Below are 70,000 nucleotides of genomic sequence, written 5' to 3'. Positions count from 1 at the left end.
GGTTAAGTTAGGTTCCTTCCTTTGTGACTCGACTGTGAAGGGTTGTATTTGATTTAGTAACCTTGAAGGACGTTGTTTACAAGCAAACAAACAGTAAAAAATACACTATTTATTGGCAAAGAACGCTGAAAGATAATGAAGGAAGCAATTTTAGCCTTCCAGACTCTTTCCTTCATTTGTGATTGGCTGTGAAGGGTATTGTTATCGCCGCCGGCTTCAACTACAGTGTTGGCATTGCCCTACCCAAACAAACATTAAATCTCTCAGCCTGTGACCACGTGCGGACTAATTAGGGGGAAGGGGTGTCCGGGATAATTGTTTTCCACCTTAGAGCAAATTTGTCAAAAAGACCCCTATTTAAAAAAAAAGAAGGAAAAAAAAGTACAACACCAATGTATCCAATTTTTATAAAAGATATACATGTTTTTTAATTAAAATTAATAAAAAGAAAGTACAGTGGTCCCTCAGTTAACCGAAAATTTTGTTAACCGAAGCCATTGTTTCAATGGGATTTTGGGTAATTGGTTCCAGCTCACCGAAAAGTACATACAAAGTAAAAAAAAAAAAATGCAGTAAAGTACACTTACTTCGAGGTGCTTGATACCGTCATTTCACCAATAAAATTTTAATTTCACAGGTGTAATTCAAGATTATTTTCTTTAAATCAACACTGCACTGCATTATATATTGTCAATATGTTAAATAAATTTCAGAATGACCAATAATTGTACTGTAAAAACGTAAAAATACTGTGTTCAAGAGACCCACAAGCAAGATGTTTCCTCCACTGAACAGACACAAACTGACTCCTTGGTGGGTGAGTGAAGTGGCTGATGGGCGCACCAAAAACTAGTTCCCTGTACTACAATTATGTTAAATAAGTGTTAAAATTACTAAAAAAAATTAATATAAAACTTGGAAAATTATTGAATAGTACAACCTTCTTGATATTTACTCCAATTTTAACGAATATAAGCCCTAGAACCGATTTCCGTATTGGCGGACTAATCTTCCAGCTGGTGAGCAAGCCAAAACATGTTGAAACATTTTCGTAAGAATTTCGTTAACCGAATTTTTTTTCGTTAACCGAAATGAAGATTCTTATGGAAGGTAATTCGTTAACTGAAATTTCGTTAACCGAGGCGTTCGTTAACTGAGGGACCACTGTACTGTAATGTTCACAAAGCTGGACATGCCTCTGACACAAGAGGCTTGTTGTCACTCTGAGTCTGACTCAGAAATGAGGATATGAAGAGGATCCTCCTCTGATGGTGAGGGCAAGGAGGCACTGCTGGAGGGTCTTGGTTCAAAAAAAGTGTCAATCTTTGTTTGAGTGACCTTGCTTCTTTGGTCCTGTATGACAAGTTCCTTCAAGTGCCTTAAGTGATTGTAATAGGCCCCATTTTTTTTTTTTCATTTTTAATCTGATAAGTAAATTTTATGAGGGTGTCCAGGCAGTCCCTAGCTTCTGCCAGCATTATTTTTGGTGGTACATCTTCCTCCTCCTCCTCCTCCTCATCATCATCATCATCATCAAAATCGTCTGCAGCCCTCATGTACATGGTCCACAATCTCCTCCTCTATCAAGTGTGGTATCCAGGATCAGCCTCCAGCCAAGCCTCCACATCCTCAACTGTAGCATCCGTCTCTCCTGCTCGGAGAAGGGTTCCTTGGCAGTCTTCTGATATGAAGCCCTCAAAATCAATGTCATAAAGGAGCTTCTTCCAAGCATTGATGAAGGTTGTTGCCTTGACTTCTTTGGCAGAAGCAGCAATATTAGAGAGCTTGGACACAAAGTTGTATAGCTAAGTTTCTGAGGGTTGTCTGCCTTCTTGTGTCCTCTCCCTGATCCTCGCTTGTCTCTTCCACCACCATCACCTCATCCAAAACTTTGCATTTGTACAGCCTTTTTGCAGCATAAATAACACCTTGATCCATTGGCTGTATGACAGAGGTGGTGTTGGGTGGCAGTGCCTGGCACCTGATCCTTCCATCCCTGCTACACAGTATTTCAAAGTTGAGATGTGTGGGAGCATTAATTAAGAGGATGACAGCCTTCGTTTCATCAGCAGGGATTTTCAGATCTTCCACCTGCTTATGCCAGATCTTCACCACAGCATGTTTGAAAAACCAGTCTGAGGTTAGGGCTCCTGTAAACCATGCATTCTTGGAATTATAGTAGTGGACAAGAAGCCTGTGCATAATGTCCTTGATTGCATGAGGATTCTTGCTCTTTCCTACAACCAAAGATGTAAGCATATGGCTCCCATCAGCATTTGCACACAGCAATGCAGACACTCATTCTTTGGAAGTTTCCTACCAGGAACACTTTTTTTGCTTCTGGAGGCTTACATATTTTCTGGTAAAGCTCTCCAGAAGAGTTGTTTCATCTGCTTTGTACAGTTGGCATAATCTAAGGTTTTTGGCTTCCATTTAGTCCTTCAACTTTTTCCTAAATGGCTCCACAGCATCAACATTAGCATGGAGCCTCTCGCCACATATTTTCTTATCCATAATATTGTGGCACTTTCAACATCTAAATAGCCAACCAGCACTAGCAGAAAATCCTTTACATTCATATGTTTTGCTAACCTTTCAGCAGCTGCCTGGATTTCCACACCTCTGGCTGCTATTCCATTTGCACATTGCTGTACGTACCATTTATGTGTTGCTCTTCCAAGTCGTCAATCTCTTAATGCCCGATTTTTCCTGATCCACATTAAATTTCAAGGCTTATTTGTTCAACTTGTCTTTCGATTTTCGTATATCAAACACCGACTGCTTTGAAAGTCCGTATTCAGCGCATATTTGCGAGGGAGTAGCATCTACAATAATCTACCCAAATCTACTCCAAATACTGTATGCTGTGTTTAGGTAAATTAACGAGTGTAGGAACATATCTCCATTTATATAATGGTTTAATGACCCCTTTTAGCGGTTAAAGGGGCATTGTGCTATCCGCGACGATTTCTGGTCCCTATCCTTTGTGAATAACGAGGACCTGGTGTGCTTGCAGGTGTAATGCATATTGATCAGTGTATCCAAAGTGTACATGATGCATCCTTGTGATGTAGGGAAGATCAAATGAAGTGCAAAGATTCTCATTCTGTATGACATTCATTGCTTTAACATTGGGATATGCCTTTGATTTTCAGATACTCTCCGTGTGCAAAGAATGTTGTACTAAGGGGTCGCCTATTGTGGGCGTTGCTCTCTGTGACTTAGTTGAAGCTCTTGGACACTGTCACTTCACTCAGTCCCTTGAGCACAGCAGTATCCTCAGCCTTATCTCAGGTAAGAATTATAACCTTGTCTTGTATTTTCATTACTTTACATCCATATTGTTATCCATTTTTATATGAAAAAAATATATATACTGTATTTTAGTTTCTCTTGTTAAGTGACAAAAGAACCAGCTATGAAAAATGTATCCTCATCTTTTAAGTTATGAATGCAAGTTGTTGGTAATATTGAATGATTTTGAGTGTACACATGCAAGAATATCATATGAAGACAACAGGCAGGGATTGTTTTATTTGATCAACTGGAGGATTCTAATTTCCCATCTTTTTTTCTTTCTATTTTTATCAAGTTGACACATTTTTCTTATTTTTATCAGGTATCGCTTAATATGGCTAAGATTTGCTCAAACACAGATTGAGTCAGGCTAACACAGGAAAATTTGGCAAAACGTAGTCAGTTAGAAAAGGTTTTGCGTGGTGGGACCAGAGAATATGAAAAGAACAACACTTGCTCACTAAATACTGTACATTGGTTTAATCAGATTTGCTGTAGGCCTAAAAAGGCCTACTGAATATCTAAACAGGCTGAGGGGGTGGACAAGGCATTGCCACATTTGCCGTGTTTATTTATGGATTAAGTATTATACTGTATTCGTGTATGATCAGCCTCTTATGGTGTGTGATGCATCATGATTAACATAACATCTTCAATAATAGAAAAAATATAATACAGTATACAATTTGTAATTTAACTTGAATATAAAAGGATACTGTACTGTAAGCTGTATCTGAAGGTATTGACTCAAGATGCATTCCTGGAGTGAGAACTTTCAACAAATAAATTTACAACAGAGTTACTATAACATATTGTATAGTATTTGATATGAAGATACCCTTCTAACCGTTATTTTTTATCTTTGAGTGATACTGTATATGGTGGTTCAATTGGCTAGTTGTACACTTAGACAACTGATTAATGAATAATTCAGGGAATATGCAGACTCATAATAGGTGTTCACTGCAATATTATTTGTTAAGTGCTAATACACTACAGTGATATTAATTAATATGAAAATTATGGTGAAATTGCATAAAGAGGTGTTAAAGGGATCCTGGGGGAGGGAGCCATCCACCCACGCTACCCCCTCCCTCCCCCGCCTGCTGCTCCTGGATCACTCTTATCTCCTACACATAATATACCCCTAGACTCTTATTTTTTATCTTTATAGTACTGTACAGTATAAAGTTTTCTCTTTATACAGAAGGTAAATTCTGTGGTTACTTACATATAACACCTTACAGTACATTACGATCATACAGTATAAGTAAAAACAGTTGTCCCACAACCAGACTTAGTCTAATTTTCAACCCAGAGAGTTCTCTCATATTTTTTTATTGTTGATGTAATTATGTTTTACTAACCTTGTTTTGTGCTTAAAGACCTTAGTTGCTGCTTGCAATGCAGTAATAACATTATAACAACAACTGATTTTCTTGAAACAGCCCTGCCCCATCAATTCACGATTTTTTTTCTTCAGACTTCCACATTTTCTGGACTGGGTTCTGTCCCAATTAGTCTGGTGTATCAAAGTACTGTATTGTACTACTGTATTCATTAATAATAGTTGGTGTTTGTACCCACTGGATATACTATCATATTGCAGTGTTCTCATTCTTTATCATTGTATAGGGTATGTGTTCCATTTAAACCTTTTTTATTAGAAGAATGATCTACAAACATTTAGCTTTAAAATTATAGTACTGTATACTAAAAAATTTTACATACGTGCATTTTGTATGGTGCTATAGTAATTTAGATTTGCACAAACTTTAGTCGTGTACAGGATGAATTCGGTGTCCCTTTAATGAATGGATCCTTAACAGAAATGACTTCCACTGAGTGTTGTGTTTTCAGATGTGATATCACAAGTGTTGAAAAGTTCAAACCCTCTAGTTCAACAATGTGCCCTTGATGCATTTGTTGCCTTTGGCCAGCACACAATCCATGAAGAAGTAAGTATTTGTTAACTAATTTGCTCACCACATTTCTGTAAATAATAGTTTTTTTTTACATTAATAATATTGTTTTAGGTACCAATATCTCATATTAAACTCTTTCTTCTCTTTATAATAAAGAAAATTCATTTGACAGGATCGAACAGGACTTATGCACATCTATCTTGATCACTACCACGAAAGTCTAAGATGAACAAATCATTCCAATTATCAGTAGTGTATAAATTTGTATTTAAATACAGTATCATATCTTAATATATCATATGCTTGTATTGAAAATAGTTGTTTACATAGACACTCCCTGGTTTACAGAAAGGTTCCATTCCTGGACCCTGTCTGTAAGCCAAATTTTCTGTAAACCAAAAATTACACTTCCATAAGGTAAATATGTACTGTACCCTGTACTGAATCACAGATGGCATCTCACAAGGGGATGCACTCAGCTGCTTTACGCATAATCCTCTGCAAATAGTGATGTTATGCCGTACTAGTTACCATCCATAATAACAAACTCTTGCATAACCCAAAAAGTTTTATAATGGGACTTACGGGAGGCATTTTGTATCCTTGAATTTCTGTAACCTGGGGAGTGTCTGTATTGTACAGTACTGTATTGTACAGTATACTGGACAATAATAAATAAAAAACAATAGAATACTGTATTTTAACTTACTTTAGGGTGTGTATGTTGTATTCCCAGCAGCTTTGTTTACATAGCAAGCAGCTGTATATTATCAATATGTTAACTAAATTTCAGAATAACCAATAATTTTAAAGTAAAATGCCAAAATATTCAAGAGACCAATAAACTCGTTGTTCACTCAACTGTAAACAAAGTTAAACTGAGAAGCGTTGGTGGATGATTCGATCAGCTGATGGGAGTACAAAAAATTTTTCCTGTACTGTATATATTATCAATATGTTAACTAAATTTCAGAATGACCAATAATTTTAATATAAAAAATGCAAAAATATTCAAGAGCACAACTTTCTTGATATTTACTCCACTGGAAACAAATGTAAACATAGAACCGATTACTGTACTGTTTTGGCGAACGAGCCGATCAGCTGATGAGCACACCAAGGCATGTTTCTCGAAAGGCTGTTGTTAATAGAAGTTGTACTCGTTAATAGAACTGAAAATTCTGATGTGAGCTAATTCGTTAACCGAAATCTCGTAAATTGAACCGCTCGTTAATGGAGGGGCCACTGTACAGTAAAGCCTCGAATAACGACGTTAATATGGCCTCCAATATTGCAGTGTAAGGTGAATCGTCTTATTGCGAATCATTAATTACCATTAAAATAAAGCAATAATAATGAGATGAGTTCCCAAGTGTGAGCTTTTCATATCTTTTGTGTGGCTTTTTACCCTCTTTTCCCCAAAACAAAACAATACAATTAATGAAAATTGCAAACTATATTCTTTAAATAATGTTTCTTAATGCACCTTATACAATACCTGTATAAACTAATAATAATAATATGGTCACACAAGAGTAGATGGGACGCCATTGTTTTCGTTTGTGTTTACAACCAGGAGTCCGGGATGATAGTTCTACACGAGAAAATGGAGAAAATAAGACCCTGGTTATAGCTGTAGTAAAATTAATGTAAAAAAAGGAATATAAATGTTTTAAGTAACGATATTTAATGTTAATAAATGGAACAATAGAAGTAGCTAACCACTAATGGCAAAGAAAAAAAAAAGAAGAGATGGATTGGGAACGCCAACATATACGTGAGCATTTAAGGATACCACGCCATTTATCTTTTTAAGAAATGTACAATAGATTCATTATTGTTTATTACTGAATATGTATTTGATTGAATTAATCTTTATATATGGGAAATGAACAATACAATTCATTAATAATACGGAGAATATTAAAACACACAAGAGGATAAGAGACGGCATTGTTGTCAGTGTTTACACCCATAATGTCAGTTATCCACCTGAAACTTAAGAAAATAAGACCCTGGTTGTTGTTGTAGTAAAATTAATGTAAAAAAATTGAATGTTTTAATTAATGTTATTTAATGTACAGTCAGGGCCGGATTTACCTACTTGTGGGCCCCCAAATTTATAGAAATGTTTGCATGTTTCAATGACTGCATGACTGGCTGAGCGAGCTGTCAGCAAACCAACGGTCACCCTGACACGTACTGAACATGAAACGATCCTGTCCTTCACACGTCAAGACGCTGAAGGTTTCTTGAACTTTATTCTCTCTCTCTCTCTCTCTCCAGTATATATGTATGTATAGATAGATAGATCCATCGATGGTGGGACACGGACATTTAAAAAATGTATATACAGTAATACCCCGATTTACTTACGCGGTTTCGCTTTACGCGATTCTACCATTTACGCTGTACCTCGCCAGAACCGGAATTTCATTTTACGCGGTGCATCTACTCATATACGCGGGTGAAGTATACAGTCAACCCTCGCTTTACGCGTTTCCACGTTTACGCGGTACCCTGCCGAACACGGAATGCTCACTTTCCGCGGTGTGTGTACCCTTTTACGCGGAGAGCGGCGTGAGCAGGGTGCGCACAAGGTCGCCCAGTCATCAAAACATTACCGAGTTCTTCACCCGCCACCCACCACAGCCGGCCCAAGTCAGTGATAGTGAGGATATGGACTTATATGGACTTTGAGGGGTTTGACAAAGAGGCCCTGCAAGCCTCTGTGGTGGATAGTGATACAATTGATACAGGTGAGGGCCAATAATCTGCCTCTGCCTCAGAACCAACCCCCCATCCCCGTGTGCATAGCATATCTTTTCTACTAATGTAAGTGTTAAAAAACCCTAATATTATTGATATTTCTCTTAATTATTAATTGTGTGTGCATACCATCATAAAATTAAGAAGTTATTTTTACTACAACGTAGGTATTGTGTCTGAAAAAGTAGAGTTTGGGGGTTGGCCCGGTCTCTATTTCAATTAATCCCATATGTTATGTTGTTCACTTTACGCGTTTCTTGCTTTACGCGGGCCGCCGTGGGTTCAATTGACCGCGTAAAGTGAGGGTTCACTGTAATTTTTTATTTAGCTCATAAATTTTATACAAATTACCCGGCCAGAATATAATTTACATTGCTGGAATTCTTACAATATGATGATCATTTTGAATATAAACATCATGGATTTTGCATTAGACATACAAATTTTAGATCTAATGTAATAATTTGGTTTACACAAAGCAAATATTTTTTCTTTGTGCAAAATAAATGAAGTTTACATTCAAAATACAGTATTCCCTGACCTGCAAGGAATCCAGAAATGTCAATTATATTATCCTAACGTTAGGCTGAGGTATTATTTAATACTAAAAATGTAAATATACTGTTTTCTCCCAAACATTTCTCTGGTAGGGAGGGAAGGTGGGGGGTAGGGAGGGAGGGAGGGACCCAGCGATCGTGGGAAGAGGAGGGGGGAGCCGGAGGTGGGGTATTTTGAATGACAGATAGTGTCTGGGTGAAGTATATTTTTTTTATTTAGTGAAGATATTTGTTTTAGCTCATAAAATTCATACAAATTACCCGGCCAGAATATAATTTACATTGCTGGAATTCTTACAATATGATGATCATTTTGAATACAAACATCATGGATTTTGCATTAAACATACAAATTTTAGATCTGATGTAATAATTTGGTTTACACAAAGAAAATATTTTATCTTTTGTGCAAAATATATGAAGTTTACATTCAAAATATTCCTTGACCTGCAAGGAATCCAGAAATGTCAATTATATTGTCCTAACTTTAGTCTGAGGTATTATTTATTACTATACCTTAAAATCTAGTGTTTTCACCCAAACATTTCTCAGAGAGAGAGAGAGAGAGAGAGAGAGAGAGAGAGAGAGAGAGAGAGAGAGAGAGAGAGAGAGAGAGAGAGAGAGAGAGAGAGAGAGAGAGAGAGAGAGAGAGAGAGAGAGAGAGAGAGAGAGAGAGAGAGAGAGAGAGAGAGAGAGAGAGAGAGAGAGAGAGAGAGAGAGAGAGAGAGAGAGAGAGAGAGAGAGAGAGAGAGAGAGAGAGAGAGAGAGAGAGAGAGAGAGAGAGAGAGAGAGAGAGAGAGAGAGAGAGAGAGAGAGAGAGAGAGAGAGAGAGAGAGAGAGAGAGAGAGAGAGAGAGAGAGAGAGAGAGAGAGAGAGAGAGAGAGAGAGAGAGAGAGAGAGAGAGAGAGAGAGAGAGAGAGAGAGAGGAGAGAGAGAGAGAGAGAGAGAGAGAGAGAGAGAGAGAGAGAGAGAGAGAGAGAGAGAGAGAGAGAGAGAGAGAGAGAGAGAGAGAGAGAGAGAGAGAGAGAGAGAGAGAGAGAGAGAGAGAGAGAGAGAGAGAGAGAGAGAGAGAGAGAGAGAGAGAGAGAGAGAGAGAGAGAGAGAGAGAGAGAGAGAGAGAGAGAGAGAGAGAGAGAGAGAGAGAGAGAGAGAGAGAGAGAGAGAGAGAGAGAGAGAGAGAGAGAGAGAGAGAGAGAGAGAGAGAGAGAGAGAGAGAGAGAGAGAGAGAGAGAGAGAGAGAGAGAGAGAGAGAGAGAGAGAGAGAGAGAGAGAGAGAGAGAGAGAGAGAGAGAGAGAGAGAGAGAGAGAGAGAGAGAGAGAGAGAGAGAGAGAGAGAGAGAGAGAGAGAGAGAGAGAGAGAGAGAGAGAGAGAGAGAGAGAGAGAGAGAGAGAGAGAGAGAGAGAGAGAGAGAGAGAGAGAGAGAGAGAGAGAGAGAGAGAGAGAGAGAGAGAGAGAGAGAGCATTATTTGAATGGACATTAACCTGGCGACTGTATTTCTCTTAAATATTATTTGTGTATGCATACCATCATAAAATTAAGATGTTATTTTTACCACAACATAGGTATTGTCGGAAAAAGTGGAGTTTGGAGGTAGGGCCAGTCTCTGTTGGAATTAATCCCATATGTTCTGTTATTCCATTTACGCGGTTTTCATTTTACGTGGTACCCCGTGGGTTCAATTGACCGCGTAAATCTGGGTATCACTGTATATATTTTTTTATTATTTTCTTCGTTTTACTATAGGGCCTAGTCCGTAGCCCACCTGAGAACCACCCTATGACCCACCAGTTGAAGACCACTGCGGGCCCTATACTTATTGTACAGGGGCCCTTATGGTTGTGAATATATTATATAATGAAATACTCGGTGTACATTTGAAACAAGGTTATACGCTGGCACTCTGCGCAACAAATTAGTTTCAGTGGGTCCCCAGATACCAGTGGGCCCTAGGCCAATGGCCAATTTAGCCTATTGGTAAATCCGGCTCTGTGTACAGTAGAAATAACCACAGTGAGTTCTGCTATAACGCGTGTTTTGACAACGCGAATTTGCTCGAACGCGATTTATGAATTGAGGAACGATATTTGTAAAACGCGAACTCGTTTGCTCTAACGCGATTCCACTCGAACGGTTGTTGTGGCTTCAGTTCACGTTCGACATCACATGTTCAATTGAGTTATGTGTTTTGTTTGTGAACAATTGCAGAAATAATGTATGTAATATTTATGTATACAGTATACCTATATATTATAAGTAAATTGTAAAATTTTACATAAAAGAGAAAATCAAATTACATAGCGTTTTACACCCGCGCTCTCTCTACATCACACACAGTGTTTACAGTTCACGTTCGACATCACATATTCAATTGATTTATGTGTTTTGTTTGTGAAGAATTGCAGAAATAATTTATGTAATATTTATGTATACAGTAAACCACTCACAAGGTCCTACAGTACCACTAATTATTTTATACTGAAACTTACGTTTGGTAAGCTGGATTAAAATGAAGATTACCGGTATATTAAAATAATAAAAATGTATTATAAACCAGTCTAACATACCGTAATAAACACAGCTGCTATTATCATCCCCCCCTCCCCCATTTGCCAGTGACAAGAAAGGGAAAGTGACCTTGACTGTGACCGCCTGTGGCTATTTTTAGCCATCCTTGTGTTCGGAGGTGGTCAGTAATGCATATCTGTATATTTACTGATCATAATACTTATCTCTTATAAATAATTCATTTAAAATTTATTTTTTTGCAAAGAATATTCAGTAAATGACTGCATTAATTCTTGAAACTGCCGACAGTGGTAAATTTAGGATATAAATAATGAACAGAAGTCACGTCATGGATTCGGAGTTTGGTCCTTAACGATCACCATAAATGTAGCCTCCCTTTTTCGCGAAACACGTATATAAATTAAAGAAAATACTTGCAGTATATTTAATATATTACAGTATATTATATATAAATAAATAAACAAATAAATTCAAATTCCCTTATCATCCTGTGTCATATACAGAAATACTTGAGTCCCTGAGCGAGTACACAAAAAGAAAACGGACATCCTGGAGTGGATAGAGAACGGACATCTCTACTGGGGGACTCAAACGTTTCTCATGTTTTGTGGGCGCTCTAGCATAATATGAATAATATGTAAATTACAATTTATATATATATATATATATATATATATATATATATATATATATATATATATATATATATATATATATATATATATATATATATATATATATATCTTGATAAAATCACACGGGAAAATGGAAACAACGGAGTACCTTAGCTTTCGTCTTTATTCAAGACATCTTCAGTTTTGAACTGACCATCATAAATTTATTTGTCAGTGGCCCAAGGTTAAAAATGCTTTGAAAACCTTTGATCTTGATGTATGATAGTTATTTTGTGGGTCCCTTTTTTCTGACCTGACCTGTCTAGTCACGTCACCACCCTTCTCTTAAGCTCCTCTACGTGTGTGTTGGTGTGCGGATTAGTGGATGTCATCATTATGACCTGACCTTATATTTTTAGGTCACCCTGTATATTTAAGCCTCTCTCTGTCCATGTAACCCAGTTGCCTCTGAAGATGTCTTGAATAAAGACGAAAGCTAAGGTACTCCGTTGTTTCCATTTTCCCGTGTGATTTTATCAAGATCCATCAGATGATATATATATATATATATATATATATATATATATATATATATATATATATATATATATATATATATATATATATATATATATATGTAAATTGTAAAAATTTAAAGAAAAGAGAAAAACTAAATACGTAGCGTTTAAAGTGTACTGTACAGTGTTGTGGCTTGGCTCAATGTTTACAGTTCACGTTCGACATCACTTGTTCAATTGATTTATGTGTTTTGTTTGTGAAGAAATACCTGTACAGTATATGTAAATTGTAAAATTTTAAATAAGAGAGAAAAACAAAATAAGTAGCGTTTAAAGTGTACTGTACATTGTGGCTTGGTGCGGGGTTATGCAGTGTTTACAGTTCACGTTCGACATCACATGTTCAATTGATTTATGTGTTTTGTTTGTGAAGAATTGCAGAAATAATTTATGTAATATTTATGTATACAGTATACCTGTACAGTATATGTAAAATGTAAACTTTTAAATAAGAGAAAAACAAAATACATAGCGTTTTAGACCCGAGCGCTCTGTTTACTCCACACTTTGTTTGAAACACGTGTGAAGTTTTTAAGTGTCCTCAGTGAATTCTGATTACTGTTTCTCCAATTTTGTGACTATGGAAAAGAAGAATATCTCTGGGAAGCACTCTGGTGATCGCATTTCCGGTGGTGATCGTAAAAGAAAGGCTATAACACTTGAAGAAAAGCTTGATGTTTCATGACTCCTCAGCCTCAACATCACCCTTATCCCCCATCAAGTTATATTCATATTTTTTCAAGGTAAAGTGTAACATTTACTGTATGATTTCATTATTAGATATGAATGTAACATTTATTTAGACTGTGCTATCCTTTGTGTTAGGCTAACTACGAAATTTTTTTTCGATTTGGAGTAATCTGCACCTAACCCTATTTTCTCCATAAGCCCTGTTATTTCTATTACACGAATTTCTATAACACGATGTTTTACAAGAACACTACTATCGCGTTATAGCAGAACTACCTGCACTGATATTAAAGAAAAAGTGAGACTGATAATGGAATGCCAATGTATACATACACACTCAAGGAAACAGTCATTTATCTTAAGAATATGTACAAAAGATTCATTATTGTTTATTACTGAATATGTATTTGATTGAATTAATGTTTATATATGTGAAATGAACAATGCAATTCATTAATAATACGTAGAATATTAAAACACACACGAGGAGACAAGACGACATTGTTTTCGTGAATGACGATGGTTCTACATAAGAAACTGAAGAAAATAAGACCCTGGTTGTAGCTGTAGTGAACTTAATTTAAAAAAAAAAATTTAATACCTGTATGTATGTTTTAAGTAATGTTATTTAATGTTAATATATGGAACACTGAAAGTAGCTAACCACTAATGGTAAAGAAATAAAGCGAGACAAATGGGAACGCCAAAGCATGAACAGTTAGTGCTTACATGTGAAAACATATCGTCATTTCTCTACGTATGAATATAAAAGCAACACTTATTTACTGTTCATATATGTTTTAAATAATATTTACGAATGTAAAACAAAAATTCTACTCACCAATGGTGGTAAAGTCTAAAACACAAGGACAGCCAATGAACATTGCGTGAGTTTTTACTTTGATGACGAAGTCATCAGGTTCAACTGGCTGAAGCTGTAGCTTTCCATAAAGCCTTTGCTGAAACTGTTACTGAACCTGAAGTTGATGTTGAAGCTGCTTATGATGCTGAATTTGATGGTGTAGCTGAAGTTGATGGTTTATGCCTTCGAATAATAAAGCTGTGGAAAGAACCTTGCACAACTGTTTTCTTTTCTCATTATACAGTACATCTTTATGTAGAGGTCATTTGCATTTATTTAAATTTTAATGCTTTGTTCTGTTAGTGGATCCACTTCTCATTGCTTGCTCCATATAATATCCACAGACCTCTCACTTTTTTCATATGCAGGTACAGTAGTTTTAACATATCTATTTTCTTGGCTAAGCTCATACACTTTCTATTAGCTTTTGAAACAACACTAACATCACTTGCTCTTGCTGAATAGGGATGCAAAAATGCTGTAAGAAACCCGAGAAAGTTTTTCTCCTGTTCCTGTTACAGATGCGTGAAAACAAAAGGCCCGCCAAGCTCCGACTGTTGTTTACCACTCATTAGCAAGGCAGCTTCTTTTCACAAGGCGCTCTTTATTTTTTTTACAGTATATTTTTTTTTATAATATCAGGATTTAGTTATTATTTATATGAAATTGTAATTTTATATTTTATTTTTAATATATTTTGGTCGTAAATACGGATGAAATAAGGACGTAAATTGAATTGGGTCCTAAATTAACTAAGGTTTTAAATATGAAAAATTGTTGGTCGAACCATTGTTACCGGAGGCTTTACTATATATATATATATATATATATATATATATATATATATATATATATATAGGTATTAGTGTGTGTGGGTGGTTGTTGGAATGTGTGTATGGGTGATGTAGGGTGAGGGTGGTGTTGGAGGGTGATTAGGGGTGTGTGGGTGGTGTTGGAGGGTGTGTTTGTTTGTTTGTGTGGATGGTGTTGGTGGGGTTGTGTGGGTAATGTTGGTGTGTGTAGCACATTGTGAGTAATGTGGGCTGAGTGTGTTGTTGGCGGAAGTGAACCTTTTTGGGGGGGTGAGGGTCGTACAGTCAGTTCTCTAACCCCCCCTCCCCCCTTCCTCATCATGCATGGCTAATTGTGACAGGGAGATGAATTTGTTATCATAATGACCCTGAATAAATTCTCTACAAGACATTTCCAATAAGATATCCTTAAACAAAATATTTTTATATGAGATAATGATGAAAATACCATTCATTTTTAAAAATACGTAAGAAGTGTTGATATCGGATTCAATAAAATCGGTTCTAATTTCCTTAGACACCATTTTTTTTATCAAAATAATCTTGAATACTTTATCTAAAAATTTGGTTCAATAAATATATTAAAAAAAAAATCTAAATGATATGGAAGTGTGTCACAGCAAAGACTGTGTGATATTTTCCAGTAGTAAACGATGCAGCTCGTAGGAGCTGTAGTTATTTACGCAAACACCACAGTACAAGTACAATAGTGTTCATACTGTAAACACAATATTGTATTCTACTGTACTACTATACTGTATATATATTGTACTCACCAGCAGATCCTGTCATCTTTAGCCTAGAGTAGGCAGACACTTCACTCAGCTGACTGTAATACATAACTATAATCACATCTTAACATTTGTGATGTAGGTTGGGTGGGAGATTATTGGGTCATGTTAGTGGGTCTTATGACCCTGAAGATGTCTTAAATGGCTTTATTTTTTACCTTTGAGGTACTGTATATACATAGTACTGTACTGTATTGTATATGAAGGGTACAGGTATTAATAAGCACAATAATGTATCTTTACTAATTAATGAAAAACAAATAAACAATATTGTATCACGAATGAGGCAGTATTTGCTGACAAACAATCAGAGAGAGGCGACTCTTTGTGGGAGTGGGGGGGCTGTAGGAAGATCAGGGAGGAGGTGAGGGTGTCATAGCAAATCTGCTTGTGAGGATTTTATTATACCACGATAATCTTCAAATTTCCATCTTGTTTAGAGTACTTAAGAAACATTCTATGCCAATGTTTTTTTTTTTCTTTTTTTTTTAGGGCCTCATATACTGTAGTTTTATTCAGCTGAAACTCTCCTGATTGTTTGCATTAATATATTTCAGGTTCTGCCAATGTGCCTGACATATTGTGAAAAAGAATTACAGGATCAGGTGACCAACTACTTGCAGCAGGAACCTCATGTATTACCATCTGGTCAGTCAAGGATGTCACTTTTCCAGCAGCAGAATATTACTATTCTGGACATACAGCTTCAAAAAGATTTAAAACTAATTGAAGACATTACTACACCAGAGTTTCCACAGATGCACATGAAAGAGTCTTTATCCCAGGATTTGCCTAACCAGGAACAAAAACCAACCAAAAGACTTAGAGAAGATGAGGATCTTCCCCAAGAAGAAACACCTGAATTAAAAATATTGTTAGAGTCTTTACATTGCTCCTGTAATATGATGAAAACTATTAATGTTACAATAGAAGAGAGAGATACAGTCAGAGCCATCTTACAAGAAATGATGAACATATGGGAGATGGTGTGATGAAAAAAATATTAATTTGTTACAAGTATAGTGTATATTTTACATAGAAAGGACACGTTATGAATTGTAATACAGTAATAAAAAGCATACAATATTGCCTTTGAAGACTACTTTTTACTGTCCTCAATTTATTTTGTCTTCTAAGTAGGATGGATCTAGAAAAATATTTCCTTGAACATTCATGTATAATCTTAGCTAATGGTTATGAAGAAATGGAATGTGGAGACTTCTGTTTTCATGGGAAAACCACCTTTGCCAGCACTGCAGGCAAAGAATGAAGCATCATAATAGGAGACATAGATGCATGGTAGGTGACACAGAAGCATTGGTAGGTGATGCAGGTGGCCAGCTATGCCGAGATTCTCCCAGATAATTTTGTATATCTCGGCATTTCCCGAGTTATACTAATACATTTCGAGATCATATCCATGCCTAGTAATATGAAATTCCGTGTTATTGAAGGTTTACTCTGTGTGTGTGTGTGTGTAAAAATGATAAATACAAGTAATGATATAAAAAACACCAAAAAAGATTCACCCCCAATTTTAGCAGGGAGTATTTAGGAAACTGTTACCAGTTGTTATGTCACCCATTTTTTTATAAGCTCTTCTTTTGTTTGCGACGGAGATGGTGTGTGGATTAGTGGATCCCATATTATTGACCTGATGTTATGTAAGGTCACTCATTGTATTTAAGCCTCCCTCAGTCCCTGTAAATTCAGTGGCCTCTGGAGATGTCTAGAATAAAGGTGAAAGCCACGGTGCTACAGTATACAGTAATACCCAGCTTTACGCGGATCTCGTTTACACGTTTCCACATTTACGCGGTATCCCGCCAGAACTGGAATTCCCACTTTACGCGGTGCATCTACTCATATACGCGGAGAGCGGCTGGCGGTCCTGCCGCGCCGCCATTTTTGGATTCAAACCTCCCGCTATCCCGCCATGTTGGGCACGCTGCATGAGTAGGTTGCGCAGTGGATGCGTCTGTTGCGTTATCTCTGACGTCATATGACGTATTGGACTGTGATTGGGCCACGCATCCTCCCTCCGCCGCTAGCTGTGATTGGTTTAATGTAATATGACGTGCCCTGCCGCGGGAGAGATGAAGCTGCTTGACCTAGCCGCGTCAGTTACACCACTTCCGGCCACACCGTGTATACCGGTATCGTTCCATAAGAATGGCTGCCACCGGACCACCACCACCATAAAAAAACCTTGCATTACCTGGACCCAGCCGCCCTAAGCCAAAGAAGATAAGACGTGCCCTAAGCTACAATGTGAAGTACTGTACAAGATTATCCAAGAGTTGGAGAAAGGAAAAAGACAAGTTGATTTGGCGCGCCAGCATGGCGTGAACGAATCTACGATCCGGACGATAAAGAAGGATGCAGCCAAGATAAAAGAACACATGAACATCACAAAGTCTGCAGGTGCTTCAATGATCAAGTATTATCAGAACAAGGTGCTTCTCAAGACGGAGAATTTACTTGTGAGCAGCTATTTGATTCGTCAGGCAAGACGGAACATGGCGGTCGACACGCGGTCAGTTCAGAAGTACGCACGTGAACTGTACGCAGCAGTGTCACATAAGATGGGAATTGCAGAGCCCAAACCCTTCAATGCTTCCTCTGGGTGGCTGCACAGGTTTAAGAAGAGGAACAAGAATACCAACATTAACATTGGTGGTGAAGAAGCGAGTGCTGACCGTGTTGTGGCTAGGGATTTTCCTCCGTTCGTACGTGAGATTATGGAGGAAGGACAGTACACCGACAACCAGGTGTTCAACATGGACGAATCCAGTCTGTTTTGGAAAAAGCTACCTTCCAAGACCTTCGTTGTCCAGTCTGCCAGCAAGTGTCGGGGCCGGAAGTTGCAGAAGGAGCGCATCACCGTCCTCTTTACCACCAATGCCACCGGTTCCTCTAAACTCAAGTTATCGGTGATCCACACAGCCCACAAGCCACACGCCTACAAGAACATGGACATGACCAAGCTAAATGTCCACTGGCTGACCCAGGGCTGTGGAGTCGAAGACAAAACCTTCGACTCCGACTCCGACTCCTCAAATTTTTTATGCTTCCGACTCCGACTCCGACTCCTTGGCCTATTTGTAACAACTATTTCTACCATCCTGATTGTAATTTGTATGTTGTAACCTGCATAGGTAAAAAGTAAAACACCGTGGCTATACTGCTACAGCTTTATTAATGATCTGGACGATATTTAAGAACTACAAAAAGATGATAGTGTAGTGGATTTCTCCCCTACAAACGCTGTTTGTCGCTGAGTAGCCGACCCCACCAATTCCCCAGTGTATGCCTCGTTGTCTAGGTCAACCAGCGCCGCCATACACCACGGAGCGGGGGTCAACTACTAAGCCACGCCAACCCCCGCTATTTAAGACCTGACCTCGTGGTGATCTCCCTCTTTCTATCTACACCAACCAGCCAGCAACACCTCCTCCGCCTGCCTGGCGGTCCTCGCTCCTCCTCCGCCTGCCTGGTGGTCTCCTCTCCCACTGGTGAGCATGGCGACCCACAAGCTGTCCTTCTCTGAGCGTCCTCACCAACCAGCTCTCTCTACATCACGCTTGTAACCATGCTGCCTTCCCAGCACCAAGCTGCATTGTACATCCAATACAACATGTATATAGAGAGCACATTGTGAATTTCCTTTCTCCATCCCATCCTGAGTGTGAACCAAACAATTTCATACCCCACAAATGATGACCCCCAGAGATTCGCACTCACACAGGATGGAGGAGAAACTGATCACGCTCCCAATCTTCAAGCAACATGGAAGACTGGCTTATCCACACAGAAGCAGCTCTTATCGGCTCTACAGCTACTGTTTCTACACTGCAGGTTAGACACCCTAGAGCAGCACTGCTTCTCTAAGCAGACACCAGCTCCTCTTCCTGCCCCAAGCACCACGTCCTACCAACCCCAGCACACCCGTCCTGTCTCAGACGCCGACCCCGGCCCAGCAGTAACCCCTGACGCGGCCACTGTTCCTGAGTGCAGACCCACACCCCTCTTTTCTCCCTCAGGTGCTCCCTGCTAATGTCCTGCACCCTGATGCTGTCGTGGACCCAGCTGCTGTCACGAGCCCTCATCCGCTTCTGCTGACGCAGCCCCCGCACCTAACACCCGGACCACTCTCACAACAGACGAGCAGAAGTACGGCGCCCTGCTCTGCTCCTTGCCCACTGAAGTCGCCACACAAGTCTCACAGATCATCTCCAACCCTCCAGAGAGCAACAAATTCGCCACTCTGCGGGATGCCTTAAGAACGCATTACCAACGGACCCGCTCCAATATCCTGCAGAACCTATCTTCCATCTCCCTTGGAAACTCAACTCCGGGACATCTCTGGGAAGAGATGTGCAGGGTGAACTCCCGGTACACAGACAGACTTCCTGACTCTATCCTGCGCCAGCTTCACGCACAAAAGCTACCCACAGAAGTAAGCAACATCCTGTCCGCAGTAGATTACTCTACGACACCAGAGCTATATGCAACCGCGGCAGACAGAATTTTCAACCAGTGCACTGCTGCACCCCTTGCTGCCACGGTCACACCAGTACCTCCCACCGAACTTGCAAGCCGGGTCAACACACCTCAGCCGAGCAATACCTCACAAGATATCAAGGACCTGTTACAAACCTTGAACCGCAGGATGGACACCATTGAGCAGTTCTGCTCCTCCTTACCCGCTGCTGTGCCAGTTCCTGACTCACGCACCACACCCTACAACTTCCGACACACAGCAGCCAGCACCCAGCACAACAAATATACCCTCTGCTGGTATCACCAGACTTTCGGCCGCAATGCTCGAAACTGTGAGCCCTATTGCACCTATTCGGGAAACGGCAACACCAGAGGCTGGTAGACGCCTCAGCCCCCGTCCCTTCAGGCGTCTCATTACTGTACGTCACCGACCGCACCTCTGGCAAGAAGTTCCTCATCGACACAGGTTCATCGGTAAGCCTCATCCCTCCCTCACTACAAGACAAGTCAAAGCAACCCTCTTATGACCTGTTCGCTGCCAACGGTACCCCCATCGCCTCCTACGGCGTACTCACCCTCACTTTAGACCTCGGTCTGCCCAAGACTCTGCGTTGGTTATTCGTGATAGCAGACGTGTCTCAACCCATCCTTGGTTTCGACTTCCTCACCTTCCACAAGCTCGGCGTCAAACCAAGTCATCTATGCCTCATCCATGAGCCTACAGCACGCAAGATCCAGGGTTCTCGTGCCAGACACACCGACACTATCACCTGTCTTGCGCCTTCCAACGAGTTCTCCTCCCTACTCAACGAATTCAAGGAGCTTTTCTCACCCCGAGTCTCCCTACCCCCACCACCTACGTCGGGAATTTTCCACCACATCGAAACCAAAGGACCACCAGTCTTTTCACGCCCTCGCCGCCTGCGCCCTGAGCTCCTGTACACAGCCAAAGTAGAATTCAACAAACTACTGCAAGATGGCATCATTCGCCCTTCAAGGAGTCCCTGGGCATCGCCTCTTCACATGGTTCCTAAGCAAACGCCCGGCGAGTGGAGGGTGTGTGGCGACTACAGAGCCCTGAATTTCGTCACCAAACCTGACAGGTACCCTATTCCGCATGTCCAGGACTTTCACCACAAACTTCATGGCAAGACTATCTTCTCGAAGATCGACTTGGAGCGTGCCTTCCACCAGATCCCAGTAGCACCGGCAGATACCCAGAAGACAGCCATCACCACTCCATTTGGACTCTTCGAGTACACTTTCATGAGTTTTGGCTTACGCAATGCAGCACAGACTTTCCAGAGGTACATGGACCACATGCTTCGCGACCTCGACTTTGTCACTGTCTACATTGACGACATCCTCGTCGCATCTTCGACGCCTGCCGAGCACCGCCACCACCTACAACTCCTTCTCCAACGCCTGCAGAACAACAACATGAAAGTTCATCCTGCTAAGTGCGTCTTTGGAACCTCGGCCATCGATTTCCTCGGTCACAGAGTCTCGCCCAGTGGCATACAACCCCTACCACAGAAGATAACCGCGATTAGGGAGTTTCCCAAACCTGAAACGGTGAAGAAACTCCGAGAATTCCTGGGTTTAGTCAACTACTACCACCATTTCATTGACAAAGCTGCCACCGTCCTAGCCCCCCTACACGACTTTCTCAAGGGACGCCCAAAGAAGTCTCACAAGCCTCTCGTGTGGACTCAAGAGGCTGCCACGGCATTCACAACTGTCAAACAGCACATTACACGCCTCACCCTCCTGGCCCACCCTGCACTTAACACCACACCTCCTCCTCCGCCTGCCTGGCGGTCCTCGCTCCCGCCGGCGAGCATGGCGACCCACAGGCTGGTCCTCCTCTGAGCATCCTCACCAACCAGCTCTCTCTACATCACGCTTGTAACCATGCTGCCTTCCCAGCACCAAGCTGCATTGTACATCTAATACAACATGTATATAGAGAGCACATTGTGAGTTTCCTTTCTCCATCCCATCCTGAGTGTGAACCAAACAATCCCATACCCCACAAATGATGACCCCCGGAGATTCGCACTCACACAGGATGGAGGAGAAACTGATCACGCTCCCAGTCTTCAAGCAACATGGAAGACTGGCTTATCCACACAGAAGCAGCTCTTATCGGCTCTACAGCTACTGTCTCTACACTGCAGGTTAGACACCCTAGAGCAGCACTGCTTCTCTAAGCAGACACCAGCTCCTCTTCCTGCCCCAAGCACCACGTCCTACCAACCCCAGCACACCCGTCCTGTCTCAGACGCCGACCCCGGCCCAGCAGTAACCCCTGACTCGGCCACTGTTCCTGAGTGCAGACCCACACCCCTCTTTTCTCCCTCAGGTACTCCCTGCTAATGTCCTGCACCCTGATGCTGTCGTGGACCCAGCTGCTGTCACGAGCCCTCATCCGCTTCTGCTAACGCAGCCCCTGCTCCTGACCCAGGCCCACACACCCCAGCAGGCGCATCTGACGACTCTGTACCTGCCGTGAGGGAAGCACAACATTCATCGCCTCCACACACCCTTTTTCTCCCTCTCTTCTCCCACAGATAGTGTGTATATAGACAGTTGCATCCAGCGACCGGCTCATCCACGCCATCGCCGTTGTCTCACATGAGGCATGTACCGCCCGTTCTGCCTCACATGTGCTAAGCAACCCTGCAGACAACAAGTCTCCTACACCGCCTGGAGGGAAGGGGGAGTATTGTAGTGGATTTCTCCCCTACAAACGCTGTTTGTCGCTGAGTAGCCGACCCCACCAATTCCCCAGTGTATGCCTCGTTGTCTAGGTCAACCAGCGCCGCCATACACCACGGAGCGGGGGTCAACTACTAAGCCACGCCAACCCCCGCTATTTAAGACCTGACCTCGTGGTGATCTCCCTCTTTCTATCTACACCAACCAGCCAGCAACACCTCCTCCGCCTGCCTGGCGGTCCTCGCTCCTCCTCCGCCTGCCTGGTGGTCTCCTCTCCCACTGGCGAGCATGGCGACCCACAAGCTGTCCTCCTGTGAGCATCCTCACCAACCAGCTCTCTCTACATCACGCTTGTAACCATGCTGCCTTCCCAGCACCAAGCTGCATTGTACATCCAATACAACATGTATATAGAGAGCACATCGTGAGTTTCCTTTCTCCATCCCGTCCTGAGTGTGAACCAAACAATCTCATACCCCACAAATGATGACCCCTGGAGATTCGCACTCACACAGGATGGAGGAGAAACTGATCACGCTCCCAGTCTTCAAGCAACATGGAAGACTGGCTTATCCACACAGAAGCAGCTCTTATCGGCTCTACAGCTACTGTCTCTACACTGCAGGTTAGACACCCTAGAGCAGCACTGCTTCTCTAAGCAGGCACCAGCTCCTCTTCCTGCCCCAAGCACCACGTCCTACCAACCCCAGCACACCCGTCCTGTCTCAGAAGCCGACCCCGGCCCAGCAGTAACCCCTGACGCGGCCACTGTTCCTGAGTGCAGACCCACACCCATCTTTTCTCCCTCAGGTACTCCCTGCTAATGTCCTGCACCCTGATGCTGTCGTGGACCCAGCTGCTGTCACGAGCCCTCATCCGCTTCTGCTGACGCAGCCCCTGCTCCTGACCCAGGCCCACACACCCCAGCAGGCGCATCTGACGACTCTGTACCTGCCGTGTGGGAAGCACAACATTCATCGCCTCCACACACCCTTTTTCTCCCTCTCTTCTCCCACAGATAGTGTGTATATAGACAGTTGTATCCAGCGACCGGCTCATCCACGCCATCGCCGTTGTCTCACATGAGGCATGTACCGCCCGTTCTGCCTCACATGTGCTAAGCAACCCTGCAGACAACAAGTCTCCTACACCGCCTGGAGGGAAGGGGGAGTATTGTAGTGGATTTCTCCCCTACAAACGCTGTTTGTCGCTGCCTAGCCGACCCCACCAATTCCCCAGTGTATGCCTCGTGGTCTAGGTCAACCAGCGCCGCCATACACCACGGAGCGGGGGTCAACTGCTAAGCCACGCCTACCCCCGCTATTTAAGACCTGACCTCGTGGTGATCTGTCTCTCTTTCTACCTACACCAACCAGCCAGCAACACCTCCTCCGCCTGCCTGGCGGTCCTCTGTCCCGCTGGCGAGCATGGCGACCCACAAGCTGTTCTTCTCTGAGCACCCTCACCAACCAGCTCTCTCTACATCACGCTTGTAACCATGCTGCCTTCCCAGCACCAAGCTGCATTGTACATCCAATACAACATGTATATAGAGAGCACATTGTGAGTTTCCTTTCTCCATCCCATCCTGAGTGTGAACCAAACATCTGAACCCCACAAATGGTGACCCCCGGAGATTCGCACTCACACAGGAAGGAGGAGAAACTGATCACGCTCCCAGTCTTCAAGCAACATGGAAGACTGGCTTATCCACCCAGAAGCAGCTCTCATCGGCTCTACAACTACTGTTTCTACACCGCAGGTTAGACACCCTAGAGCAGCACTGCTACTCTAAGCAGACACCAGCTCCACTTCCTGCCCCAAGCACCACGTCCTACCGACCCCAGCACACCCGTCCTGCCTCAGACGCCGACCCCGGCCCAGCAGTAACCCCTGCCGCCCTTGATGCGGCCTCTGTTCCTGAGTGCGGACACACACACCCCTCTTTTCTCCCCCAGGTACTCCCTGCTAATGTCCTGCACCCTGCTGCTGTCGTGGACCCAGCTGCTGTCACGAGCCCTCATCCACTTCTGCTGACACAGCCCCTGCTCCTGACCCAGGCCCACACACCCCAGCAGGCGCATCTGACGACTCTGTACCTGCCGTGAGGGAAGCACAGCATTCATCGCCTCCACACACCCTTATTCTCCCTCTCTACTCCCACAGATATTGTGTATCTAGACAGTTGTCCCCAGCGACCGGCTCATCCACGCCATCGCCGTTGTCTCACATGAGGCACGCACCGCCCGTTCTGCCTCACATGTGCTATGCAACCCTGCAGACAACAAGTCTCCTACACAGCCTGGAGGGAAGGGGGAGTATTGTAGTGGAATTCTCCCCTACAAACGCTGTTTGTCGCTGCCTAGCCGACCCCACCAATTCCCCAGTGTATGCCTCGTGGTCTAGGTCAACCAGCGCCGCCATACACCACGGAGCGGGGGTCAACTGCTAAGCCACGCCTACCCCCGCTATTTAAGACCTGACCTCGTGGTGATCTGCCTCTCCTTCTACCTACACCAACCAGCCAGCAACACCTCCTCCGCCTGCCTGGCGGTCCTCGCTCCCGCTGGCGAGCATGGCGACCCACAAGCTGTCCTTCTCTGAGCGTCCTCACCAACCAGCTCTCTCTACATCACGCTTGTAACCATGCTGCCTTCCCAGCACCAAGCTGCATTGTACATCCAATACAACATGTATATAGAGAGCACATTGTGAGTTTCCTTTCTCCATCCCATCCTGAGTGTGAACCAAACAATTTCATACCCCACAATAGGCTTGACTTTCAAAGTTTCAATCAAAAGAAAAATAAATTTATTAAGAATTCAAGATATTAACTAGAAAACACTATTTACATGTATATCTAAAAGTTCGATCTCAGCATATGAATTTTGTTTAAGCTCATAATCTGATGTGGATCTAAATGATGATCCTACAATTCCTTTTAAAGTAAAGTTATATATTTATGTACATTAAAGAAATGAATACCTTATTAAGGAAAATGGATAAACCTTACGTGATTAAGTTATTAAATTAAATTTGCCTTAATCTCACCAAAAACAGGTTGTAGCTAATTGTTTTGTAGCTGAGAGCCTCTGTGCAGTTTTCAACGAAACAAAATTTGATATAATTCAAAATTTCAAATGGTAAAGAAGAGACTATCGTCCAAAATTATAGTGCTATACTGTGCCTGCTACAATAAATTCATAATAATGCTTATAAAATGGAAATAAATTCTTTTAATAATTTAAGAAAATTAATGGGATCAGTGGAATCACTGCAATGAATATGCCTGAGTTCATATATTTGTTCTTAGGAACAGAATAGCTTCAGTTGGAGTCGGAGTCGGAGTCTGGACAATTTTACCGACTCCGACTCCACAAGCCGAAATTTCCTCCGACTCCTCGACTCCGACTCCGACTCCACAGCCCTGATAGGTACTCCTGAATGTGCTGCTTAAGGATCTGTTAACCAAAATTTGATATCTTGATTATAACTTGTTCAAATAGCTTTTAGAAAATGTTCAAATGATTTTTAGAATATTTTAATTCCTTTTGCAATGCTAATTACTCGCCACTTGTGGGTTTTCGAGGTCATTTCTTGGTGCTTGTGTATTATTCTGGATGTACTTAAATAGTTAGGCACATTAATTTTTAGTTCAGAGAAAAAAAGTATTTTGGCCAAAAATCCTTTAAGGCTTTAGACTTACAATTTTTGTCATTTCGGCCAAAAAATGGATTTTGTTCAAAATTTCAGTATAGGTACTCCTGAATGTGCTGCTTCAGGATCTGTTAACCAAAATTTGATATCTTGATTATAACTTGTTCAAATGGTTTTTAGAAAATGTTCAAATGATTTTTAGAATATTTTAATTACTTTTGCAATGCTAATTACTCGCCACTTATGGGTTTTCGAGGTCATTTCTTGGTGCTTGTGTATTATTCTGGATGTACTTAAATAGTTAGGCACATTAAATTTTAGTTCAGAGAGAAAAAGTATTTTTGGCCAAAAATCCTTTAAGGCTTTAGACTTACAATTTTTGTCATTTCGGCCAAAAAATGGATTTTGTTCAAAATTTCAGTATAGGTACTCCTGAATGTGCTGCTTAAGGATCTGTTAACCAAAATTTGATATCTTGATTATAACTTGTTCAAATGGCTTTTAGAAAATGTTCAAATGATTTTTAGAATATTTTAATTACTTTTGCAATGCTAATTACTCGCCACTTATGGGTTTTCGAGGTCATTTCTTGGTGCTTGTGTATTATTCTGGATGTACTTAAATAGTTAGGCACATTAAATTTTAGCTCGGAGAGAAAAAGTATTTTTGGCCAAAAATCCTTTAAGGCTTTAGACTTACAATTTTTGTCATTTCGGCCAAAAAATGGATTTTGTTCAAAATTTCAGTATAGGTACTCCTGAATGTGCTGCTTCAGGATCTGTTAACCAAAATTTGATATCTTGATTATAACTTGTTCAAATGGCTTTTAGAAAATGTTCAAATGATTTTTAGAATATTTTAATTACTTTTGCAATGCTAATTACTCGCCACTTATGGGTTTTCGAGGTCATTTCTTGGTGCTTGTGTATTATTCTGGATGTACTTAAATAGTTAGGCACATTAAATTTTAGTTCAGAGAGAGAAAGTATTTTTGGCCAAAAATCCTTTAAGGCTTTAGACTTACAATTTTTGTCATTTCGGCCAAAAAATGGATTTTGTTCAAAATTTCAGTATAGGTACTCCTGAATGTGCTGCTTAAGGATCTGTTAACCAAAATTTTATATCTTGATTATAACTTGTTCAAATGGCTTTTAGAAAATGTTCAAATGATTTTTAGAATATTTTAATTACTTTTGCAATGCTAATTACTCGCCACTTATGGGTTTTCGAGGTCATTTCTTGGTGCTTGTGTATTATTCTGGATGTACTTAAATAGTTAGGCACATTAAATTTTAGTTCAGAGAAAAAAAGTATTTCTGGCCAAAAATCCTTTAAGGCTTTAGACTTACAATTTTTGTCATTTCGGCCAAAAAATGGATTTTGTTCAAAATTTCAGTATAGGTACTCCTGAATGTGCTGCTTAAGGATCTGTTAACCAAAATTTGATATCTTGATTATAACTTGTTCAAATGGCTTTTAGAAAATGTTCAAATGATTTTTAGAATATTTTAATTACTTTTGCAATGCTAATTACTCGCCACTTATGGGTTTTCGAGGTCATTTCTTGGTGCTTGTGTATTATTCTGGATGTACTTAAATAGTTAGGCACATTAAATTTTAGTTCAGAGAGAAAACGTATTTTTGGCCAAAAATCCTTTAAGGCTTTAGACTTACAATTTTTGTCATTTCGGCCAAAAAATGGATTTTGTTCAAAATTTCAGTATAGGTACTCCTAAATGTGCTGCTTCAGGATCTGTTAACCAAAATTTGATATCTTGATTATAACTTGTTCAAATGGCTTTTAGAAATTGTTCAAATGATTTTTAGAATATTTTAATTACTTTTGCAATGCTAATTACTCGCCACTTATGGGTTTTCGAGGTCATTTCTTGGTGCTTGTGTATTATTCTGGATGTACTTAAATAGTTAGGCACATTAAATTTTAGTTCAGAGAGAAAACGTATTTTTGGCCAAAAATCCTTTAAGGCTATAGACTTACAATTTTCGTCATTTCGGCCAAAAAATGGATTTTGTTCAAAATTTCAGTATAGGTACTCCTGAATGTGCTGCTTAAGGATCTGTTAACCAAAATTTGATATCTTGATTATAACTTGTTCAAATGGCTTTTAGAAAATGTTCAAATGATTTTTAGAATATTTTAATTACTTTTGCAATGCTAATTACTCGCCACTTATGGGTTTTCGAGGTCATTTCTTGGTGCTTGTGTATTATTCTGGATGTACTTAAATAGTTAGGCACATTAAATTTTAGTTCAGAGAGAAAACGTATTTTTGGCCAAAAATCCTTTAAGGCTTTAGACTTACAATTTTTGTCATTTTCGGCCAAAAAATGGATTTTGTTCAAAATTTCAGTATAGGTAGTCCTGAATGTGCTGCTTAAGGATCTGTTAACCAAAATTTGATATCTTGATTATAACTTGTTCAAATGGCTTTTAGAAAATGTTCAAATGATTTTTAGAATATTTTAATTACTTTTGCAATGCTAATTACTCGCCACTTATGGGTTTTCGAGGTCATTTCTTGGTGCTTGTGTATTATTCTGGATGTACTTAAATAGTTAGGCACATTAAATTTTAGTTCAGAGAGAAAAAGTATTTTTGGCCAAAAATCCTTTAAGGCTTTAGACTTACAATTTTTGTCATTTCGGCCAAAAAATGGATTTTGTTCAAAATTTCAGTATAGGTACTCCTGAATGTGCTGCTTAAGGATCTGTTAACCAAAATTTGATATCTTGATTATAACTTGTTCAAATGGCTTTTAGAAAATGTTCAAATGATTTTTAGAATATTTTAATTACTTTTGCAATGCTAATTACTCGCCACTTATGGGTTTTCGAGGTCATTTCTTGGTGCTTGTGTATTATTCTGGATGTACTTAAATAGTTAGGCACATTAAATTTTAGTTCAGAGAGAAAAAGTATTTTTGGCCAAAAATCCTTTAAGGCTTTAGACTTACAATTTTGTCATTTTCGGCCAAAAAATGGATTTTGTTCAAAATTTCAGTATAGTGCTCCTGAATGTGCTGCTTAGGATCTGTTAGCAAAATTTGATATCTTGATTATAACTTGTTCCAAGTAAAGCACTGAAAATGTTCGAATTGATTTTTTAGAATATTGTAATTACTTTTGCAATGCTGTTGCACTGCGCCACTTATGGGTTTTCGAGGTCATTTTCTTGGTGCTTGTGTATTATTCTGGATGTACTTAAATAGTTGAGCACATTAGAATTTTTATTCCAGAGAGAAAAAGTATTTTTGGCCAAAATCCTTTAGGCCTTAGACTTACAATTTTGTCATTTCAGCCAAAAATGGATTTTGTTCAAAATTTCAGTATAGGTACTCGTGAATGTGCTGCTTAAGGATCTGTTAACCAAAATTTGATATCTTGATTATAACTTGTTCAAATGGCTTTTAGAAAATGTTCAAATGATTTTAAGAATATTGTAATTACTTTTGCAATGCTAATTACTCGCCACTTATGGGTTTTCGAGGTCATTTCTTGGTGCTTGTGTATTATTCTGGATGTACTTAAATAGTTAGGCACATTAAATTTTAGTTCAGAGAAAAAAGTATTTTTGGCCAAATATCCTTTAAGGCTATAGACTTACAATTTTCGTCATTTCGGCCAAAAAATGGATTTTGTTCAAAATTTCAGTATAGGTACTCCTGAATGTGCTGCTTAAGGATCTGTTAACCAAAATTTGATATCTTGATTATAACTTGTTCAAATGGCTTTTAGAAAATGTTCAAATGATTTTTAGAATATTTTAATTACTTTTGCAATGCTAATTACTCGCCACTTATGGGTTTTCGAGGTCATTTCTTGGTGCTTGTGTATTATTCTGGATGTACTTAAATAGTTAGGCACATTAAATTTTAGTTCAGAGAGAAAAAGTATTTTTGGCCAAAAATCCTTTAAGGCTTTAGACTTACAATTTTTGTCATTTTCGGCCAAAAAATGGATTTTGTTCAAAATTTCAGTATAGGTACTCCTGAATGTGCTGCTTAAGGATCTGTTAACCAAAATTTGATATCTTGATTATAACTTGTTCAAATGGCTTTTAGAAAATGTTCAAATGATTTTTAGAATAATTTTAATTACTTTGCAATGCTAATTACTCGCCACTTATGGGTTTTCGAGGTCATTTCTTGGTGCTTGTGTATTATTCTGGATGTACTTAAATAGTTAGGCACATTAAATTTTAGTTCAGAGAGAAAACGTATTTTTGGCCAAAAATCCTTTAAGGCTTTAGACTTACAATTTTCGTCATTTCGGCCAAAAAATGGATTTTGTTCAAAATTTCAGTATAGGTACTCCCGAAAGTGCTGCGTAAGGATCTGTTAACCAAAATTTGATATCTTGATTATAACTTGTTCAAATGGCTTTTAGAAAATGTTCAAATGATTTTTAGAATATTTTAATTACTTTTGCAATGCTAATTACTCGCCACTTATGGGTTTTCGAGGTCATTTCTTGGTGCTTGTGTATTATTCTGGATGTACTTAAATAGTTAGGCACATTAAATTTTAGTTCAGAGAGAAAAAGTATTTTTGGCCAAAAATCGTTTAAGGCCTTAGACTTACAATTTTTGTCATTTCGGCCAAAAATGGATTTTGTTCAAAATTTCAGTATAGGTACTCTGAATGTGCTGCTTAAGGATCTGTTAACCAAAATTTGATATCTTGATTATAACTTGTTCAAATGGCTTTTAGAAAATGTTCAAATGATTTTAGAATATTTTAATTACTTTTGCAATGCTAATTACTCGCCACTTATGGGTTTTCGAGGTCATTTCTTGGTGCTTGTGTATTATTCTGGATGTACTTAAATAGTTAGGCACATTAAATTTTAGTTCAGAGAGAAAAAGTATTTTGGCCAAAAATCCTTTAAGGCTTTAGACTTACAATTTTCGTCATTTCGGCCAAAAAATGGATTTTGTTCAAAATTTCAGTATACTGTAGGTACTCCTGAATGTGCTGCTTAATGATCTGTTAACCAAAATTTGATATCTTGATTATAACTTGTTCAAATGTCTTTTAGAAAATGTTCAAATGATTTTTAGAATATTTTAATTACTTTTGCAATGCTAATTACTCGCCACTTATGGGTTTTCGAGGTCATTTCTTGGTGCTTGTGTATTATTCTGGATGTACTTAAATAGTTAGGCACATTAAATTTTAGTTCAAAGAGAAAACGTATTTTTAGCCAAAAATCCTTTAAGGCTTCAGACTTACAATTTTGGTCATTTCGGCCCAAAAATGGATTTTGTTCAAAATTTCAGTATAGGTACTCCTGAATGTGCTGCTTAAGGATCTGTTAACCAAAATTTGATATCTTGATTATAACTTGTTCAAATGGCTTTTAGAAAATGTTCAAATGATTTTTAGAATATTTTAATTACTTTTGCAATGCTAATTACTCGCCACTTATGGGTTTTCGAGGTCATTTCTTGGTGCTTGTGTATTATTCTGGATGTACTTTAATAGTTAGGCACATTAAATTTTAGTTCAGAGAGAAAAAGTATTTTTACCTGGCCAAAAAATCCTTTAAGGCTTTAGACTTACAATTTTTGTCATTTCGACCAAAATGGATTTTGTTCAAAATTTCAGTATAGGTACTCCTAGATATTAACAGCAGGATCTGTTAGCAAATTTGATATCTTGATTATATGCTTGTTCAAATGGCGGCTTTTTAGAAAATGTTCAAAATGATTTTTAGAATATTTTTAATTACTTTTGCAATGCTAATTACTCGCCACTTATGGGTTTTCGAGGTCATTTCTTGGTGCTTGTGTATTATTCTGGATGTACTTAAATAGTTAGGCACATTAAATTTTAGTTCAGAGAGAGAAAGTATTTTTGGCCAAAAATCCTTTAAGGCTTTAGACTTACAATTTTTGTCATTTCGGCCAAAAAATGGATTTTGTTCAAAATTTCAGTATAGGTACTCCTGAATGTGCTGCTTAAGGATCTGTTAACCAAAATTTTATATCTTGATTATAACTTGTTCAAATGGCTTTTAGAAAATGTTCAAATGATTTTTAGAATATTTTAATTACTTTTGCAATGCTAATTACTCGCCACTTATGGGTTTTCGAGGTCATTTCTTGGTGCTTGTGTATTATTCTGGATGTGCTTAAATAGGTGGGGACATTGAATTTTAGTTCAGAGGAAAGCATATTTTTGGCCAAAATCATTTAAGGCTTTAGACTTACAATTTTTGGCATTTCGTCCACAAATGGATTTTGTTCAAAATTTTCAGTATAGGTACTCCTGAATGTGCTGCTTAAGGATCTGTTAACCAAAATGTGATATCTTGATTATAACTTGTTCAAGTGGCTTTTAGAAATTGTTCAAATGATTTTTAGAATATTTTAATTACTTTTGCAATACTAATTACTCGCCACTTATGGGTTTTCGAGGTCATTTCTTGGTGCTTGTGTATTATTCTGGATGTACTTAAATAGTTAGGCACATTAAATTTTAGTTCAGAGAGAAAACGTATTTTTGGCCAAAAATCCTTTAAGGCTATAGACTTACAATTTTCGTCATTTCGGCCAAAAAATGGATTTTGTTCAAAATTTCAGTATAGGTACTCCTGAATGTGCTGCTTAAGGATCTGTTAACAAAATTTGATATCTTGATTATAACTTGTTCAAATGGCTTTTAGAAAATGTTCAAATGATTTTTAGAATATTTTAATTACTTTTGCAATGCTAATTACTCGCCACTTATGGGTTTTCGAGGTCATTTCTTGGTGCTTGTGTATTATTCTGGATGTACTTAAATAGTTAGGCACATTAAATTTTAGTTCAGAGAGAAAACGTATTTTTGGTCAAAAATCCTTTAAGGCTATAGACTTACCATTTTCGTCATTTCGGCCAAAAAATGGATTTTGTTCAAAATTTCAGTATAGGTACTCCTGAATGTGCTGCTTAAGGATCTGTTAACCAAAATTTGATATCTTGATTATAACTTGTTCAAAATGGCTTTTTAGAAAATGTTCAAATGATTTTTGGGAATGTTTACAATTACTTTTGCAGTACTGACACTCTCGCCACTTCTGGGTTTCGAGGTCATTTCTTTGGTGCTGTGTATTATTCTGGATGTACTTAAATAGTTAGGCACGGTATTAAATTTTAGTTCAGGAAAAAATATTTTTATTAAAATTCTTTAAGGCTATAGACTTACAATTTTCTTCATTTCGGCCAAAAAATGGATTTTGTTCAAAATTTCAGTATAGGTACTTCTGAATGTGCTGCTTAAGGATCTGTTAACCAAAATTTGATATCTTGATTATAACTTGTTCAAATGGCTTTTAGAAAATGTTCAAATGATTTTAGAATATTTTAATTACTTTAGCAATGCTAATTACTCGCCACTTATGGGTTTTCGAGGTCATTTCTTGGTGCTTGTGTATTATTCTGGATGTACTTAAATAGTTAGGCACATTAAATTTTAGTTCAGAGAGAAAAAGTATTTTTGGCCAAAAATCCTTTAAGGCTTTAGACTTACAATTTTTGTCATTTTCGGCAAAAAAATGATTTTTGTTCAAAATTTCAGTATAGTTACTCTTGAATGTGCTGTAAGGGATCTGTTAACAAAATTTGATATCTTGATTATAACTTGTTCAAATGGCTTTTAGAAAATGTTCCAATTGATTTTTGAAATATTTATGAAAATTACTTTTAAGCTATTTACTTCGCCACTTATGGGTTTTAAAGTTATTTCTTGGTGCTTGTGTATTGTTCTGGATGTACTTAAATAGTTAGGCACATTAATTTTTAGTTCAGAGAGAAAAAGTATTTTTGGCCAAAAATCCTTTGGAGCCTTAGACTTTAATTTTGTGTTAAGGCAAAAAAAATGGTTTTGTTCAAAATTTCAGGTATAGGTACTTCTGAATGTGCTCCTTGGAGGATCTGTAGCAAATTTGATATCTTGATTATAACTTGTTCAAATATGCTTTTAGAAAATGTTCAAATGATTTTTTGGAAATTCTTTTAGTACTTTTGCAATGCTAGCAATTACTCGCCACTTATGGGGTTTTCGAGGTCATTTCTTGGTGCTTGTGTATTATTCTGGATGCTTAAATGGTTGGGCATTAAATTTTTAATTCAGAAAAAGTATTTTTGGCCAAAAATCCTTTAAGGCTTTAGACTTACAATTTTTGTCATTTTCGGCCAAAAATGGATTTTGTTCAAAATTTCAGTATAGGTACTCCTGAATGTGCTGCTTAAGGATCTGTTAACCAAAATTTGATATCTTGATTATAACTTGTTCAAATGGCTTTTAGAAAATGTTCAATTGATTTTTAGAATATTGTAATTACTTTTGCAATGCTATTTACTCGCCACTTATGGGTTTTCGAGGTCATTTCTTGGTGCTTGTGTATTATTCTGGATGTACTTAAATAGTTAGGCACATTAAATTTTAGTTCAGAGAGAAAAAGTATTTTTGGCCAAAAATCCTTTAAGGCCTTAGACTTACAATTTTTGTCATTTCGGCCAAAAAATGGATTTTGTTCAAAATTTCAGTATAGGTACTCGTGAATGTGCTGCTTAAGGATCTGTTAACCAAAATTTGATATCTTGATTATAACTTGTTCAAATGGCTTTTAGAAAATGTTCAAATGATTTTAAGAATATTGTAATTACTTTTGCAATGCTAATTACTCGCCACTTATGGGTTTTCGAGGTCATTTCTTGGTGCTTGTGTATTATTCTGGATGTACTTAAATAGTTAGGCACATTAAATTTTAGTTCAGAGAGAGAAAGAATATTTTGGCCAAAAAATCCTTTAAGGCTTTAGACTTACAATTTTTCGTAATTTCGGCCAAAAAATGGATTTTGTTCAAAATTTCAGTATAGGTACTCCTGAATGTGCTGCTTAATGATCTGTTAACCAAAATTTGATATCTTGATTATAACTTGTTCAAATGGCTTTTAGAAAATGTTCAAATGATTTTAATTACTTTTGCAATGCTAATTACTCGCCACTTATGGGTTTTCGAGGTCATTTCTTGGTGCTTGTGTATTATTCTGGATGTACTTAAATAGTTAGGCACATTAAATTTTAGTTCAGAGAGAAAACGTATTTTTATTTGCATTCCTTTAAGGCTTTAGACTTACAATTTTTGTCATTTTCGGCCAAAAAATGGATTTTGTTCAAAATTTCAGTATAGGTACTCCTGAATGTGCTGCTTAAGGATCTGTTAACCAAAATTTGATATCTTGATTATAACTTGTTCAAATGGCTTTTAGAAAATGTTCAAATGATTTTTAGAATATTTTAATTACTTTTGCAATGCTAATTACTCGCCACTTATGGGTTTTCGAGGTCATTTCTTGGTGCTTGTGTATTATTCTAGATGTACTTAAATAGTTAGGCACATTAAATTTTAGTTCAGAGAAAAAGTATTTTTGGCCAAAAATCCTTTAAGGCTTTAGACTTACAATTTTTGTCATTTTCGGCCAAAAAATGGATTTTGTTCAAAATTTCAGCTATAGGTACTCCTGAATGTGCTGCTTAAGGATCTGTTAACCAAAATTTGATATCTTGATTATAACTTGTTCAAATGGCTTTTAGAAAATGTTCAAATGATTTTTAGAATATTTTAATTACTTTTGCAATGCTAATTACTCGCAACTTATGGGTTTTCGAGGTCATTTCTTGGTGCTTGTGTATTATTCTGGATGTACTTAAATAGTTAGACACATTAAATTTTAGTTCAGAGAGAAAAAGTATTTTTGGCCAAAAATCCTTTAAGGCTTTAGACTTCCAATTTTCGTCATTTCGGCCAAAAAATGGATTTTGTTCAAAATTTCAGTATAGGTACTCCTGAATGTGCTGCTTAAGGATCTGTTAACTAAAATTTTATATCTTGATTATAACTTGTTCAAATGGCTTTTAGAAAATGTTGAAATGATTTTTAGAATATTTTAATTACTTTTGCAATGCTAATTACTCGCCACTTATGGGTTTTCGAGGTCATTTCTTGGTGCTTGTGTATTATTCTGGATGTACTTAAATAGTTAGGCACATAAAATTTTAGTTCAGAGAGAAAAAGTATTTTTGGCCAAAAATCCTTTAAGGCTTTAGACTTACAATTTTTGTCATTTTCGGCCAAAAAATGGATTTTGTTCAAAATTTCAGTAGGCTATAGGTACTCCTGAATGTGCTGCTTCAGGATCTGTTAACCAAAATTTGATATCTTGATTATAACTTGTTCAAATGATTTTTAGAATATTTTAATTACTTTTGCAATGCTAATTACTCGCCACTTATGGGTTTTCGAGGTCATTTCTTGGTGCTTGTGCATTATTCTGGATGTACTTAAATAGTTAGGCACATTAAATTTTAGCTCAGAGAGAAAAAGTATTTTTGGCCAAAAATCCTTTAAGGCTTTAGACTTACAATTTTTGTAATTTCGGCCAAAAAATGGATTTTGTTCAAAATTTCCGTATACTGTAGGTACTCCTGAATGTGCTGCTTCAGGATCTGTTAACCAAAATTTGATATCTTGATTATAACTTGTTCAAATGGCTTTTAGAAAATGTTCAAATGATTTTTAGAATAATTTAATTACTTCTGCAATGCTAATTACTCGCCACTTATGGGTTTTCGAGGTCATTTCTTGGTGCTTGTGTATTATTCTGGATGTACTTAAATAGTTAGGCACATTAAATTTTAGTTCAGAGAGAAAAAGTATTTTTGGCCAAAAATCCTTTAAGGCTATAGACTTACAATTTTTGTCATTTCGGCCAAAAAATGGATTTTGTTCAAAATTTCAGTATAGGTACTCTTGAATGTGCTGCTTAAGGATCTGTTAACCAAAATTTGATATCTTGATTATAACTTGTTCAAATGGCTTTTAGAAAATGTTCAAATGATTTTTAGAATATTTTAATTACTTTTGCAATGCTAATTACTCGCCACTTATGGGTCTTCGAGGTCATTTCTTGGTGCTTGTGTATTATTCTGGATGTACTTAAATAGTTAGGCACATTAAATTTTAGTTCAGAGAGAAAAAGTATTTTTGGCCAAAAATCCTTTAAGGCTTTAGACTTACAATTTTTGTCATTTCGGCCAAAAAATGGATTTTGTTCAAAATTTCAGTATAGGTACTCCTGAATGTGCTGCTTAAGGATCTGTTAACCAAAATTTGATATCTTGATTATAACTTGTTCAAATGGCTTTTAGAAAATGTTCAAATGATTTTTAGAATATTTTAATTACTTTTGCAATGCTAATTACTCGCCACTTATGGGTTTTCGAGGTCATTTCTTGGTGCTTGTGTATTATTCTGGATGTACTTAAATAGTTAGGCACATTAAATTTTAGTTCAGAGAGAAAACGTATTTTTGGCCAAAAATCCTTTAAGGCTTTAGACTTACAATTTTTGTCATTTTCGGCCAAAAAATGGATTTTGTTCAAAATTTCAGTATAGGTACCAGGGCTGTGGAGTCGAAGACAAAACCTTCGACTCCGACTCCTCAAATTTTTATGCTTCCGACTCCGACTCCTTGGCCTATTTGTAACAACTATTTCTACCATCCTAATTGTAATTTGTATGTTGTAACCTGCATAGGTAAAAAGTAAAACACCGTGGCTATACTGCTACAGCTTTATTAATGATCTGGACGATATTTAAGAACTACAAAAAGATGATAGGCTTGACTTTCAAAGTTTCAATCAAAAGAAAAATAAATTTATTAAGAATTCAAGATATTAACTAGAAAACACCATTTACATGTATATCTAAAAGTTCGATCTCAGCATATGAATTTTGTTTAAGCTCATAATCTGATGTGGATCTAAATGATGATCCTACAATTCCTTTTAAAGTAAAGTTATATATTTATGTACATTAAAGAAATGAATACCTTATTAAGGAAAATGGATAAACCTTACATGATTAAGTTATTAAATTAAATTTGCCTTAATCTCACCAAAAACAGGTTGTAGCTAATTGTTTTGTAGCTGAGAGCCTCTGTGCAGTTTTCAACGAAACAAAATTTGATATAATTCAAAATTTCAAATGGTAAAGAAGAGACTATCGTCCAAAATTATAGTGCTATACTGTGCCTGCTACAATAAATTCATAATAATGCTTATAAAATGGAAATAAATTCTTTTAATAATTTAAGAAAATTAGTGGGATCAGTGGAATCACTGCAATGAATATGCCCGAGTTCATATATTTGTTCTTAGGAACAGAATAGCTTCAGTCGGAGTCGGAGTCGGAGTCTGGACAATTTTACCGACTCCGACTCCGACTCCACAAGCCGAAATTTCCTCCGACTCTCCGACTCCACAGCCCTGGGCTGACCGCACGTGAGGCGTGGATGTTCTCTGCTGGTTTGATGACTGTTTCGTTCCCGACGTGAAGAAATCCTGTGAGCAACAGAATGTTCCATTCAAGATTTTGTTGCTCCTTGACAACACACCAGGACACTCGCCCCTACTGTTGGATCGTCACCCCAACGTAAAAGTGGTCTTCCTTCCTCCCAACACTACGTCATTAATCCAGCCCATGGACCAGGAGTTGATATGCAACGTTAAGGCTGCATTCTCTACAAAGAAGTTTAAGCTCCTGAACGACTGTACCAACACCAAGGATGAGTTGCGTAACCTGGGTGACACCGATAGCAAGAGCGACGAGGACGAGGAACAACAGTTGGCAGAGCAAGAAGTTCTCGTCAAACACTTTTGGAGGAAATTTAACGTCAAGAAAGCTGTGGACTTCTTGGTGGAGGCATGGGATCAGCTGTCTGTAGCAACGGTTCGTCACGCATGGAGACATGTGTTGCAAGGTATCCCAGGTGGGAGGCAAAGTCAACCTGTGACTGGTGAGGTTCAGACTGTTGCAGTAGCAGTGGACCTTGCCAGAGAAGTTGCGCAGTGTTACAGCTGCAGGCTTCTCCGAGACCACCAACAACAACATTATGGAGGTGATAAGGGATCCTGATGTAACTGCCGACGAGATGTTAGAAGACAATCACGTCAGTGAAGAGGCAGGTGGTGCGTCATCCCGAGAACACAAGTTAACGTATGGTAATATTAGGGATGCCATCGAGTGTGCAGAGAAACTGAAGCTCTTCCTTTCCGACGACCCTAACGATAACCGGTATGCAGTCTTCACTACCCAGCTGTTGCAGACTATGGAGCCGTACATCAAGGTGTATCATGACATCAACACTAGCCGTCAACAAAGCATTACCGAGTTCTTCGCCCACAACCCACCACAGCCAGCCCAAGCCAGTGATAGTGACAGAGACAGTGATGGTGACTTTGAGGGATTTGTCAGGGAGGCCCTGACAAATGTGGATGACAATGATAGTGACTAACCTGAGGGCCAGTAGTCTGCCCTCTGCCTCATTTATTTTAAGCTTGCACAGTACTTAATTTGTTATAAGCCATTTTAACATACCATATACCTATTTAACTTAGTAGTTTGCTCTGGTTTGTGCTAATGAAAGGCTCACTGTATGAAGTTCACTGAAGAGGTTAGGATTACGGTGACCAAAAATGTGCCCTAGGAATAGTGTCTCAATAATGTCGCCCTTTTCTTAAACGCATCTGTGACGTAAATGATCGACTTACTGTACGTACTTTTGTGTCTTTTTTGAAGAAATCACTGGTCAGGAAAAATATAAAAATTGGTATAAAATAATGGTGTATTTATAGACACATGTATAAATTTTTTCCTATGTAATACAGTACCTGCATATAAAAGGCTGTAGTAATATTGTTATATAGTAATATAAGAATTATTACACATTGCATCAACTCGCCTGACTTTGGGAAGAATCTGAAGAAGACCTTCGTTCAGTTTTCTCCATTTTGCGCATCATACTTTCAGCCCAATCCAATCCAAACCTCTGTAAAATTTCAGCCATGTCAGGCATTGAGGTTACTGACTCAACGGGTGAACCATTTTTTGACTGCTTGTCTGCTAATTCACTTGAATCCTTCCAATGAATCTTACCCTGATCATCAGTCACACTGCTGTGATGCGAGATGTATTGCTCTTGGGAACTGTCTCCTACCGAAGAAGTCAGTGTAGTTTCATGATCCAAGGGAATGAACCTGGAAATGTTGCTTGTTAGATCCAGTGTGTCTTCTTGTGGTGTATCTTTAGTACCCAAGACACTCTCAATATTGTCTGATTTTGCCTCGAAGCCTGGCAAAGATGAAGCCCTTCTTGTCATGCGAATATTATCGGATGCCTCAACCATTGGTGGTTGTACAGTAAAAACAGATGGTTGTGTTGATTTTCTGAATAATGGTCTAATCTCATCATCTGAATCTTGGAGGTTTTCTCTTTTAAAAGAAGTGCTTAATCTTCCTTCCCATGCAGTATATTCTGCATGTTTAAACTCAGTTTGAAAGGTCATGTGTGTGTTCCTTTGAAAGAGTTTCTTCCCGTGACCATCTGCGGTTGCCTCTTCAGACACAAAAATTTTATTCTGTGGTCTGGTCCCTTGAGGTATGTGGAACGCTTCTGAATCTTGCTGCTGGAGCAATGAAATTTGACTTTCTGCATCATCCAGCGAAGATTCATATTCCCTTGATGGAGTCTGGTAGCTGGTTGAACCACTGATGTTAAGATGACTTTCAGACAAATCTGAGCTGGCCTCATATATTGTACTGAGACCAACTTTCTGATGTGTGCTCCTGCAAGAATGATAGAGTAAAATAAATTTATATATTTTTTATCCACAATAAGTTCATAAAAAAATAAAAAATGGAATGGAAAAACTGGGATTACATTTCATATTAAGATTTTATCAAATTAAATTCATCAGCATGGCTAATCTTTTGAGATCCACTCAAATGAATAAAGAGTGCTGATGCTGTATGAGTATGTACACTTGAATGTACAATACTATACTGTACTGTATACACACTTGTACATCTTCACAGTACAGTACATGTGTACACTTATTAAACCATTGTATTGCACACTCCGTTACATTTACATACTACATTTCAGTATACAGTATACTCAAACTGTCTTATATATTGTAACAGTTTGTGAGCACAACAAAGATGGTGTTTACAGCATGGGCCATGTGTTCAAATTGAGATGCCAGCTAGGCCTCTCAGACTTGCCCTCTGGTTAACAGATATTTATTGGGATTATCAGACATCGGTTTTAACAGAATTTCAGCATCAGTCTCCCCCAAATTGATTTTTAATCCTGAGAATTTCCTGTATTGAGACGAATTCTATTATCCCTAGAGTAAATCACACATCTGCAGAAATTTTTCGAGCATTAGTGAATGTTTCCACTTCTGAATTATGCATCTGGCACAAAGCACCATTGCTATGGAGGCATAACTGCTGTCAGACAGACACAGAGCGGTATTTCTTTATGCAAACACTACTGTACACGTACAGTATAGTTAAACTCCCTCTAACCCAAACTCGCTTAATCAGGATCCCTTTGCAAACCTGACTGGGGTCCAGCACTGAACACATGTATCCCAACACGGAAAAATACAACCAAAATCCGATTAGTACAGGGAAAAGTTTGTGTAGGCATGGACTGCCACTGGTGGAACAGGAGGATGACTCAGCAGCTGCCTCTAAGGAAGCAGTGGAGGTGGTTGCTAAGGAGCACTAAAGTGAAATGTCTAAGAAATGTGAGTACAGTGTATAGCACATATTGTCAATGAAATTAGAAGTCAAAACATAACCTACACTCCGCCTTCATTGGAGTACATTATGAATGTCGCACAATCACTTCCTGCCTCAACCTCCTTCTCACCTCAGGACTTAACGGCCTCATGATAAGTAAATAATTAATAAGTCCTGTATACTTTATTATTAACATGTACTTTGTGCTTCTATTTTTTATCAATAGGTATATGTATTATAGTACATTAATAATATATACCATATGAAACACTCCTCTACTTTGTACAACTCTCTTATTACTCTCCCATTACATTAGTCTGCTGCCATGAGCAAAAATATTTATGGCTCACAAAAAAAGTGTAAAAACTTTTATACACAGCATCTGTTCTTATTGTATTTAAAAGATAATTTTGGTACCACACTGATCCTTAATAAATTCTCTACAAGATTGTTTCAATAAAAGATCCTTAAACAAAATATGACATAATATAAATGATGGGGACTCGATTCTTTTATGAAAAATTTAAGGAATGTTTGCATCACAGTCTATAAAATCTGTTCTAATTAAGTTAGAAGCACCATTTTTTACCCCAATAATCCTGAATTAACATTCAAGTACTATAGCATGTTTTTTTCCCAGCTGAGAAAAGATGCCCCGCCCCCTCCTCAAAATTTACATCTGATTGGCTGTTGCAAACCTGTCCGATTTTGTCCTGAAGTAATGATGTATTTCTAAATGAGTTTATCCACAATCGTTGGGATGACCATTTCTGACGAGAAAGATATTTAGCTAAATTATATAAAGATACATGCATTCATTATTTCAAACATAAGCACGAAGGAAGTTTATCAGAAGTATTATACATGAATTAACTGTTAAACTCGGGTAACAAATTCACGCTTCTGGAGGATGCATTTAATACATATGTACTTATTTTTACTCACAATAAGGCATACCAAGACAAATTTTGTATCATTAATACTACATTATGCAAAAACAACATTTTAGAAATCAGAATCACATTGAAATATTACACGAAAGTTAACAGAGGGAGGAAATATGACTGCTAACAACTTCATATTTTTCCCGCCTTTCCTAACGGTCGTGTAATATTTCAATGTAATTCTGATCTTTTAAAATGTTGTTTTTGCATATCGTAGTATTACTGATACAAAATTTGTCTTAATATGCCTTATTGTGGAAAAAAATAAGTATGGTATCTTTCTCAACTAACACTATAGAGCGTTTTCTAAATCATGCTTTTCCTGTGTCTTTGAGCAGGTCTAGCTACATAAGCTGTTGGATGGTGGTGTCTGGCATCTTGTATGGCGATTCCTGCCAATCGGCATTAGAACCCCCAGAACACCCTCTGTCTCTTCCCACAGTCAAGGCTTTTTTTTTCTTTTTAAACAGGCATTAGTCTATCCGGGCATAGGTCATTGAACCACATTGGGGTGTGGGAGACAAAAAAAAACAGGAATTAGCTCATCCAGGCACAGGTCACTAACTCACACTGGGGCCTGAGGGGCAAAATATAATAATAATAATAATAATAATAATAATAATAATAATAATAATAATAATAAATAATAATAATAATAATAATAATAAATACAAAACTGAAAAAGTCAAGAGTGAGAAACAATCTACACTATGTTTGTTGTGTTGTCAATATTAAGAGAAACAGTATGACCCTGCAATTGTGTGTAAATGAAGCAGAAAGTCAGATCAGCAACCTGGGACTTGGTCACAACTTTTGTGATGCCATATGGCAGCAGGGTCTACCATTGAACAACACATTATGCTTCCAATATCTTCCCAGGCAGTAGTGCCTCCTGTTTGGTAGCGCACCTGCCTACTCAATGAGGTTCAATAACCATGAAGTGAGCATCAACTCAGTAGGATAAGATATACTCTGAATTATTTGGTAGGGGTGAAGATGAACATGGTATTGAAAGAGAGGCATGTATTGATAGTGATATTGAAGGTGATGATAATGATAGTGACCCGGACTACGTAGTTGAACAAGAGGAAAGCAATGACGATGATGATGAGTGGCAAGTGGAGGAGAGAGGGTCACTGCCTTCCCCATCTCCTGGAACGTCCAGTACTCCCTCCACTTCACCGACCCCTACCTCTCCCAGTCCCATTGCATGATTACATCTGCCCACACTCCTTCCTCCCTCCTACACTAGCTCTTTCGCTCCCTCCCTCCCTCCCATACTCCTTCCTCCCCACCTGCCCCCCAGACTCCTTCCTTCCTCCCACACTGCCAATTCTTGTCACATGACAGTAGTATTCAAACATAACTCATAAGCACTCAGAGCCAACCCACCCATGTGCTCAGCACATGATGCAATCATTCAGTTATTCATTTGAATGCCTAGAACAGAGATTTTTCTTGGAATTTCTCGATATGCTAAAATTTTATTTTCCGTGCAATGGAAAGTTTTGAGAATCGAAGATTCTGGTTAATGGAGAGATTACTACTGTACGTAAAATGTAGTATCATATATGTATCTTAATTCTGTTGCTTGTAGCACTTGTGAGTACGTTATCCCCCCCCCCCCCACTATTATAACTTTCTTAGATCTTCCTTTTTCACACCTCAGTGACCCTGAGTTTTTACTGTTCCTTAATCAGTATCAATGTTCCCACAATGGTGATGCTAGTGTCATTCCCTTAGATGTGCTAGATCGTATGTGTTACACCCCATTTACCCATGGTATCGACACAATACTCCGTCATATCAATCCTGATGCCTTTCTACAAAACTCACTGGGTTACACCAACCCAAACTGTAACTATTACTTGACTCCCCCGAGTTTAGTTCTAGTCTTCTACTACCTCATTCCTTCTCCTTGATTAGCCATAACATCAGCAGCATTCCCCTTCATCTAGATATCGTTTTAGATCAGTGTTTATCTTCTATTGCCCACAAATTTGATGTACAGGGTACTTGGGTTCTGTGAGACCAAACTCACTAACGATATTGAATATTTGTATAACATTCTTAACTATAATAGACACTGCATCAACATGTCACGACACAGTGGTGGTGTCGCCCTATATGTTGATATCAAGTATAACACTTCTGTAAGAGATGATTTAAAGGTTCAGGAGGAGTACATGGAGAGTGTTTTCACTGAATTACATAATGACACACAAAATATCCTAGTAGGAGTAATCTAAAGAAGACCCCACACTAATGTAAGAAATTTTCTTGATAAATTTTCGAAGCTTATCTCTATCATAAATTCAGAGAGGAAACTTTGCTACATTACAGAAGATTTCAACCTTGATCTATTAAAATCAGAAACCGACACCTCAGTATTATTAGACCTTCTTGCTACCTGTCATTCTAAGCTATTCTTCAACACTATAACCAAACCCACTAGAGTAACTGCCACCTCTGCCACTGTGATAGATCATATCTGGACTAACAACACTCCTAACGATCTTGCAAGTGGAATTATTTATAACAATATCTCAGACCACTTCCTAGTTTTTGCCATGTATAAAACAGCCACAAGACCTGAAAGGTCTAGTAGAGTCTCAGCACAATACAGAGACTATTGCACCGACAAAATGCTTCTTTTTGAAAACAACTTACTAAATGCTAAGTGGGATCTTGTCTACGCCTCCGACAACCCTAACGTGAACAGCTGCAACTTCTCTTGCATCTTCAATGCTTCCCGCTCAAGACTAAGTCAATGAAAACTGCATCAACTTCTAAACCCGATATCACAAGCGAAATTAAGATAATGCTAAAAAAAATCCAAAATCCAAAGGAAATTTGCAAAAAGACCCATAACTTTTGGCGATGTTTACCGAAGTATCAGAAACAGAGTAACTCAAGCAGTTAAAAATGCCAGACGTAGCTATTATACAAATAAGCTCCGGTCAGCATCAGGCGATGGTAAGAAAACCTGGAATGTCATAAATACTATTCAGAACAGGAACACTCAGCCTTCGGCCCCCCACTCAGCTTTTATGCTAAATGATTCAGTTGTAACGGAACCCTCCCTCATTGCCAACCACTTCAATTAATATTTTATTAATGTTGGCAAAAATCTTGCAGAGAGCATCCCTGATCACCATGAAGAATTTAGAGCTTACCTGCAAAACATACAGCAAAATGAGCTGTTCTTATCCCCTGTCACAGCAGATGAATTACTGGCCATCATAAAAATGTCCAAAGATGCAGCAGCAGGCGAAGACAATATACCAATGAGCATCATTAAGAAAGTAGCCCACTTTGTAAACTTACTCAAGCAATAATCACCCACCACACATTTGAATTGTTTATACTGTATACAAACAATTGGAAGGTTATAATGATATGAAGAATTGGCCAGGAACAGCTGTAATAAAAAACATTTCCAGCCCTTCTTGAACTCGGGTTCAACCTCAAGTATAGTTCAGGTTGTATTTACTTGTCAATAAAGCATGTGGTAACTACAAGAACATTATGCACAATAAATTTAATGTTTTATTGCATTGAAACACGAGCAGCTAAAGAGGTTGGCATAAGTATACTTAATGGAACTGATATGAGAATGATGAGATGGTGGTGTAATATGACACTGAGAGTTAAGAAGGTGGCTGGATATCAAGAATATTGATAAAATTTTGTGTAGAGGTAGGCTGAGGTGGTTTAGGCATGTGGAAAGGATGGAAGAGAACAATTGGGTCAAGAGATGCAAAAGACTGAATGAGAATGGGAGGAGAGCTAAGGTAAGCAAAGAATGACAAGGGGAGTGGTTACGAGAAATGATCTTGAAAAAAGCATCTGGCTAAAGAGGTTGCTAGAGATGTCGCCTAGAGAGCTACCATCAGGTAATCACAGTTAACCACTGCAAGTATGCAAAATAGCCAAAAGACAATGATGATGATGAAATCACATCACTTTTATGAAGGAATCAAAACAACACTGACAATATAAGACTCCTTGGATATCTGTGAGGTACATAAGATAAAACAAAAGAGATCAACTTACCCAAATGTGACTTTTCGTGGTTGTCTAACATCACTAGATACAGTTGGGTATGTAGCTTCTGACCTATTACTTAGAGATGAATTTGAAGAGTCTGGCTTTGTAGCAGATAAATTTTCCTCGAATACTTGGTGCTGAAGATTCATTAGTTCTTTTTTCAGTTGCTCAAGGTTTTTAATGCTGTCAAGCACCTGCAGCTCTCTTCTAAGATCTGTAGGACCACCAGAGATTATCCCTGAATTTGATTCATCAGACTGTGAGCCTAATGATACTGAAGAATGTGGAAAAGGCTTTGCAATATTGGAGTTTAAACTAGCATTTGACTGGCTGTAAACTGGATGTTCAGGCTTTCTTGACTCATCATCATAAGATTGTGTTAAAGCAGATGACTGCTGAATTCTGTATCTTTCTGATGGGTTACTATGAGTATCTGTACCCTTATCATAAGAATATATACTATCTGATGATGAGTGACTGCTTAATTTCACTGGAATTTCATCAATATCATAGTAACTGGAAAAGGAATTAGAGTCTATAGATGATTCATGGGCAGATGACAAAGGTGAATCTGAAGACGAAGTGTTAAACACAGATGGACCTTTCTCCCTTTGTAATGATTCAAGAAATGAGCTCAGGGAACTAACATTGAAGCCAGAGCCTTCAACAGTTGATGCTGATATATTCTTTAATTCGCCACCCTTCATCTGTAGCAACTTTTTCATGTAGTAATTAAGTACCTCCTTCTTCTGCATTTCAAACTTTTCTTTCTTTTTTAGAGGTCTTTTGCCAATACCTTCTCCCTTCAGTTTTTCATAATAAACACTTGGAGATATAGACTTCTGGAGACTAGTTTGCCGAGTGCTTCTATCTGATTTTGAATCTATAATGTGCTGAATCTTGTGTCTTTGTTGCTGAATCTTCCTTAAGTTTTCATTAAGTTGTGAAGTTTGAATATTTCTTGCTGGGAGAGAGGATGGGGGACTTATGTATTCTGTGCTGCTAGTCCCAGAATATGAGTATTCCATAGGATGTTCATGGTCAGCTATGAATGATACAGGTTCTGGAACTTCATCCTCTGATGGTGTTATTGTTTTTAGTGTACTTCCATCACCTCTGATTTTAATTTTGATTTCAATATCATCTGAACTTGACTCCTGATTTGAACTCAGTGTGGAGAGTTGAGAGGCAAATCTTTGGGAGGAGTCTGTACTTCCATTATAGTGATGGGTTGGGAGGAGGTGAACTGGTACAGTATCTGCCAAGTGTATATCTTCATGTTCTTTACTGATGGGTCTAGAACTTACATATTGCCTCTGAGGTTGAGTCTCCCTTAAGCTGTCCATAGTTTTTTTTGCTAAAGGTATCCTAAATGGTAGAGACGATGGAGGACACAGATAATCTGTGCTACTGGTCCCAGAACTTATAGAACTCACTAAGTCTTTATCTCTCGGTAAACTGTAAACTATAGGTGAAGGAAGCCTTGAGTATTCATCCGCTGATGTTTGTGCTCCTACAGTACTTACATCTTCATCAATATTAACCTGTCTTTCTATGTCATCTGAACCTGATTTTTCCAATGAGCTCTTAGTAGATGGTAGTTCAGTTACAATTCTCTTAGATGTGCAGATACTTTTACCATCATGAGTGCCTGGGAGGAGATGAACAGGTATGGTCGCTGCCATGTGTATGTCCTTCTCTTCACCACGACGTTTTGATCCTCCGTATTGCTGGTCTTGCTGCTGGTGATCCTCACCATTAGGTGTCATCCCTCCATCATCATCATCTTGTGCAGTTATTTGTGTCTGCAGATACTGAGCATCTGATTCTACTTCTTCTTGCCTTGTGTATTGTCTCATATATTTATCCTCAGCTTCATCAATAACTTCCTTCTCTGAAGCCTCTTCCTCCTCAGGTACTGAGCTATATACACCCTGAAGAATCTCATTCCTTCGTTTCTTGATCTGATCCAACAAGGATTTCAAATCTTTAACTTTTTTACTAGAAGTCTTCTGAGCACTCATTACACTCGAAGTGTCTGTAACTTCTGAAAGGAAAAAAAGACAAATAAATACATATTAAAAAGTAAATCTTTTTATCGTCGCTACTATTCATCAAACGACTGTCAGTCATGATACAATATTGTTTATTTGTTATTCATTAATTTGTAAAGATACATTACTGTAATAATCTGTGTTTATTAATATCTGTACCCTTCACAAACAATATGTACTACATATACTGTATCTCAAAGGTAAAAACTAACATCATCATGTCTGCACTGGTAAAATGACCCCTTAGAGTGCTGCTTTGGATAGGAATAAATAAAAATAATAATACTAAAATACAAGAAACGAAAAAACCCACTGCATTGCCATTTGGCAATCTCATCACTAGCATGAGCTGTAATAAATAAGTACTCTTTATGACTTTGACCTCATTATATATTTTTTTTCTGCACATTCTACATGAAGATTGTGTGTGCATGTAACAGTAAAAAACATATATCGGTATCTACCCAAAAATAGGAGTTGAAAAATAACAATAAAGCAACTCGCAGCTTGCCGGGAGGATGAGATACCGACACATGCAACACTGCACCTCCGACAGTCATAAGAAATTTTTATTTCCTTTAAGTTTTAGACATTATGATTTGTTTTCTTCAAATTCTGAATGAAAAAATACAGTATGAATAAAGTTATATTTATCTACCCAAAACTACAAGTTGGGAAAAAAATATAACATAAACTCCTACCTCAGGCTGGTAGGAAGAGTGCTATGGGGATGTGGCCACCCCAGCTTACTCCCGGAGGCGCTCAATTTGAATTTGTACCCTGACCCAAATTCATATACCAAATTTTACGGCATATAAGATGCTTTTTTTTGTCTGAAAAATGGCTAAAAAATCAGCCTGGATCCTATATGTGAAGTTAAGGTCTCTCATAAACTAATGAATCCCCCAGGTACTGTCTCCAGTAGGCTAAGTTCTACCTGACCCAACTCCAGAATTACAAATATGTTATTGCTTACTTAAACAAGTCAGTATTGTTTTTAATTAATTAAAAAATATTTATTTTAAATTTAAAAGCTTAATTTATAACTACTGTACTAATGATGATAACCTGAGACGATTAACGTCTGTACGGCAGACACCCAACTCTTCAGAGGTAGCTAAGCATTAACCATTTCTGAACTCTTACAATCATTATAATCTATTAATGCCACACCTGCAACATTTATTTTTCAATCTACAAATACCTGATACAAATGAAGATTAACAAATAACTTTCTTTTCACATCTGCGTCTGTTTAGATCGCTGGCGGCATTGTAGCCAGGTTAGACTCATCACTGTAACCACCAGGCTACTGGGCCAAGCTGTGAGGTGTTATGGATGTTTTTCATCTCATATTTTCAGGTAGATGTATGTAACTTTCTTCATTTATTTTTACTCAGTTTCATGCACACACCATCCTACATACATATTGTGAAAAAAGTAAAAGAAATAATTGTCCAAAGGGCAAACACATAAAGGGAATATGCATTTTTTGCACACGAGTTAGCTTGTTCAGTGGGGGAGCGAAAGGAGGCAAGACATGTGAGGGGGAGGGAGGCATTGCTAGGGAATAAGCAGAGGTAGCATCTCTGTTGCTATGGTGAACCAGGGAGTACAGTACAGTAGTACGTATATGGTAATGGCAACTGTGTTAAACTTCCCATTTCGCTTTTATTTACTGGTTTGGCAATGCTTTTTTTTTTACTTATTTATTGGTATTATTTTTATTTATTCCTCACATTTACTGGTACTGTATACAGTATATTATTTTAAGAAAATTATGGCTACAGGAGGAAAATCAACAAAACTTTTTTCCTAAATACTCCCTGCTAAAATAGGGGGTGCATCTTATATGGCTGTGTGTCATATATGCCGTAAAATATGGTAAGTGGGGGAAGCTTTTGTATCTCAAAATAATGATGTCAATTTAGGAAAATTGTATTAGTGAATTTTTGTATCTTCCAAATCATAATGATAAACTACAGTACTGTAGTTTGTTATAAACAGTTTACCAATTAATGAAGAAAAACATCATAATTACAAATCACTAGTGCCTGGGTGGGAAGCAGCAGCAGAGGCCATTCCACAGTTGGAGGAGGGTGGCACAACCTTGCAAGACCTTCAAGCCATTTTTTTTAATGCCACTGGGAAAACCTGGTTATCGCAGTTAACTACAAGTTACTATTTCAAGATTTATTTTAGTATCGCAGGGAAAGGATTAAGACATGAGATTTATAATTCTTATAAAGTTTTATAGCAAATGACTGAGACAGAACTCTTAATGACATTCAATTGTTCCACACTGAAAGAGTAAAATTGTGTTAAACACTTAGAAGCATTTTAAAGAGATGAAGATATTAAAAGAGTAAGAAATACAAGGGAAAAAATTATGTGGCAGACAAACAAGCGCAGTCAATCCCACACAATATACTGTCCTAAAGCATGGTCTTTTTAGAATGTTAATAATTTGTTCCTTATTTCTTGAGTAAAGTCTCCAATATACAGAAATCAAAATATCAAAATTAGTGGAACAGATATCTTTACCAAAAATAATCACAATGATATGAAATATATAAAACAAAGATAGGGGTGCATGAAATTTCCCAGCTTTGCAGTGAAGGCACAGAGTTATGTTGCATTAAAAGTCACAGTAACACATGAATTGAATTTTACCTGACAGACCAGATGACTCAACAGCAGGTTGTGTGTCATCACTTGAAACATCTTCTGCCTGTAAAGCATCCTCCTCTTGAAGAACTTTCCCCACAGCTTTCTCCATAAGTCGTTGCAGCTTAGCGTGATGTTTTAATCTTGTTTCTTCAGTCTCATAAATCTACAAGGAATATGTGACCTTGCTTTTTCATTTGTCCCATAAATGTATTCAGTAATATCAAATTCAGTGCAAAACTTGAACTAGTTCTGTGACTACCAGACCTGATGGATGATCGAACTAGTTCCACAAGTTAAAATAAGGAAAAGCTGGGATAATACACTCATTGAGACAAAAGACTAAATGTACTAAATATAAATGTTGGCGAGACTCTGGACAGCCAATTATGAAAATAATATAAATATCATTAAATACACGTGCTTGACCATCTTTGAGATATTCTAATGAAAATCCTACTTATTGACTGAAATATAAAGATTTAAAATAATGCAAACAGTCGAACCCTTTCTTACCATATAACATGCACTGCCTCTATATACCATGTACTAATGCTGTCATATGTGCATATGCAAGCTCAGCCATGTAGGAAGTAAGGTTAAAAATTATGAAAATTTTATGGCCCAAAGAATTTTCTCAGTACCCTGTACTTACAGAAAGACTGTCAGCTCCCTTGAGGTAGGAAGACAGCTGATGATCACGCTGAGCTTGGTCTAATTGTCTCATGAGCTGCTGATACATGCGACGCAAACGTTCTCTGGATAATGCCTCATTGCCTCGCTTCTCCCTCTTCCTGTCTTCTTCCTCAGCTGCCTTGCACTTTGCTTCTGCAAGCACTGCTTGGGCCATTTCCTCTACCACAGCTGCTTGCTTTGCATTGGGCTGTCATATTCATTATGTATAAACAATTATTTTTCTATGTCATAAACATGTACAATAATGGATAAAGAAAGAGCCCATTAAAGGATTTATTTCAATCTGATGACTTTAGTGACTTCTATAATATAGCTATCCTTATCAGTTTATGTTTACCCAATTTTACAAAATTTTGAACCTTCACATATAGTTAAACTCAATGATTATTAAGATGTATTACTAATACTGTATCACATTAGTCAATTACTAGGGGGATGAGAGAGAAATATTTTGAGTCTCAAAATCTGCATATAACCTGGTTTATTCATTAATCATTTGTCTAAATGTACAAGTAGCCAAACTGAGTCATCATATAACACTTAAAGCTAGTAAATAACATTTTTAAGAAAGTGTTTTCATAACAAATACTATACAGTAGTGACCCCTGTTGTAAAGTGGTCGTTTGCTGATAGCTGTCACATGAACGCATCTTGAGTAAACAACCTTCTGATACAGCTTATCCTTTTATTTTCAAGTCATATTACAAATTACATACAGTATTGTTATTTTTTCTCTATTACTGAAGATGTTATATTAATCATGATGAACCATAAACCATAAGAGGCCAATCATATGAGAATATAATACTGAATCAATCTATAAATAAACCTGACGAATGCAGCAACACCTGATTGGCCCCAGCCTGCTTACATACTCAAGTGTCTTAGTTCTCAGTAGGCCTATAGCAAATCTGATTAGACTACTGTACAGTATTCAGTAAGCGTGGTTCATTTCATAAGATTTTTATTTTATTTAATCTTCCCCATTTCTTAAAAACTTTTTTTTCTAGTATTTCTGGTGACCAGAGCATCTCAAGAGTCCGAAAAAAGCGAATTCCAATATAGTATTGGTCCGATTTATCGAGTTTTTACTGTACAAGTACAGCTCCTCCCCGACTTACGACGGGGTTAGGGACCCAAATCCAGGTCGTAAGTCGAAATGGTCGCAAGTCGAAAATGCTTAAATAATACAGGTACATAGAAAATCTAAAATGGGTGTCTCTTTTTCTTCTCAGCACCACAAAACTCTCACTTTTAAGCTTGCCACCCATTTTAAAGTGACTTACAAACAAAAATTTTGTCTGTGTACTGACGTTGAGGCTCAAAAATACGTAATTTGACAAAATTTTGGTACAACTGAGGCAGGTCGTAAGTGCGGGTGGTCGTAAGGCGAGTAGGTCGTAAGTTGGGGAGGAGCTGTATTTTTTTTTTTTTTAGTTTTACATGCACAAACTATTATTTATACAAAATGTGCAAAAAAAAAATTAATAATAATTATCATAAGATCAAAATCATAAAGGGATTAAACAATTACTACGTGTGTGGGAGCTAGCACAAGAGAATGAGGGAGGGAGGGAGGGAGCGGTATTCCCTCACTGCTCCGATGTCTTGTGCGTAGTGACATGATTGCCAAATGACAAGGTATTGTTTTTTCTGTTATTTAATATAAATATTTGTATTTATTCCTCATATTTACTGGTACAGTATATATTATTTCATGTACAAAGAATAACTTCTTCCACATGCAAACCATCCTCTGGAAGACATGACACAGTTCAACTGCTTAGCTTGGCAGTCACTGGGGACAGGCAGAACCTCCCATGCATCCCGCGTGGAGAATATAATTCACATTGCTGGAATTCTTATAAGATAGTGATTAATTTGAATGTAAACATGCCATAGTTTGCGCTTGACAAAAATTTTAGTAATCATTTTGTACATTATTTTGATTACATGTATAGTACAACTTTGCCCTTAGGACAGTGTGTGCTTGTAAATGAGTTTCAATAAATGAATAAAGTTACATATAACGAGCCAAAAATAATAGTTGAAAAACTTTATGTAGACAGAGCTTGGATGGCTAAATTTTAGAATGACCAATAATTTTAATACACGACCTTCTTGATATTTACTCCACTGGAAATGAATGTAAACATAGAACAGATTAATGTACTGTATTGGCGGACTAACCGATCAGCTGATGCTCACAACAAAACATGTTTGTCGTAAGGATTTCGTTAATCAAAGTTTTGTTCGTTAACCGAATTGAAGATCTTTATGGGAGCTAATTCGTTAATCGAAATTTTGTTAATCGAACCGTTCGTTAACCGAGGGACCACTGTATTTCCCTTACAGGTTTCTTGCCCTTATACAGAGTAATAATTGATGCTATCTGCTCTTTTGTTAAATCTTTCCTCTTGCCCATTGTGGTAAAAAAAAGCAAAGACGCAATGGGCATTGTGGCAATAAATAGGCAAAATTTTCTTGGAGGGGGAGGGAGGGGTATAGAACTCATAAATCTTCAATCACAAAATTGTACTCAGGCAACTGGTGAATGTTTTGATTGCTGGCTGACTTGTCCTTGAATCTCCCTTCGCTGCCAGACTTACAATGCCTATCTCAGCCCCAGCTGGCTGGTGTGGAGGGGTGTGAGACACTTCAGCAAAGATCACTTCCCGTCAGCCACCTCGCGCATAATACAATGGTGAGGAGTGTAGTGTACAATAATTTTTCTTTGCAATTAAGTGGGGTATGCTTTGCAAGGATCGAATAAGGGTGTTATAATGTCAATTGCGGATAAGCGGGGTTGCGAATAGTGAAGTATTCCTGTACTGTACTGGCAAAATAACTTGTAATTCATTCTACACCTGGTTTCTTTAAGTTTTTAAAATCTAAATGAGCTAGGTGTAATACATGCTAGATCAATAATTGTAATATGCATCATACCTTGGTAGAGTTCACTTCCTTTTCAATTATTACGTTCTTTGGTACGTAAGTTGTGGTGGTGAAAGTCCCTGCTTCATGAAATTGCACTGCTGGTGTTTTCTTTTCAACAACATATCTGAAAAAAATTCTATGCTCTGAATACTAGAAACAAAATGCAAGTGAAAAATAAGACATGCATATACTTGGTGAAAACTAGCCATAGAAGGTTGGGTTGGATTCCCTTGAGTAGTTAGGTCATATGTTCGGTTAGTGTAAATTAGGATGAAAAATCACTATCTAATTGCCCTCCTATCTATCAATCCATTCTTCTAAACTATGTATACAGACATTCATACGAAAGTCAAGATACAGTACACTGATTATTATCAGTGCTTGTCCAAGGATACAAAGTACAGTACCTCAAGACTTGAACCCTAATTGAAGGAAGAAAAAGAATGCACTCTGTATATCGTACTTTTCATGCAAATTTAGGATATGAAATTTGTAAGTGGGCTTAATGTTTCTTGCAATATCTTCAGCCTATACCTCAGAGCCAATTCTTATCACTGTTTGTGTTTTCACCTTTTCTTGCCCCAATCTTCCCTTTTTTTAGGGTTTCTGTTTCCCCTGACCCATCCCATACAAGTGGGAAAGGATGATAAATAGGAAGGATTCTTTCTTATCATACTCCTGCATATACTTTACCCACCTGCCACTCAACTACATTATTACAGGAAAAAGTCTTAAGCACAATATATTTTTTAATAGCACATTTTGTTTGAAAGTTAATTGATAAAGCATAGCTACAGTACAGTAGTTTAAGAAAATGACAAAAATAAAAGTGTGAGAAACTATTGTTTGAAAACTTCATCTTTCTGTTTTAGATTTAAATTCAGATTTAGGTAAAAATTACTTTTCTTCACTCACGTCTTCTTCTTAAAAGCTTCTGGAGTTGGTAAATTAGCAATGAGGTTTGCTCGAAGTTTCTCTCTATTGAGAACATCTTGACGCTGTTTAAGTAGTTTTGTCTTTTCATGTTGTTGTTGTAGTTGTTGATCTGTCTGTACCTTCTGTGCTTCCTGTCCACGCCTTTTTGCTTTTTGCTGGTTACATCGGGCAAGTTGATTTAAAACTTCACTTGCATTTGGCTGAAATGCAATGTAATTTTCTAAGAATGTCAACATGATTTGACAAAACTCACCACTTTAAAATTTCCATGATTAATACGAACATACTGCACTCAGTGCATGGATAGACCAAACATTGAATCATGACTTTACTTGGAGCAGAATTTTCAACAAGAGAAATTTACAGTAATGTTAATCATTACATTTAATCCTGGCATATATATTTTTTTTAACTGCATTCAATATATTCATAAGGAAACTAATAATAAGTGACTCACTCTCTCAGACCAAACCACCAAGCCTACTCTTACTTGGTCACATTGTGTTGTGTATTGGAAGAAAACAGTTTATTAATAATCATATAAAGTTTTCAAGTCTGTATTCATTCCAGCAGTGTGAATGACCACAAATTATTGTATCTGAACTGTACACTGAGATATATGTTTGGAATTAAGTTCCAAGTGCATTAATCTATATTGTAACAGGAATAGTATGTTAAGGAATGCAGAACCGGTACTGTACATTACAGTGAAGTTGGGATAATTCGAGCAATGCAGGCAATGACCATTGTACGATGGGGTTAGTGACCTCAAAAAGCCATCGATAAGTGATTGATCGTATACTGCTATCAATAACTTAGGGGAAAAACAGGTTCCATTCCTGATTCCCAGAAGAGCTCACACAAGTTTTATATCCTGCTGCTATAATGATTAAATTATGTCTAAATAACTCAAATATTTTAAAAATAAGACAAAATCAATACCTTTACAAAAAAAGATATAAATCAATAAATTTAAATAAAATAGATTTATTTTCATTTATCTTACATGATATGTACACTCGGAAACCATAACTCTAGCCCACCTGGGTCAGTGCTGGAGGTTAGTACAGTGTCCTTTCTGGACGGGGGCCCACTCTAACTATCACGAGGCAACACACGCACGAACACACAGTGTCATAGTACGGCTGTATAGATGACATTATGAATAAATATTGTATATGGCATTTTATACTCTGCATTATCTTCATTATATATAAACACAAAGAAAATTACCATAGGTTGTAGTTACAAAAGTATGAATGGAAATAACACTTCCAAACCACCCAGTGAGTCCACACAACGTTTACAGCGCATGTGTGTGTGTGCCAGACCACGATGCTTCCACCACACCCCATCATTCGCGTAACTATATGAAAAATCGTGTTTAATTCAACTACATATTTCAAAAACCTTAAATTACATGTGGATCAGTCACTCCTCATTTGACACACTTATAGTGTAATACTTTGACCATCCCACCTGGGCACATGGAGGCCCACGGTAACTCTCACGGGGCAACACACGCACGAACACACAGTGCTATTAGTATAATATTGTGACTTTTTATCTACAGTTATTGTTGTAAATCATGGACAGGAAGAATACATAAATTGTAATATCAAGTGTATGGTTCGCTCAAAGCCACCCCAAGTCAGACAACGCGTTACACAAGTTGCACAGAGAGAGAGAGAGAGAGACTTGGGGTGGCTTTGAGCGAACCATACACTTGATATTACAATTTATGTATTCTTCCTGTCCATGATTTACAACAATAACTGTAGATAAAAAGTCACAATATTATACTAATAGCACTGTGTGTTCGTGCGTGTGTTGCCCCGTGAGAGTTACCGTGGGCCTCCATGTGCCCAGGTGGGATGGTCAAAGTATTACACTATAAGTGTGTCAAATGAGGAGTGACTGATCCACATGTAATTTAAGGTTTTTGAAATATGTAGTTGAATTAAACACGATTTTTCATATAGTTACGCGAATGATGGGGTGTGGTGGAAGCATCGTGGTCTGGCACACACACACATGCGCTGTAAACGTTGTGTGGACTCACTGGGTGGTTTGGAAGTGTTTATTTCCATTCATACTTTCATAACTACAACCTATGGTAATTTTCTTCGTGTTCATATATAATGAAGACAATGCAGAGTATAAAATGCCTTGTACAATATTTATACATAATGTCATCTATACAGCTGTACTATGACTGTGTGTGTTCGTGCGTGTGTTGCCTCGTGACAGTTAGAGTGAGCCCCCTTCCAGAAAGGACCCTGTACTAACCTCCAGCACCGACCCAGGTGGGCTAGAGAATATGGTTTCCGAGTGTACATGTACAGTAGTTAGCTGCAATCCCCCAGCTGTCACTACAAGGAATTTCAGATAGACATGCATAATTTTCTTTATGTTTTTAACTTTGATGCATGCACACACAATCTTTCAAACAGAATGTGCAAAAAAATAAATAAAAAATAATAATAATAATTATTACAGTATTAGTTATAAGGTAAAAAACATAAAGAAATAAACATTTCTTACATGCTCAGGACTTATCACAGAGCAGCCTAGACATACATGAGTTTCTTCATTTATTCTTTTTTATTGTGACATGCACACACAATCTTTCACACAGAATATGCAAAAAAATAAAAAATCAAATCAAATAAAAATGAAGAAATTACTATAATAAGGGCAGTCACCCAGCTGACTCACATCAGGAGAGGGTAGGAAGGGAGCGCGGTTGGAATTGTGAGTCGGCTACACAGTTACAGCCAATTGCTTCCACACATATAAATGTTCACTTCCCACACATATTCATCCATGCTCTTCATTTTTCTTCTTTTATAGTTTTATATTTTATTTTATTTTCCTTATTTCTATACCAAATTAGAGTATGGTAAAGAATTTCAATGCTTTTTTTTTCAAATGAGCACGGATGAGTGATAAACACAACGACCTAGCGAGAGATGCTGGGTTGACTTTCTTTTCTCCACTGATGATTATTGGTACAGTACTGTACAGTACTATACTAGAAATAGCCCCCCCCTTTCTCTCTTACCCAAGTTCCTGCACCTTAATAGAAATAACGCCCTTGAAGTATTCATACTTTAAAATTATGTATTTCCTACACTGCTAGAGGACACTTGCATTCATTTGGGTTTAAGCCAACACCACATTCTTTAACATTTAGTAGTACAGTAATGTACTTTCCAACTGTATAAAATATCGAGTTAATGTTCAGTAATTAAAGTATTCAGGAAAGCCTCCAGTGGCATCATGTTGCAACATACATGGGCATAAAAACAAATTAGAATAATCATCACTGTAATACCTGCTGCTTGGCCACCTCATGAGCCTCTCCAAGTGCCTCCAGGCTCTCTTTATACTCTTGCTGCAACTGCTGCACCTCATTCTCTTTCTCTGCTTGCCATTGATCATTCAACTCTTGCCTTAAATCTCGGACCATCTGTAATTCTTTGTCGCGCACAGACTCACGAATACGCCTGGCTTCCTGTCTTGCCTGCTCCCGGACCTTTAATAAATAAAAATGATGGTTTAATACTGTCCCTCCTCTAATTATCTGGAGGTAAATGAATATGCAACACAACGCATTAAGAATCTTATACAGTACAGCATTTCTCAAATTATGATAGATTTTATATACAAAATAAATTAATGCAGCATGAACAATATGGGTTTTTAAATCTGCTGCTTGCACTAAAACAAGCACTGTACTGTATGAAAAAATATATATATACTGTACATGTACAGTTATCCCCCCATACTCGTGAAACCCGTATTTGCAAATTCACTTTTTCACTTAAAGCTATTAGTGACCCTTTAGTCAAGATTCACAATCGAAATTAAGTTATCCATGAGACTATAAGAAAATTTGGGGGAATTACTGAGAACAGCACTACCACTAGAAGGAATTGTTGGATTTCATTCATTTTTTCCACAGATGTTCTTTTCATTATAGTAGTAAGTATTTTAAAAGACGCAATGGAGGGTGGGAGGAAAACTCACTACCTCCTGCTCGGCTGCCCACGATCCCTATATAACAACAGAACAGTATGCAATTCACCATAATTCCCATATTACAGTATTTAGGCTCAGTTGGTGCCGGGTTAATGAAACATTATCGAAAAATAATTAATTTTCCCCCCAAAATCCCACACTTAATCCCAGATGAGTTATTGCTTCATAGTATATTCTCAGTCTCTTGTTTTCAGAGAGGTAACAATTGATCGGTCCAACTGATTCACTCTCATTAATAGTGTTGCCAGCCCTCACCATCTCTCAAGCACCATTGTTGTCAATGCTCAAAAATATTGGTGTGATAGCTGTTTTGGAATCATACTAATTGTTTTAATTAAGTTTTGGAATTCATAAGTGGCAGGGCTTGATGTAAACACTTCTTGGCATTTTTGTTTTATTACCAATGCAGGTATATTTACACAGGTATAATTTGAGAGAATATATTGCGAATTCTCTCCAGAGAAGTGTTGTGAATAACACATTGATAATAAGTGCCCAGCTTCCCTGTCCAGTGGCAGTGAGTAAACTGCCACTGCCACTCCCTGGGCATGAGCCAGCCGGTTATTTGCTAAATCAGCTGACCCTGGCTCGACCCTTGAGAGAGATGCAAGCCAAGTGATTTAGAGTCATGAATAACATGGTGAATAACTTGGTGAATAACTCAGTGTTATTCATTTGGGTTTATATTTATATTAACCTAAGGTGATGTTATATTGGTGCTTACCACAGGATCTGTCTTGAGCAGGTCAGGTCAGTGGCAGAGGCCATGAGAGCAAACTTTCCATTTGATCTCACGTCCACAGAAAACGTAAATTACACTATACAGTACAGTATCATAATAAGTTCTTTCTGTTTAATACGCTGGGGGTCCACGGCTAGGAAGTTAGGTAAGGTTAGGTAGGTTTGTTTGGTAAGTTGGTGAGGTCTTAAAACAATGCTTCTGCTGCTTGTTTTTCCTATCAGGGCAAATATGGAGGACTCCACAGCCAGCAAGTTATTTGTTTTGATGTTTATATTCTTACTATATTTTCATCAGTGAGTTCTGATATAATAATCATTTTTGTGAAAACTACTTTGTTTGGTAGGTAATTAGGAGACTGGGCGCACATTACTTTGGCGCCCACTACTTAGACTTTCTCGCCGTGATGTGGTGATACATAGTCAATCATCTCTGATCAACGCCAGTAGCCAGTGTATGTTTATATGCCACACGGATCAGGTCGCTGCTCACATCCACGAAAAACGTCAAATTACACCAAATCATAGTAAGTTCTTTCTGTTTCATATGTCGAGGGGTCTGGAGGATTGAACCTCATGGCTAGGAAGTTAGGCAAGGTTGGGTACGTTTCTTTGGTTAGGTTGGTAAGGTCTTCGAACAACGCTTCTGCTGCTTGTTTTTCTTATCAACTAAGGTTAGGTTAGGTTTAATTTAGAAAGAACCATTTTTTAGCACATTTGCACAAACTACAACAGTGTCTACTATAAAACAACAAAAATGCTGCATTTTTATAATCGTTTTCTGTGAAAAATCGGCTGTGGGTCATCCCTCAATAATTACCCCAACCTAACCACAGAACCCAAAAAGGTAAAGGTGTAGATAATGGCTACAACCAGAAGGAATTGTCCAAATTGGTTGAAATTTTTTCTAAACACTAATATCAAGATATTAAATACGAAAATGGAAACGACAATGCATAGAACCTAATAAAACCTGACCTAACATACCCATAGGTTGGGTATGTTAGGTCAGGTTCTATTAGATTCTTTGTATTATCATGTTAATTTGGGTCCGACTAATTACCCAAATGTACCGCAATGAAGTCAAATAATGGTCCTACATGAATAAATCGGACTGCCAATCACTTCTCGACTAGTATTTGGTGTCACAAAGTAAAAAAAAATTGGAAAACGTAATTTAATCTGAGTTAATAGATCGCGTGCATGTACCGAGGGAGCGAGTAATTACCCAAATGTACCCAAATGTAGCCGCAATGAAGTCAAATGATGGTCCTACATGAATAAATCGGACTGCCAATCACTTCTCGACTGGTATTTGGTGTCACGAAGTCACAAAAAATTGGTAAACTTAATTTAATCTGAGTTAATAGATCAAGTGCATGTACCAAACCAAACCAAACCTAACTCAGATTAAATTAAATTTACCAATTTTTTGTGACTTTATGACACCAAATAATAATCGAGAAGTGATTCACAGCCCGATTTACGCTTGTAGGACCATCATTTGACTTCATTGCGACTACATTTGAGTACATTTGGGTAATTAGTCGGACCGTGTTAATTTGTGTTAAACAACTTACCTTAATATTGAGGTTGATATAAATCAGCGATGGCGAGGAGGAATTTGTGGAAGTGTTCACCATCTTTATAGGAAATATCTCTTGAAGAGGGATTCAGCAAGGTAAACGACAAAAATGGCGCCGGGAGGAGAATTGTGAAGCGGGAGTAAATAAAAAAATATAAAATAAATACTTAAAATCATAATTGAAAGTTGTCGTTTCTTTTAATATACTTAAAATCATCAAAACAATAAGTACAGCAAAAGTAAAGAAAATCAACAAACAACTTTAGGTGGTAGCCATTATCTACACCTTTACCCAAAAAAATATACCTAACCTAACCTAAATTCCTAAGATCGGTAAATTTACAGAATCACGCCAGTCTTTATTTCCGTATTAAAAACATGAAACTCGCAATGTTTACGCAATTCTAAGACATTTTTCTTCTACGATATTTCCACTGGAAATTAAGGATAACCGAGACCCCCGGGAAGACCGAAACTAAAATAATACACCAAAATACACCAGGAAACAATTTCTAGTCAAAAGGAGGGAATGGACGAAAAACAAACAATTGCCCCATTCATTCTATGAGAAGTCTTTCAGTTCCCCAACAAATTCGCCAAAGAAAGGGTTAATTAACAATACAGTTGTCAACTACCTGTTGTATACGGAAGATCTTCCACTTATGTCTCTCTTGTCTCACAGCTTCATCCACCTCGTTGGCACTAGCACACACACTTATTCCCTTTCTTGACTTGTTTATATCCATATCTTTTCTTTCTTCTTTTCCTGTAGATATAGTTTAAGTGATTCTCCATATCACCTGCGACTGCATTAACTCAAAACTCGTGCTGTAATGACTGATTGAACTGTTGCATCGTTTGTTTAGCTTCTTACTTGTCTCTGTCGCCGCGAGTTATTAAATTGACGTACAGTACTGTGCTAAGGCTTGGCGTACAGAAACAAATTTAGATACAGAAACTCGTGTAAAAAAATGACAGAACATAAGGTAGAGATTACGCATGGCTTAGTGGCTTCCAATCACTGCGTGTAATAAAAAAAATATGGAACACTGGCTAGTAGGTAGCAGGCAGCAGGCAGCTACCAAACAGGGAGGTACTGTAGTGGATTCCTCCCCTACAAACGCTGTTTCTCGCTGAATTCCCCAGTGGATGCCTCGTGGTCTGGGTCAACCAGCGCCGCCATACATCACGGAGGTCAACTACTAAGCCACGCCTACCTCCGCTATTTAAGACCTGACCTCGTGGTGACCTCTTTCTTCTTCTAGCTACAGCCGCAGCAAGCAACACCTCCTCCTCCGCCGCTCCCTGGCGGCCCTCGCTCCCGTCGGCGAGCATGGCGACCCCAAGCTGGTCCTCCTCTGAGCATCCTCACCAACCAGCTCTCTCTATATCACGCTTGTAACCACGCTGCCACTTCCCAGCATCAAGCTGCATTGTACATCCAATACAACATGTATACAGAGAGCACATTGTGAGTTTCCTTTCTCCATTCCATCCTGAGTGTGAACCCAAGCAACCCGTACCCTACAGTACTACCGCCTGGGAAGATATTGGAAGCGTAATGTGTTGTCTAATGGTGGACCCTGCTGCCATATAGCATCACGAAAATTGTGACCAAGTCCCAGGTTGCTGATCTGCCTTTCTGCCTCATTTACACACAATTGCGGGGTCTCAATTGTTTCTCTTACATGACAACACAACATACATATAGCGTTTCTCACTATTGATTTTTCATTTATGTATTTCTTTGTATTTATTATTATTATTATCAGTGTTGTTATTATTATTATTATTATCATTAATATTTTATTTTACTTTTTATTATAAATTTTATTTACTATAAATTATTATTATTAGTATTGTAGGGATATCGAGATATTAATGTTGTCTAGCACTCAGGATGGAAGGAAACTCTAATGTGGTTTTCTTGTATAATATATAAGTTATATGATAGACAGTCTGGTGCTGGAGATGCTGTGTGGTGAGGGGCTGCTTGGTAGAGACGTGCGGTGAGTAGCTTGTTGAAGGAGGTAGATGTGGAGGAACTTCGTTAGGGAAGATGTTGCCTGTTGCTGGCCTCCTGGTTGAATGAAATGTTAACAGCGTGGAGCTTGCTGGAGGAGATGTTGCTTGTTCAGGAAAATGGGCAGAATGAGAATTGGTTGGTGAGGAAGCTCAGAGAAGGACATGCTCGCTGGCGGGAGCGAGGACCGCCAGGCAGGCGGAGGAGAGGCGAGGGTCGCCAGGCAGCGGCAGAGGAGGAGGTGTTGCTTGTTCAAGAAGATTGGTCAGACTGAATCTCAATGGAGAGAAAGAGCTTATATACCCCGCAGCAGCCGCTATGAGTCATGGTGGGAAAACCCGAGAAGTAGCCGGTGAATAGTTTCGTTGCTAAGATACGGTAACATCTGGTTGGTTGCTAGGGAAGGCGGCACATTAGAATGTGATAGCAGGTGGTGTGCAGCTACGCAGTTAGTTTGTAGAGGAGACGTCCACTACAATACTCCCCCTCCCCTCCAGGCGGTGTAGGAGACATGTTGATTGTAGAGTTGCTTAGCACATGTGAGGAAGACCGGGCGGTGCATGCCTCATGTGAGACAATGGCGATGGCGTGATGAGCCGATCGCTGAAATACAACTGTCTAGATACACACTATCTGTGGGAGAAGGGAGAAAAAGGGTGTGTGGAGGCGATGAATGTTGTGCTTCCCTCACGACAGGTACAGGGTCGTCAGATGCGCCTGCTGGGGTGTGTGTGGGCCTGGGTCAGGAGCAGGGGCTGGGTCAGCAGAAGCGGGTTAGGGCTCGTGACAGCAGCTGGGTCCACGACAGCAGCAGGGTGCAGGACATTAGCAGGGAGTACCTGAGGGAGAAAAGAGGGGGTGTGGAGGCGATGGATGTTGTGTGCTTCCCTCACGGCAGGAACTGCTGGGCTGGCGTCTGAGGCAGGACGGGTGTGCTGGGGTCGTAGGATGTGGTGCTTGGGCAGGAAGAGGAGCCGGTGTCTGCTTGAAGACTGGGAGCGTGATCAGTGTCTCCTCCATCCTGTGTGAGTGCTAATCTCCGGGAGTCACCATTGTAGGGGTATCGAGATATTAAAGTCGTCTAGCACTCAGGATGGAAGGAAACTCTGTATCTGCCGGCGCTACTGGGATCTGGTGGAAGGCACGCATTTTTGAAAATTTCCCAAAATTTCCCAAAATTTTCCAAAATTTTCCAAAATTTTTCCAAAATTTTCCAAAATTTTCCAAAATTTTTCCAAAAATTTCAAAAATTTTCAAAAATTTTCGAAAATTTTTGAAAATTTTCGAAAATTTGAAACCTAATTTCAAGAAAAAATTCAAAGTACTAAAATTTTAAAATTTTCCAAATTTCCAAAATTTTTCAAATTTTCAAAATTTCGAAACAAAGACCCTCGAAATTTCTCAAAATTTTCAAAAATTTTAGAAATTTTGGAAAATTACTCGAAAATTCTAAAATTTGGAATTGAAAATTTTGAAAATTTTAAATTTTAAAATCCCTCAAAAAAATTTCCCAAAATTTTAAAAATTTTTCAAAATTTTTCCAAAATTTTTCAAATTTTTCAAATTTTCAAAATTTCCAAAATTTTCCAAGGTTACCAAAAATTTTTCAAAATTTTCATCTTAAAGATTTTCAAAAATTTTCAAAATTTTTCCAAAAGTTCCTGAAATTTTGCCAAAATTTTTAAATTTCCAAATTTCTAAATTTTGAATGAAATATTTTGAAATTTTCGAAAATTTTGGAAAATTTGAATTCCTCGAGTTACGGAAAATTTGGAAAAGGTGAATACAGATGGAAAATTCGGAAAATTTTGGAATTTTTGGGAAAGATTACTGGAAAATTTTGGAAATTATTGGAAAATTTTTTGAGAATTGCTGGTACTAAATTTCAAATTCAAAATTTTCCAAGAATCTCAAAATTAAAATTTTCAAAATTTCCAAAATTTCCCAAAATTTTCAAAATTTCATGCAAAATTTTCAAAATTTCAAAATTTTCAAAATTTTTGAAAATTTTTAAAATTTTGGAAAAATTTTCAAAATTTTGGAAATTTGGAAAATTTTGGAAAAATGGAAAATTTTTAATGGAAAATATGAAAATTTTGGAAAATTTTGGAAAATTTTAGAAAATTCTGGAAAAATTTTTGGAGAATTCGAAAATTTGGAAGAATTTTTCAAATATTCAAAATTTTAAATTCTAAAATGAAATTTTGGAAAAATTTTAGAAAAAATTTTAAAATTTTTGGAAATAATTTTTGGAAATTCACGGAAATTTCTGGAAAATTTCGGAAAATTTTGGAAAATTTTTGGAAAATTTTGGAAAATTTGGAGAAATTTTGGAATAATTTGAAAATTATTCGAAAAATTTAATTTGGAAAAATTTTGGAAAATTTTGGAAATTTTCTAAATTTTCAAAATTTTGGAAAAAATTTTCAAAAGAATTACTGGAAAATTTTGGAAAAATTTTGGAAAATTTTGGAAAATTTTTGGAAAATTTTGGAAAAATTTTGAAAAATTTTGAAAATTTTAATTTTGGAAAAATTGGAAAAAATTTTTGGAAAAAATTTGGAGAAAATTACGGAAAAATTTTGAAAAATTGAAAATTTTGGAAAAATTTTGAAAATTTCAGAATTCTCAAAAATTTTCGAAAATTTTCGAAAATTTTTGGAAAATCTGAAAAATTTTAAAATTTTGAAATTTTGAAAAATTTTGAAAATTTTCGAAAATTTTAGGAAAAATTTTGAAATTTTTAGAAAATTTGGGAAAATTTTGAAATATGATCGAAAATTTTTAAAATTTTTGGAAATTTTGGAAAATTTTGAAAATTTGGAAAATTTTGGAACATTTGGAAGAATTTTGGAAAATTTTGGAAAATTTTGGAAAAAATTTTGGAAAATTTTTGAGAAAATTTTTGGAAAATTTTGGAAAATTTTAAGAAAATTTTTGGAAAATTTTGAAGAATTTTTGGAAAATTTTGGAAATTTTAAAATTTTTGGAAATTTTGGAAAATTTTGGAAAATTTTGTGGAAAATTTTAGAAAATTTTTGGAAGATGCAGAATTTTGGAAAAATTTGCAGAAAATTTTGGAAAATTTTCGAAGAATTTTGGAAAATTTTGGTAGAAAATTTTCTAAATTTTCAAAATTAAAAATTATAAAATTTTGGAAGAATTTTGATTTTGGAAATTTTGGAAGAAAATTTTGGAAAATTTTGGAAAATTTTGGAAAAATTTTTGAAGGTGCAAAATTTTGAAGTACTACTGGAAAAATTTGGAAAAATTTTGGAAAAATTTGGAAATTTTGGAAAATTCTGGAAAAATTTTGAAAAATTTTGGAAAATTTGAAATTTCAATTTTCCAAAAATTTTCGAAAATTCTAGAAATTTTAAAATTTTGAAATTTTTGGAAATTTTTGGAAATTTTTGAAAATACTGAAAATTACGGAAAATTTTGAAATTTTGAAAATTTTGGAAAAATTTTCAAATTTTAAAAACAAAATTCAAAATTCTCGAAGTACCAAAATTCAAAATTTTCAAAAGACTCACCAAATTTTCCAAAAATTTTCCAAATTTTCAAAAATTTTCCAGAATTTTCCAAAATTTTCCAAAAATTTTCGAAATTGCAAAATTTTGGAAAATTGGAGAAAAATTTTAATTGGAAGAAAATTTTGAAATTTTTGGAAAATTTTCAAATTTTTAATTTTCATTCTTAAAATTTTCGAAATTTTCAAAAATTTTTCGAAAATTTTCAAAATTTTCGAAAAATTTCAAGATCCAAAATTTTCAAAAATTTTCAAATTTTCCAAAATTTTCAGTACTAAATTTTCAAAATTCATTGAAAATTTTGGAAATTTTGAAAATTCAAAAAAATTCGAAAAATTTCCTAAAATTCAAATTTCAAATTTTCAAAAATTCCCAAAATTTTCAAAATTCTCCAAAATTTTCAAATTTTCAAAATTTTCCCAAAATTTTCGAAAATTTTAAAATTTTGGTTTTGTGAAAATAAAATTTAAAAATTTTGAAAAATCCCATAAAATTTTTGAAATTTTTAAATTTTGGAAAATTTTGGAAAATTTTAAAAATTTTGGAGAAAAATTACGAAAATTCCAGTATTCAGGGTACCTAAAAAGAATTTTTAAAATTTTCCAAAATTTCCAAAATTTTTGAAAATTTCAAGGAAAATTTTCGAAAATTTTGGAAAACTTGAAAATTTTGGAAATTTTTGGAAGGTTTCTTGGAAAATTTTTGAATTTTGGAAAATTACCGAAAATTTTGGAAAATTTTGGAAGGTTGGAACAATTTTGGAGAATGGAAAGTTACCTAGAAATTTTCGAGAACTTCGAAATTCCCCAAATTTTGGAAATTTTCGAAAATTACGGAAAATTTTCGAAAAAATTTTTTGAAATTTTCGGAAGAATTTTGGAAAATTTTGGAAAATTCTGAAAATTTGGAAACTTTTTGAAAATTGGAAATTACGAAAAACAATTTTTTGAAAATTTTCGAAAATTTTAAGGAAATTTTTCGAAAATTTTGAAAATTTTCAAATTAAATTTTCGAAATTTTCAAAAATTTTCAAAAATTCGAAAATTTTCCCAAAATTTTCTAAATTTCAAAAATTTTAGAAAATTTTTGGAAAGAATGAAACTAGTAAAATACCAAGGGTACCAAATTTTCAAAAATTTTCAAATTACTACAAAATTTTCGAAAAATTTTGGAAAATTTTGAAAAATTTTGGAAAAGTTAAAATGGAAAAGGTGAAAATTTTGAAAATTTTCGAAAGTGTCAGAAAATTTTAAAATTTTTGAAAATTTTGGAAAATTTTGGAAAATTTTGAAAAATTTTGAGAAAATTTTGGAAAAATTACTTGAAAATTACTCGAAAATTACAGGATTTTAAATTTGGAAAATTCGAATTTCTGGACCAAATTTACCAAAATCCTCAAAATCCTAGAAAACCAAAAATTCCTCAAGTATTCAGAAATTTCCAAAATTTTAAATTTTCCAAATTTACTTCAAATTTACAAGCAACTTTAGTTTTGGAAAATTTTTGGAAATACAGGAAAATTTAGAAAATTTTGGAATTTTCACCCAAATTCTGGAAATTTAGTACTAAATCTCGAATTTTCAAACTCATTCCAAAATTTCCCACTCAAAATTCTCCCAAACAATTTTAGAAATTACTCGAAAATTATCAAAAATTTTCAAAAATTACTCCAAAATTTTGAAATTTCCAAAATTTTCCCAAAATTTTCAGAATCTTTACCTCTAGGAAAATTTGAATTTTGGAAAGAATGAAAAATTTATAGTACAAAATTTCAAAAAATTCAAAAAAATTCCAAAATTTTAAAATTAAACACCCCAAAATCCCACAGAC

The 70,000-nt window shown here is 37.2% G+C and overlaps 2 protein-coding genes across 6 annotated transcripts in view; one reads left to right on the top strand and one right to left on the bottom strand.

Moving 5' to 3' along the window:
- Window positions 1–16,520, top strand: part of LOC121866933 (uncharacterized protein C1orf112-like) — a 72,345-nt gene extending 55,825 nt beyond the window's left edge. For all 5 annotated transcript variants that reach the window (XM_042366695.1, XM_042366712.1, XM_042366704.1 and 2 more), the window contains 3 exons: window positions 3,156–3,294; window positions 5,158–5,255; window positions 15,981–16,520. In XM_042366695.1, the coding sequence (XP_042222629.1) occupies window positions 3,156–3,294; window positions 5,158–5,255; window positions 15,981–16,415 (672 nt within the window). In that variant the 3' untranslated portion in view covers window positions 16,416–16,520. The remainder of the gene's footprint in view (window positions 1–3,155; window positions 3,295–5,157; window positions 5,256–15,980) is intronic.
- A 23,004-nt stretch (window positions 16,521–39,524) lies between these two features.
- LOC121866924 lies at window positions 39,525–63,709 on the bottom strand. The gene is made up of 8 exons (XM_042366678.1): window positions 63,250–63,709; window positions 59,585–59,785; window positions 56,227–56,447; window positions 55,321–55,435; window positions 52,334–52,561; window positions 51,685–51,844; window positions 46,964–49,004; window positions 39,525–40,997 (listed from the first exon to the last, which is right to left on the bottom strand). Exons 1-8 carry the CDS (start codon window positions 63,358–63,360, stop codon window positions 40,106–40,108), a joined length of 3,969 nt encoding a protein of 1,322 aa, XP_042222612.1. The 5' UTR covers window positions 63,361–63,709; the 3' UTR covers window positions 39,525–40,105.
- Between the last annotated feature and the right edge of the window lie 6,291 nt (window positions 63,710–70,000).

This window comes from Homarus americanus, unplaced genomic scaffold, assembly GCF_018991925.1.
Source record: "Homarus americanus isolate GMGI-L3 unplaced genomic scaffold, GMGI_Hamer_2.0 scaffold32583, whole genome shotgun sequence".
Classification (NCBI taxonomy): Eukaryota; Metazoa; Arthropoda; class Malacostraca; order Decapoda; family Nephropidae; genus Homarus; species Homarus americanus.
This window is presented reverse-complemented; position numbering and strand designations above follow the sequence as displayed.

What these genes read in the sequence shown, in the direction of transcription:
- LOC121866924 (XM_042366678.1), bottom strand. Translation starts at nt 63,360, where the DNA reads ATGGATATAAACAAGTCAAGAAAGGGAATAAGTGTGTGTGCTAGTGCC. An exon ending in AGATCTTCCGTATACAACAG is followed by an intron (nt 59,786 to 63,249) that starts GTAGTTGACAAC and finishes TATTTATTAAAG; the next exon opens with GTCCGGGAGCAGGCAAGACA. An exon ending in AGGAAGTGAACTCTACCAAG is followed by an intron (nt 52,562 to 55,320) that starts GTATGATGCATA and finishes TGAATATGACAG; the next exon opens with CCCAATGCAAAGCAAGCAGC.